Source organism: Sesamum indicum, linkage group LG6 (assembly GCF_026168435.1).
Source record: "Sesamum indicum cultivar Baizhima isolate 11 linkage group LG6, ASM2616843v1, whole genome shotgun sequence".
NCBI classification, from domain to species: Eukaryota; Viridiplantae; Streptophyta; class Magnoliopsida; order Lamiales; family Pedaliaceae; genus Sesamum; species Sesamum indicum.
Window position 1 is genome coordinate 12,276 of NC_142662.1, and position 60,948 is coordinate 73,223.

A 60,948-nucleotide genomic window follows, 5' to 3' on the forward strand; every position below is an offset into this window, starting at 1 on the left:
CCGTCACCATGATCACGAACAGGCACGTTCTCATCAACTTGAAAAATGAAGCGGACTACACCAAGCTGTGGATCCAAAGATTATGGCATATCGATGGATTTCCGATGCGGACTTTCAAGTGGACACCATCCTTCCGGCCACAACAAGAATCGTCTCTTGCACCGGTTTGGATTCGATTCCCCACCTTACCTGCTCATTTATTTCATAAAGATGCTTTATATGCTATAGCAAGCCTTGTCGGTACTCCGCTTAAATTAGATGAACCTACTCTGTTTCAATCTCGGCTCACGGCAGCTAGAGTGTGTGTAGAAGTGGATCTTGCTAACAAACTGACAGAAGAGATAGTCATTGGAATTGGGAATGAGGAGGTAGTGCAGAAAGTTGTTTTTGAAAATCTTCCGAAATACTGCATGTTGTGCAAACACGTTGGTCATGAAGCACAAAACTGCTACACCAAAGGGAATGCGCCAAAGCCACAACGTTTCTCTCAACAACAAAAAGGCAAGGCAACGGGACAGAAGGAAAAGAGTGTCAAACATGCTGAAAATGTGATCTTCGAAATTGGAGAACCTAGCAAACGCAAGGAGTATGGTGCTCCCCCTGGCGACATTGAAAGTAAGAACACGTTCCATGCGCTCAATCAAGCGGAGGATGAGGGTGAAGATGGACGTGCAGCTGAACATGCCTCGGTGAACAGGAATGCAGGCACAGGTAAGAGTGGAGACCCCCAAACTAAAGTGACCACAGAGACCAGGTACCAGTCTGAACTTCCTAACTCGCACTTTACTCATGAGAACACTAATGTGCCCCCGGCCCCTCAATCTTGTGCTGATACTAATGAATCCCTTAACCCACTACCCCAGTGTCGCTCTATTGTTAATCATAATGTCACTTTTGAACGATCATATGATAACTCTACCTTTAATTTTTGCAATGAGGATGTAGTGAATATTGATGGACACTGTGAGGGGGTAACTTTGGCGGCTCCCCTCCAATGTCTTGCCCCATCCCCTAGACCTTCCTCTGAATGTTATGAACAGGAGCAGTCCCACGAGTGCACCCTCAACCAAGCCCCTATGGTTGATGACACTGACCCGGTCATTGAACTAAGTGTTAGTAGAGAAGAGGATCTCGACCAGCAAAACAATGAACCTCCTAGTGAAGAGATAACCCCAGCTACAAAATCCTCTTGGGAAGATGCCGCAGCGAGAGGGAAACACGCCCGATCTCAGTCCTCAGAAAACATCCAGAATTACCAAATTTTGACTAGAAGCAAAGTCAAAAGTGGCGACCCGCCTCACCTTCAATAATGATCAAAATACTGCTCTGGAACATCCGTGGTATCGGGGAACCACACAAACAGAAGCATGTCCATTGGCTGTGTCAGAAACACAAACCAAAGATTCTTGTCATCATAGAACCTAAAGTGTACTTGGATGAAACTTTTTTCTGCAGAAGGTTGGGCTTTCACAAAGTAGTGAGCAACGTCAACTCAAAAATTTGGTGCTTTATGGATAATTCGATGAACTGTGACATCCTAACCTCCAGTGAGCAATTCCTCCATCTTCGTCTCTCAACAGATTTCCTTCCACACGACCTCACTTGCACCTGGGTTTATGCTAAACACACGCGAGCTGAAAGAAGGGAACTCTGGAATGACATCAGAAATATTGACCCTGGCAATGAGCCTTGGCTTCTAGGGGGAGATTTCAACATTATCCTTGAAGCTAGCGAAAGGAAAGGAGGAGCGGCCCCTAAAGTCAGGACTATGGAGGACTTTAGCGACATGCTACTTGACTGTGGCCTCCAAGATGCTGGATTTGAAGGAGCGCAGTTCACTTGGTCGAGAAATCGACTTTGGCAAAGACTTGACAGATTCCTTTACTCCCATACATGGCTCCACTCATTCCCCATCACCCGCATCCAACACCTCACCAGAAATGTCTCTGACCACTGTCCCTTACTACTCTCGGCATCTGATGATACTAAGAAGGGTCCAGCACCGTTCCGATTTCAAAACATGTGGACCAAACACCACGATTTCAGAAACTGCGTCACTACCTCGTGGCAACACCCTATTCATGGCCAAGGGATGTTCAAATTCCAACAGAAACTCTACCGACTCAAAGCCGCTCTGAAAACTTGGAATTTTGAAGTATTTGGCAATATTTTCCAAAACATCTGTACAGCTGAACAGAAGGCCAAGGAAGCTGAAAAACGTTTTGATGATGACCCTACAGATGAGAACCTCATCGACATGAATAAAGCTTCAGCAGAGCTCACTTTTGCCTTATCTGTGGAGGAATGCTACTGGAAACAAAAGGCGGCATGTAGGTGGCTAACTGAAGGGGAAAAGAACACCAAATACTTTCACACCCTTGTCAAGAAAAAGAGGAAGCAATCTCACATCCACGCCATCCAGCATAACGGGACTACTCTCACAAAACCGGAGGAGATTAAGGATTCAGTTGTGGATTACTTCAAACGGGTATTCACAGAAGAAGAGGAGGTGTCAGATGACCCTCTTCTCTGGATCCCTCAACTCCTTTCCGAGGAAGATATTCAACATCTCAGTTGTGCCCCTACATTGGAGGAGATCAAAGCAGTGGTTTTCGACATGTGTCCTGACAGCACGGCCGGTCCAGATGGATTCACCTCCCACTTTTATCAGAACTGTTGGGACATCATTGCAGAAGACTTGATGGGAGCAGTTTTGGACTTCTTCAGCGGAACCCCGCCGCCCAAGAACTTCACCACGGCTACGATTGTCCTCATTCCCAAAACTGAGAACCCAGAAACCTGGAAGGACTTCAGACCAATCAGCTTATGCAACGTCTCGGGGAAGATTCTTTCTAAGATCATGAACAACCAGGTTGCAGTCGTCCTTCCTAAATGCATCTCACCCTCCCAAAGTGGATTCGTGCAAGGGCGTATGATTGCTGATAATATCCTACTCGCACAAGAATTGGTGCACTGCCTCGGGGCGAATGGGAGCAAGAACAACACCATTTTCAAACTTGACATGGCGAAAGCATATGATAGGCTCAATTGGAATTTTCTCTATAGAATGCTTCACCGAATTGGCTTCCCTATGCAGTGGATTGCTAAAGTCCGAGTGTTAATAGAAAATTGCTGGTTCAACATCCTCCTTAATGGCGAAGGTGCAGGTTTCTTTAAATCAACAAGAGGACTTCGTCAAGGGGACCCCCTCTCTCCAACACTCTTTGTGCTTGCAGCAGAATGTCTCTCACGAGGACTGAATAACCTCTTTGAACAACACCCAAGACTGCGGTACTTCACCAAATGCAGCCTCCCCATCTCCCACCTTGCCTTTGCTGACGATGTAATCATCTTCTCCAAAGGGAACCGCAAAGAGCTCACAATACTCATGGAATTCCTACAGCGGTACGAGGCAATCTCGGGACAGCGCATCAACAGAGAAAAGAGCTCGTTCACAGTGGATAAGAAGACTTCTAATCTCCGAATCCAATGTATCCAACAAGTCACGGGGTTTCGCCTCAAACACCTTCCAATCACCTACTTAGGCGCCCCCCTCTTTAAAGGGAATAAGAAAGGTGTACTCTTTGATGATCTCGTCCAAAAAATCAAAAACAGAATTTCGGGATGGGAAAAAGCACTATTGTCCCATGGGGGGAGACTCCAGCTTATTAAAAGCTTGTTGAACGCCATGCCGACATACCTGCTGCAAACTCTCAAGCCTCCAAAATACATCACTGAGCGCATCGAAAGAATCTTCAATAAATTCTTTTGGGGCAGTTTTGGTAATCAGAAGAGAATGATTTGGTCCTCTTGGGACTCAGTCTGTTACCCTACGGAGGAGGGTGGCTTTGGTGTCCGGAAACTTGATGACGTGGTTGACGCCTTCCAACATAAACTATGGTGGAGATTCAGGATCCAACAGTCACTGTGGTCACATTTTCTTCTCGACAAGTATTGCAAAGGGACCCACCCGACTGTGGCTAAACCTTCCTACATTGCCTCTGCCAATTGGAAACGTCTCTGCCATTCTCGGGAAAAAGCAGAACCTCACGTCTACTGGAGCATTGGAAAAGGGGAAATCTCATTCTGGTTTGACAATTGGATGGGGGAGAAAGCACTTTGGCTCCTTCTAGGCGAACAGAACCACTCCTCATCCTCGGTCAATCACTTTTGGAAAGACAAAGCTTGGGACATGGATAAACTTCTGGAGCTCCTCCCACACCAATTGGCCCACGAAATCAGCCAAGTGCCTTTTGATGATGATCGAGTTGACATCCCCCATTGGAAACTTAGTGGAGACGGCACTTTCACCATCAAATCAACTTGGAACTCCATTAGGCAGGCACGAACAACCCAACAACTGTTTAAGGATATCTGGTGCCCCTTCATCACCCCAACCATGTCCATATTTCTCTGGAGAATCCTGGGGGATAAAATCCCGGTGGATCAGAGGATTCAGTCCAAAGGCATCCAGCTTGCCTCCAAATGCACTTGCTGCAATAATATTGAAAGTCTTAGTCACGTGTTCCTTGAGGGCCCTGAAATCTCGAAAGTGTGGGATTTCTTTGCTAGGAAATTCAATACCACGCTCCCGTCGACAAACAGCATCACCTTGTTCCTCAGTTTCTGGAGGTTCTCTTCAATTGGTAAGAACCACATCAGAACTATCCTTCCGATGCTCATCTTGTGGTTCTGTTGGCTTGAAAGAAATGATGCTAAGCATCGGGGACTGAAATTCAATTCTGATCGTATCATCTGGAAGGTTCATCAATTCATTAACACGATCAGCCGAACAAAGCTGACCACCTTGCTTAACTGGAAAGGAGACGCCAATATTGCATCCACCATGGGATTCCCCACGTACGTTAAAAGGAGGTCAACATTGATGAGAGTCAAGTGGAATAAACCGGATAGAGGATGGATCAAGATTAATACTGATGGAGCAAGCAAAGGTAACCAGGGGCCAGCTGGTGCGGGAGGAATTGCTCGGGACGAGAGAGGAGCGGCAATCTTCGCCTTCTATGAATTCATTGGAGAAGCTACTAATATGTATGCAGAGGTTTACGGTCTTTTCAAAGCTCTCCAAATCTGTCAAACTGAAAATTTTAATCGCATTTGGATTGAGGTGGATGCCGTCAATATCATTCGTCTGATTAAGGAACCCTCTAAAGGTCACTGGACACTACAGCACATGCTATCTCATATCAACCTGTTCCTGAAGCGAGTGGAGTTTCGAATTACTCATATCTATCGGGAAGGAAATATGGCGGCAGACCACTTGGCCAACCTTGCTTGTACAACCAATTCAGCCAAAGTTTACCGGGGGGATGAACTTCATGGACACATTACTGGTATCATTAAATGCGACGGCTTGGGAATCCCATATATTCGAGCAAAATGAGAAAGAGCTGCCGTATCAATGACTGCAGCTGCTGCTGTTATTACTGTTGCTGATGCCGTCTCTTTGGTGTAGCATGAACAACAGGACAGAATTTTCAGGGAGTCCCACTGTTTATTGTGAATTCAGAATTACAGTTATCTGTCACAGTTCCTTTTGCAGCAGCAGACGATGCATGAAGGAGTCCCTGCTTCTGTTGGTTGCTGTTGCTGCAAGTGGCTGCTGCTGTGGTCTGTCGTTTGCTGCTGCTGTTTGCTGCTCTGCTGCAGGTTCTGCTGCAGCTGTTGTTGTGGCAGCAGCAAGAACTCCTTTTTCTTTGCTGCTGCTGCTGCAACTCTGTTGCTGCTGCTGTTGTTCTTAGCCACCTCCTGCTGCTGCAAGTTCTGCACTGATGCAGCGAATCTACTGGATGTTGCTGTTTCTGCACTGCTGCAGCAAAAACAGAGCTTTCTTGCTGCTGTTTTTCTGCAGCTGCTATTTTTCTGTACTGATGCTGTTTCTGCTCCCGCTGCAGGCTGCATAACATCTTGGATTCATTGGCTATCAGTGATTGCAAGCACCCTCATATGGCTCTAATGTTCATGGATATCATGCTGTCCATTTGCTGCTGTTGTTCGCTGCTCTGCTGCTGTTTTCTCGTTGCTGCAGATTGCTGTTTCTGTGCTGCTGCTGCCACAAGCCTTTGCTTATTTGCTGCCGCTGCGGCAAGTGCTTTCCTGCAGCTGCTACTTCTGCTGCTGCAAACATGTTCCTGCTGCTGCTGCAATGGAGCTTTCTCTATCAAAAAACATCAAACAGAGGGACAATTTTTGGCTCAAAGTTGCTGCTGCAGGAGCTGCTTTTGTTGGAACACCTTGAGGCGCTGCAGCAGCAACCACCTCCAAACGGCTCTACAGTGATGAGGATTCATCTCAGTTCAGGGAGTTTTCTAAACCTATCCTTTCATTTTGTCAGATTCTCAATTACCTCTGTTTTTGCTTTGCTGCAGCAGACGCAAGTTCACAGCTGCAGCGACCCTTTTTTGCTGCTGCCAAGGCACTTTCTCAATCAGACTGCGCTGCTGTCCTCTCCATCACTGTTGCTGCTGCAGTTTTCTTCAGCAGCAGTTTTTATGTCGCGTTCGCTGCTGCTGCTGCAAGTCTTCTTCTTTGCTGCTGATGCAACTCTGCTACTTCGCTGAAAATCGATTCTACTGCTGCTGCAAGTCCAAACATGCTGTCGCTTCTGCCGCTGCTGCTTTTCCTGCACCCATCCTGCTGCTGTTGCAGCATTTTGTGCTACTGCAACTGCATTTTTCTTCCAATTGTCCCTCTTAACAGATTTTCCCCACCACTTAAAGTCTCCTCTTTTTGCAGATTTTGCAGATCCTGGTTTGCAATGATAAGGAACCCACAGCCGTATGATGAAGAACCAATTTTCTTGTCAGATTAATAGGCTACCAGTCATTGGAAACCCACAGCCATATGAGTGGCCCAAGATGCTGCTTTTACCTCCCAAACTGCTGCTTTTGCTGGGCTGTTCCTCATCCCCAACTCAAGGAATTCATGATATGAAGTGGACAGAAAAGGAAAGAACTCTGCTCAACGCTTGCTACAACTGCAATGGAAACCAATTTTGATGATCATCCCTCGTGGTTATTCAATCAGGGAGTCCTTCTCGAACTCACTTTCATTGATTAGATTTCCTAAGTTATTTAATGCTCCAGCTCGCTGCAATTTGCAGGCCCTCAAGCTGATCACAAACACAAATCCACTACCGAAGCTGTTTTTCCGCTAAAGCCACTGCTGTTCACTCCAGCATTTTGCTGCTGTTGATTCTCCTAAAGCTCCAGCTACAGAACTCGTCCTGCTGCAGCGAAGGTATTCGTGAATCTTGGTCAGGTATGGAATACGATAAGATATTTCCTCAACCATCCTCGGGCCTTGATTGCCTTTAATGTACACTCCTTTCGTATGTTAAAGTGCTCCCTTGGCCTCCCTACATTTTGAAATAACTGATAGGATTGCGCTCTCGTAACCTGTCATCCTACAAACCGGGGAATGCTTTAAATGGTCTTCCTTGCTCTCTGCACTCGCCACTTTGTTCAGCTTACACTTCCCCACTCTCTTCCAACATAACAAACACGTTCGCTACACTTTCACTCTCTCTTCTTACATAACGTCGATGCTCGTAGCAATTACACAGACACCTCCTCCTTATCTTTTCCTTTTGCTCCCACACGGTTTGTCTCACTCTCTTCTATCACAACACAGAGAATTGCCTCACTTGCACAGACTTTCCACTAATCATTTTTTGGTACAGTTTGACAACTACGACCAATACTTCTTCTTCCTACACGCCCTTTTTAATGTCTTAACAGCCCATAATTTTGAGGTCATTGATTACTACGACATTGTGTTGGTTTCGATTAATTGAAGTCTTTCAACCATTTTTCAAAATTTCAATCTCAGCCCGTGATCTCTCTATTCCTGTGGTTTATTTGGTGAAACTTGGATTGTTTGTTTGTTTGGGAAGCTTTCTTGGTTTGGAATTTTTGGTTTTTGATCTAGGAATTTTTGACTATGATTGGTGCCTTATCCTTGCTTTGGATGGTTTATGTATTCAACGAGTAGGAAAATGGCAAGAAGCTGATAAAAGAACGAGAGTAAAAGAAAAGAACAGAGAGAAAAAAGTGAAGGATTAAGCAGCAGCAGAAAAAGGAAAAGAAAAGAGAGCAAAAAGAGACGGTATAAGAAAACAGGAAAAGAACAGAAAAGAGGGATATATGATAAAGGGAAAAGAAAAAAAAAAAATAAACAAAAAGATCAAAAGAGTGATTCATGAAACGTGTGATTTGTGATGAATGAGGATCTTTGTTGATTTTCCTTGCCATTTTCACACTGCCGCTTGATCTTGCATTTATCTTGGATTTCTTGTTTTGGTTTTTTTGGGCCTTATTTTCTTTGATAATCTTAGATTGGGGTTTTTTTGTATTTTTGAAATGGGTTGAAAGCCATCAATTTTTTGAGACCAACAATTTCTGGACCTTACATTGGCCCACACTGATATGGACTTCAATGAAGAAACAGAATTGGGCTCCTTTTATTGCTGTGTTGGAGGCCCGCATCATAATGGGGCGATGCAGCTGGGCTCAGACTTCTTAACACACTGGGCCATCATACTTTGGACTGACCTTCATCAAGCCCCAAGACTTGGACCACCAATTCTGGGCTTCTTCTGGACTTCATCAATGGACTGCAACCACTGCATTTTTGGACTTCACTACATGGGCTAAAATCATTGGGCCGAACTTAAAAGGGCAACCAAAATGGAATTTTTTGTGGGCTGCCAAGAACATCATTGGGCCTTTTTTGTATGGCTTTTATGGGCAATTGTGTAGATTTTGTCATATGTACAAAACAATATCATCTTTTGTCGATTTATGAAAATGGGAGGGGAACCCGACAATTCCCCAAATTTAAAAAAAAAAAAAAACCCTAAACCCTAAACCCTAAACCCTAAACCCTAAACCCTAAACCCTAAACCCTAAACCCTAACCATTCTTCACTTGGCAAATTCCCTCAACTTCTCACTAAAAGTGTGTGAGATTTAACACACTAAACCTTCCACCACCAACCACCACCAAACCACCACTCTTTTAGTCTCACCACCACCACCAACAGACAGCCCACCTCCTGCTCCACCGCGGCGTCGCCGCCGCGCCGCCGCCGGCCGGTCGCCGGAAATTTCTTTCGGCGCGTAGCTTCACACGCGCACCACCACCGGATGCGTCTTTCGAAGACCGTCACAGCCATGCGAATTTCGCGCTGAACGGCCGCCGGACGCTGCCGTACGCGCCCTCCAAAGTCGCCTGAATCGCGCCCAAATCGCCCCAATTTCGCCGTCTCCTTCTCTCTAGAAATTCGGCCGATTTCCGGCGAGTTGCCGGCCGTTCCATACACCGATCGACTCGCCTTGATGCCTAGAATCTTTCCCCTCAAGCAATTTCAGGTTTCATCCATTGTAGACGATGGGCTAAGTCCAAAACCGCCGCCTCGTTTTTCCGTCGATTCGCCGTCGGTGAGCTGACCCACGGTCGCGGACCGCCACCTTCCGGTTCCTCTCCTCACTGCGAATCTTTTGAGACCTATCTCGTCAAATTTCATCACCGGTACGAGAAGATCTTGCAATTCTCCCGTTTCCGCCATCGCCGCCCTTTGGACCGCCGTAGCGCCGCCGTCACGCCTCCGTTCGCCGGCGGGCCACCACCGCTCGCCTCGCCTCGTCATGGCGCATCCACCCATCCGCTCTGTTTCAGCCACCGGAGCCACGCCTGCAACTCCACCTCCGGCCGACGGTGACAGTCAACCTGAGATGTTGACTGAGTTGACTCGGTCAACTCAGTCAACCGAACAGCTTCAGCAACCGCCTTCCTCGATTCCGACGCCGAACCTTCAGAAAAAAACGTTCGCTGAAGTTGTTGCGCCATCGAGGGCCTCGGAAATTGCAAAAATGGCACCTCACAAATACTTCCTTGCGGACTCGCCACAACCCGCTATCGGTACAATTTTGACGGACGACCAAGGTCCAAAATTGCTGTTCACAGATGCCGAGACCGAGGTCTTAGCAGCTCCATTCAAATTTGCGCTCGTTGGAAAATTTTCGCATGGAGCACCTTCGTACAGCATGCTGCACAAACTGATGGCGGGAACTGGCATTAAAAACAGATTCACGGTTAGTATGTTGAATAACAGGCATGTCTTAATTTCCCTATCCTGTGAATCAGATTATACTCGATTGTGGCTGCGGCGTATTTGGTATATCCAGGGGTACCCAATGCGCGTTTTCAAGTGGACTCTTACTTTCACACCGTCTAAGGAGTCATCAATTGTACCGGTGTGGGTTAATTTTCCGGAGCTACCAGCACATCTATTCCACAAGGAGGTTCTATTTACGGTGGCGAGCATGATTGGAACTCCTCTGCAAATTGACGATGCGACACTCAATCAGTCCAAGCTCTCCAAGGCAAGGGCATGCATTGAACTGGATCTTCTCAAACCGCGCCTTGAAAACTTTCAAATCCAGATTTGTGGGGCAACTATTGTACAACGTATTGAGTACGAGGATATCCCGCACTACTGCTCTTTGTGCAAACATGTTGGGCATCGAGACTCAGACTGCTATACGGAAGGCGATGCTCCCAAACCACCCCCCCGGAAGCCGAGCAATTGTGCTGGAAAGAAGGTTGCTGAAAAGGTCGGGCGAGGCAAAGCAGTGGCAAAGGAAACTGGTGAGAGCTCAAAGATGATGGACCAGCCTGCAAAGGACCCCAGGTACCAAACTGAACACAAAACTGATTCTATGGCTAGCGTGGATGAAAATATTGTTTCTGTTGTTATTGCTAACACCGCATGTGAGGAGGGAAAAATGGGTGATGAGAATTCGGAAAATAGAATGGCTGAAGAAAATTGGATACAAGTGGGAAATGCTACCATGCTTCTCCAACAGAATCAAGATGAGGGCGAGAGTTTGGTCAGTAGTGCCAAACCATTAAAGATCTGCGACCCAATTTGCTCAACCAATCGCAACCCTGTCGATACAGATTCGGCAGAGCAGCTGCTACAGGAACTGGCCTCTCCAGCCAGACTGCCTAGGAATCAATTTCGCGTTGACGAGATACCGGAGTACCTAGTCAGGTACACGGAAGAGAAAACCCGAGTTATGAAACAGAGGAGTGGCTCGTGCGGACCAAGAATTGCGACAGATAGAGTCAAGAAAAAATGGAAAAAACAAAAAACTTGATACCGTATCACAATGTAAAGGAGTAGTACTCCTCCATTTATCTTTTGTTGCATTTATGTTGTAATTCTGACTGTGCTTTATTTTTAATGAAGATGGGATGGGAACCCCGATAAGCATCCCCCACCTCCGGGTGTTCTGATTAAAAAAAAAAAAAAAAACCCTAAACCCTAAACCCTAAACCCTAAACCCTAAAGCCCAAAGCCCTAAGCCCTAAGCCCTAAGCCCTAAGCCCTAAGCCCTAAGCCCTAAGCCCTAAACCCTAAACCCTAAAACCTAAACCCTAAACCCTAAACCCTAAACCCTAAACCCTAAACCCCAAAACCCCAAAACCCCAAAACCCCAAAACCCTAAACCCTAAACCCTAAACCCTAAACCCCAAAACCCCAAAGCCCCAAAACCCCAAAACCCTAAACCCTAAACCCTAAACCCTAAACCCAAAAAAACCATTCTTGACTTGCCAAATCCTCTCAACTTCTCACTAGAAGTGTGTGAGATTTAACACACTACACCCTCCACCACCAACCACCACCAAACCATCACTCTTTTAGCCTCACCACCACCACCAAAAGACAGCCGAGCTCCTCCTCCACTGCGGCGTCGCCGCCGCGCCGCCGCTGGCCGGTCGCCGGAAAATTCGACCGGCGCGTAGGATCACACGCGCACCTCCACTGGATGCGCCTCGTGGAGTCCGTCACAGCCATGCAAGTCCTGCACTGAACGGCCGCCGGACGCTGCCGTACGCGCCAGCCGAAGTTGCTGAAATCGCATGATTTTCGCCTCAGTTTCGCCGGTCACTTCTCTCTAAAAATCCGGCCGTTTGCCGGCGAGTTGACGGTCGTGCCACATACCGTTCGACTCGCCTTGACGAGTTCTATCTTTCCCCTCAATCAATTTGAAGTTTTGTCCACCGTAGACGATGGGCTAAGTCGACGACCACCGCCACGTTTTTCCGTCGATTCGCCGCCGGTGAGCCGACCCATGATCGCGGACCAGTACCGTCGGCTTCCTCTCTTCATGGCGAATCGTTTGGGACCAATCTCGTCCAATTTCATCGCCTGTACGCGGAGATCTCCTTCTTCTTCAAATCGCGCCGTCGCCGCCAATCGAGTCGCCGTTCCGCCGCCGTCCGACCGCCGTTCGCAGGCGGACCACCACCACTCGACTCGCGCTGTGGTGACGATGCCAACCATCCGTTCAGATCACGACTCCGACCAGTCACCGGAATCTCCAACTCCGGCCGTTGACTGCGGTCAACCGGGTTTGACCGAGTTGACTTGGTCAACTCAACCGGTCAAACCCCCGGAACTGAGTCAGCAGCTGTTTTCGACGCTAAATCCTCCAAAAAGAACGTTCGCTGAAGTTGTTGCACCCTCTAAAGCACCGCAAATAGCTTCGCAGAAATTTTTCCTTGCCGATTTGCCACCGCCCTCCATCGGTGCGGTCTTGACTGATGAGAAAGGCCCTACACTGATTTTTTCGGATACGGAGACCGAAGCTCTTGCAGCTCCCTTCCGATTGGCACTGGTTGGTAAATTCTCTCATGGAAAACCTCATTTCCGACACCTGCATCGCCTTATTGCCGGTCTGGGAGTCAGAGGCGCCTTTACCGTCAGTATGCTTAATGCCAAGCATGTACTTATTTGTCTTTCCAATGATTCCGACTTTTCCTATCTTTGGCTGAGAAGAATTTGGCACATTCAAGGATTTCCGATGCGCATTTTCAAATGGACACCGTCATTCACACCGGCTCAGGAATCCTCTATTATTCCGGTTTGGGTACGTTTTCCTGAACTCCCAGCTCATTTGTTTCATAAGGATGCTCTATTTGCGGTAGCAAACATGATAGGAACACCACTTCAAATCGATGACTGCACGTTGAATCAATCCAAGCTCTCTCACGCTAGAATTGGCATTGAGATTGATCTTACCAAGCCACTTGTGGAGGGTTTCAACCTACAAATCAATGGAGTCACAATTCATCAGAAAGTGGAATATGAGCAACTTCCAAAATATTGCAACCTTTGTAAACACGTCGGTCACGACGACTTGGAGTGCTACACAATGGGCAATGCCCCCCGCCCCCCTCCACGAGCCAAGAAGTCAAAAGGGAAGGAGACAATGGGAACGGAGGAACAAGTGGTGACTGAAAAAGCCAAGACATTTGAAAGGGGTGAATGCTCCAAAAGCAGGTATTCTACTAACCTCTCTAATGACAATGTTGATAGTGGTAAACATGGTGAGCATGATGAGCATGATGATAAAATCGTGATGAATGATGAGCATGTTGATATTACTTGTGAGGTCGATAAAATGGGTGAGGAAACTGTGGAACATATTGTTGAGACTGATTTCCCTTTCGATAATCTGGTTGTTGGTGCTGTGTATCCTCCGATTGGGGGGGTGGAAATCCAAATGAGGAAGAAAAGGGTTACCCTTCCGTAGGCCTCTAAAGTGTTCAAAAATCTGAAACTTTTTGGAATGATTACTCCACCACTAGAGGAATGGGATGAAACTGATGAATCAGACGGGGAAGACGATGATGATAACCTGGGTAGCCCACGGCCGGTGAAGATCCAGGATCCAGTTTGCTCGCTGAACAGTAATCCGGCTGAGATCGAGGAAAGAGAACAGTACTTTGCTTCTCCAACACCGCCACGAAAATACAGACATCGTTGCACGCATTGGATCACTACAACCACGTAGAAACTTTTAACTTTTTTCTGTTTCACAATGTTTTGGAGTAGTACTCCTCTGGTTTCTCAAGTGTTTTGTAAGACATCTGGTATTTACTTTTTAATGAAGATGGGATGGGGAGCCCGATAAGCATCCCCCACCTTCGGGTGTTTTGACCAAAAAAAAAAAAAAAAACCCTAAACCCTAAACCCTAAACCCTAAACCCAACCCTAACCCCTAACCCCTAAACCCTAAACCCTAAACCCCTAACCCCTAACCCCTAACCCCTAACCCCTAAACCCTAAACCCAACCCTAACCCCTAACCCCTAAACCCTAAACCCTAAACCCCTAACCCCTAACCCCTAACCCCTAAACCCTAAACCCTAAACCCTAAACCCTAAACCGGTAATGTGTTTCTCATTTTGGTTTTGGATGGTGGTTTTCATTTTGGATCATCTACAAGTGTGTGAGATTTTCACACACTAACGCTTCCACCACCCACCACCTCCAAACGAACAACTTTTCAGCCTCACCACCACCACCAACAGACAGCCCACCTCCTCCTCCTCCGCGGTGTCGCCGCCGCGCCGCCGCCGGCCGATCGCCGGAAAATTCCACCGGCAAGTGACGTCACACGCGCACCACCATTGGATGCGCCTCTGATAATCCGTCACAACCATGGTGGTCTCGCTCTGAACGGCCACCGGACGCCGCCGTACGCGCCCGACGGAACTGCAGAAATCGCGCCCAAATCGCCCCATTTTCGCCGCCGGCTTCTCTCTAAAAATCCGGCCGTTTCGCGGCGAGTTGCCGGCCGTGCCATATACCATTGTGATCGCCTCGATGAGTACTACAATTCCCCTCAAACAATTTGAGGTTTCATGCACGCACGACGATGGGCTTGTACCTCCGCCGCCGCTCACTTCCGCCGTCGATTCGCCCCCGTCAAGGCGACCCACGGTCGCGGACCACCAGCATTCGACTCCCCTCCTCTTTGCGAGTCGATTGAGACACGTCTCGTCCAATTTCATCACCGAAGTGAAGAGATCGAACGCTCCTCCTCCTTCCAACAACGTCAACCTTCTCGCCGCCGTTACGCCGCCGTCCGTCGCCGTTTCGCTGGCGGAGCACCACCATTGGCCTCGCCTCGAGAAGGCGCAGCCCCCTATCCGGTCAGAATCGGCCACCGGAGACTTCCACCTCCGGCCGACGGCAGCTGTCGACATGAACTGTTGACCGAGTTGACTCGGTCAACCCTCCATCCTTTGACCGAGTCAAATCGGTCAACTCAGTCAACACAACATCAGCAGCCGGCTTCCTCGACCCCGCCGCCGAACCTTCCGAAAAAATCATTCGCTGAAGTTGTTGCGCCATCGAGGGCCTCGGAAATCGCAAAAACAGCACCTAACAAATACTTCCTTGCGGACTCGCCACAACCCGCTATCGGTACAATTTTGACGGACGACCAAGGTCCAAAATTGCTATTCATAGATGCCGAGACCGAGATCTTAGCAGCTCCATTCAGATTCGCGCTCGTTGGAAAATTTTCGCATGGAGCACCTTCGTACAGCATGCTGCACAAACTGATGGCGGGAACTGGCATCAAAAACAGATTCACGGTTAGTATGCTGAACAACAGGCATGTCTTAATTTCCCTATCCTGTGAATCAGATTATACTCGCTTGTGGCTGCGGCGTATTTGGTATATCCAGGGGTACCCAATGCGCGTTTTCAAGTGGACTCCTACTTTCGCACCGTCAAAGGAGTCATTAATTGTACCGGTGTGGGTTAGTTTTCCGGAGCTACCAGCACATCTGTTCCGCAAGGAAGTTCTATTCACGGTGGTGAGCATGATTGGAACTCCTCTGCAGATTGACGATGCGACACTCAATCAGTCTAAGCTCTCCAAGGCAAGGGCATGCATTGAACTGGATCTTCTCAAACCGCGCCTTGAAGACTTTCAAATCCAGATTTGTGGGGCCACTATTGTGCAGCGTATTGAGTACGAGGATATTCCACACTACTGCTCGTTGTGCAAACATGTTGGGCACCGAGACTCAGACTGCTATACGGTAGGCGATGCTCCCAAACCACCCCCCCGGAAGCCGAGCAATCGGGCTGCCGCTGAGAACATGAAAGGAAAGAAGGTTGCTGAAAAGGTCGGACGGGGCAAAGCAGTAACAAAGGAACAGGTTGGGACTGAGACAACCAAAGCATTTGAGATAGGTGAATCAAGCAGGTACCCTACTAATCCCTCTAATGATGATGTTGATAGTGGTAAACATGGTAATGATATTGCTGAAATCGAGACGTCGGATGTTAACTATGACTCGAATGTGGAAAATGAACTGCATGTTGATAATGCTAACTGCTCAGCACACGAGCCTGCCGATAATCTTATTGTGGGTGAGAACCACGTGGTTGTGCATGATAACATTGTGTCTGTGAATGTCGCGAACACTACCGGCGATGATGGAAATATGGGTGAGGATAATTCAGAAAATAAAATGGCTGAAGAAAATTGGATACAAGTGGGAAATGCTACCATGCTTTTACAAGAGGATTCAGATAAGGGGGAGACTTTGGTTATTGGTGCCACGCCTTTGAAGATCTGCGACCCACCTTGCTTGACCAATTGCAACCCTGCAGAGTCGGCAGAGCAGCTGCTACAGGAACTGGCCTCTCCGGCCAGACTGCCTAGGAATCAATTTCGCGTAGACGAGATACCGGAGTACCTAGTCAGGAACACGGAGGAGAAAATCCGAGTTATGAAACAGAGGAGTGGCTCGTGCGGTCCAAGAATTAAGACAGATAGAATCAAGAAAAAATGGAAGAAACAAAAAACTTGATGTCGTATCACAATGTAAAGGAGTAGTACTCCTCCATTTATCTTTTGTTGCGTTTATGATTGTAATTTTGACTGTGCTTTATTTTTAATGAAGATGGGATGGGGACCCCGATAAGCATCCCCCACCTTCGGGTGTTCTGACTAAAAAAAAAAAAAAACCCTAAACCCTAAACCCTAAACCCTAAACCCTAAACCCTAAACCCTAAACCCTAAACCCCTAACCCTAAACCCTAAACCCTAAACCCTAAACCCTAAACCCTAAACCCTAAACCCTAAACCGAAACCATTCTACACTTTGCCAAATTCTCTCAACATCTCACTACAAGTGTGTGAGATTTAACACACTAATTCTTCCACCACCAACCACCACCAAACCACCACTTGTTCAGCCTCACCACCACCTCCAACAGACAGCCCATCTCCTCCTCCACCGCAGCGTCACCGCCGGCCGGTCGCCGGAATTTTCCACCGGCGAGTGAAGCTACACGCGCACCACCATTGGATGCGTCTCGTGAAACCCGTCACAATGGTGCTGGTTGTGCAGTGATCGAACGCCAGACGCCGCCGGACGCGCCTCCCAAAGCTGCCTGAATCGCGCCATTTTCGCCCTTGATTCGCCGGCGACTTCTCTCTAAAATTCCGACCGATTTCCGGCGAGTCGCCGGCCGTACCATACACCATTTTGCTCGCCTTGATGAGCTCTACAATTCCCCTCGATCAATTTCACGTTTCCTCCACGCATGAAGATGGGCTTCGACCTCGACCGCCGCAAGCCTCCGCCGTCGATTCGCCGTCGTCAGGGCGACCCACGGTCGCGGACCACCAGCATTCGAATCGTCTTCTCAGTGCGAGTCTTTTGAGACTAGGCTCGCCCAATTTCATGGCCGGAGTGAAAAGATCTTGCAATTCCCGTCCGTGCGCCGTCGCCAACGTTCGGGCCGCCGTATCTCCGCCGTCCGACATCGTTTCTGTGGCGGACCACCACCATTGGCCTCGCCTGGCCATGGCGCACCCAACCGTCCGGTCAGAAACACCCATCGGAGAACGGCCAGAAGCCCCTCCACCGGCTGCCGGCGATCGTGAAGAAGTGTTGACCGAGTCTGACCCGTTGACCGAGTTGACTCGATCAATTCAGTCAACCCAACCAATTCAGCAGCCGCCTCGCTCGATTCCGATGCCGAACCTTCCGAAAAAATCATTTGCTGAAGTTGTTGCTGAAGTTGTTGCGCCATCTCGGGCCTCAAAAACCGCAAAATCGACAACTCACAAATACTTCCTTGCGGATTCGCCACAACCCGCTATCGGTACAATTTTGACGGGAGACCAAGGTCCGAAATTGTTGTTCACAGATGCCGAGACCGAGGTCCTTGCAGCTCCATTTAGGTTCGCACTCATTGGAAAATTTTCACATGGAGTACCCTCGTACAGCATGCTTCACAAACTGATCGCGTGAACGGGCATCCAAAATAAATTCACGGTTAGTATGCTGAACAACAGGCATGTCTTAATTTCCTTATCTTGTGAAGCAGATTATACTCGTCTGTGGTTGCGGCGTATTTGGTATATCCAGGGGTACCCAATGCGCATTTTCAAGTGGACTCCTACTTTCACACCGTCTAAGGAGTCATCAATTGTACCGGTGTGGGTTAGTTTTCCGGAGCTACCAACACATCTGTTCCGCAAGGAAGTTCTATTCACGGTGGCGAGCATGATTGGAAATCCTCTGCAAATTGACGATGCAACACTCAATCAGTCCAAGCTCTCCAAGGCAAGGGCATGCATTGAATTGGATCTTCTCAAACCGCGCCTTGAAGACTTTCAAATCCAGATTTGTGGGGCCACTATCGTGTAGCGTATTGAGTACGAGGATATCCCACACTACTGCTCGTTGTGCAAACATGTTGGGCATCGAGACTCAGACTGCTATACAGAAGGCGATGCTCCCAAACCACCCCCCGGAAGCCGAGCAATCAGGAAATGAAAGGAAAGAAGGTTGCTGAAGAGGTCGGACGGGGCAAAGCAGTAACAAAGGAACAGGTTGGGACTGAGACAACCAAAGCATTTGAGAGAGGTGAATCAAGCAGGTACCATTCTAATCCCTCTAATGATAACATTGTGTCGGTGAATGTCGCTAACACTACCGGCGATGATGGAAGTATGGGTGAGGAGAATTCGGCAAATAAAATGGCTGAAGGAAATTGGATACAAGTTGGAAATGCTACCATGCTTTTACAAGAGGATTCAGATAAGGGGGAGACTTTGGTTATTGATGCCACGCCTTTGAAGATCTGCGATCCACCTTGCTTGACCAATTGCAACCCGGCAGATTCGGCAGAGCAGCTGCTACAGGAACTGGCCTCTCCGGCCAGACTGCGTAGGAATCAATTTCGCGTAGACGAGATACTGGAGTACCTAGTCAGGAACACGGAGGAGAAAATCCGAGTTATGAAACAGAGGAGTGGCTCATGCGGTCCAAGAATTAAGATAGATTGAATCAAGAAAAAATGAAAGAAACAAAAAACTTGATGTCGTATCACAATGTAAAGGAGTAGTACTCCTCCATTTATCTTTTGTTGCGTTTATGATTGTAATTCTGACTGTGCTTTATCTTTAATGAAGATGGGATGGGGACCCCGATAAGCATCCCCCACCTTCGGGTGTTCTGACTAAAAAAAAAAAAACCCTAAACCCTAAACCCTAAACCCTAAACCCTAAACCCTAAAAAATTTGGACCATTTATAGGATACGAGGGTGAGATGAAAGGACTGACAATTAGCGATTGAGTACAAAGAAACGTTGTGAGGTTGAGGTAAGTAAATAATTAGTATTATCTATATATGTTCTATTTATTTGTGATATTATTGTTATATAAATTTGTGGTTCATGCTGATGTTGGTTTATCTGAGAATATATGAATAGTGAATGATTTCATTTGATTGACGATATTGTGTACGTGGAATGTGAAGACACGTTGAAATATTATGTTTGTTGTTTGATGTGTTGTGGATGTCTGAAAATGAGAATATGTTGATATATTATTTTACGTTACTAGTTGCTTACAAGAATGGTGATATGTGGATACGAGGGAGTGGTGGAAATTGAATATATTGTGGCGTGAATACCCTTTGATGTGTTAAAAAGCCTATAAGGCGAAATGAAATGAAAAGAGCTTTGATGCGATATGAGAAAGAAATGAAATGAAAAGAGCTTTGATGCGATATGAAAAAGATGTGATGTGAAAAGAGCTATGATGCGAAATAAAAGAGTTATGATGCGAATTGAAAGAGCTATGATACGAAATGAGATTGATGAGCCGGCTGTCAAGGGGATTCACTTAAATTTATATAACGGTGAGATTGAGTTGACGGGAAAAACACGATATCACCTTCTGGTAAGCAAACCAGGAAAAAGGAAGTTTAATTGATTATTTTATTGTGAGATAGCTATGTGGTGTACTACAATTGATTATGTTGGAGTTAAATTGACTGTAACCCATGCATGTTGCCTACTTGTCCTGTTTGGGCTGTGTTTGATATACATATATAGATAGAGTTTATTATTTACCTACTGAGTGGCAGGCTCATCCCTCTGTTGACATTTTCTTTCAGGAGTAGACTTTGAGGTGTCTGACTGTTGAAGAATAGGTCTACGCACTATACTCAGGCAGGTCGGGCCAGTATGCTATTTTCTCCTCTTGTCAGCTAGAGTACAAATCTTATTTTGTTTGTATAAAGAGAACATAGGCATAGCGATCAACTGTGGTGGATCACATGTGGTGTTTGATTTGTATATATGTGATGTTGTGGGTTGACTATGTCGTTATGATGTTGTGACTACGTATGCATATTGATAGATGATTATGTGCGTTTATATATATAAACACAGGGATTATTATAAGTATGACGTTTATGGTAGATATAGCTCTTGTAGCGAAGGGGGTGCTACACACGTGTTCCTAGAGGGCCCTGAAACCTCGAAGGTGTGGGAATTCTTTGCTAGAAAATTCAATACCACGCTCCCGCCCACAAACAACATCACATTGTTCCTCAGTTACTAGAGGTTTTCTTCAATTGGTAAGAACCACATCAGAAATCTCCTTCCGATGCTCATTCTGTGGTTCTATTAGCTTGAAAGAAATGATGCTAAGCATCGGGAATAGAAATTCAATTCTGATCGTATCATCTGGAAGGTTCATTAATTCATTAACACGATCAGTCGTACAAAACTGGCCACCTTGCTTAACTGGAAAGGAGACGCCAACATTGCATCCACCATGGGATTCCCTATGCACGTTAAAAGGAGGACAACATTGATGAAAGTCAAGTGGAATAAACCAGATAGAGGATGGATCAAAATTAACACTGATGGAGCAAGCAAAGGTAACCCAGGGCCAGCTAGTGCGGGAGGCATTGCTAGGGACGAGAGAGGAGCAGCAATTTTCGGCTTCTATGAGTTCATTGGAGAAGCAACTAATGTGTATGCAGAAGTGTACGGTCTTTTTAAAGCTCTCCAAATCTATCAAACGGAAAATTTGAATCGCATTTGGATTGAGATGGATGCCATCAATACCATTCGTCTGATTAAGGAACCCTCTAAAGGTCACTAGACACTGCAACACATGCTATCTCATATCAACCTATTCCTAAAGCGAGTGGAGTTTCGGATTACTCATATCTATCGGGAAGGAAATATGGCAGCAGATCACTTGGCCAACCTCGCTTGTATAACCAAATCAGCCGAAGTTTACCGGGGGCATGAACTACATGGACACATCACGGGTATTATTAAATGCAACAGCTTGGGGATCCCATATATTTGATCAGAATGAGAGCGAGCTTGAAGCACCTGCGTCTGAAGCTTGTTTGCTGCTGTGGCTTTTGTATCTAGTCATGGAACGCATCCCTTGGGGTAGCAGGATCAAAATGACATTACGAGAACCTACAGGGAGTACCTCAGCCTATTTTAACTTTATATACTTTCTACTAACATTTTTGTTTTGTTCTCATTCCACAGTTTCTGTGGATGTTCCTGTTGCAGCTTCTGCAACAGTCGCTGCTTCTCGCCACCACTTCTGCTGCTGAAAAAACATGATCAATGGCTGCTGCTGCTGCATCTCTAGTTCTGCTGCAGCTTCTACTGTTTCAGCTACTGTTCTGTTGTTGTTCTACTGCAGCTACTGCTGCTTTCTCTTCTGCTGCAGCTGCGGCTGCTTTCTTTTCTGCTGCTGTTGCTGCGGCTGCTTTCTCTTCTGCTGCTGTTGTTGCATCTAATTCCTCACTGTTGCTGTTGCATTTTATTGCAGGAAATGGAGTGGACAGAAAATGAAAGCAAACCCACAGCTACGCTGGCTGCAGCGGCCAATTCTGCTGCGTTTGACGCTGTTGTCCTGCTGCTGTTGTTCCACGTTCACTGCCACTTCTACAGAACTCTGTTCAACGCTTGTTACAACTGCTATGCAAACCACTTCTGATGATCATCCCTCGTGGTTATTCAATCAGGGAGTCTTTCTTCTTGAACTTATTTTTTATTGAATCGACTTCCTATGTTTTCTAATGCTCCAGCAACCTGCAGTTTCCTCTCATTGGTCAGGTATGGAAAATGATGAGGAATTCATCAACCATCCTCGGTCTTTGATTGCCTTTAATGTACATTCCTTTTCGTATGTTAAATTGTTCCCTTGGCCTCCCTACATTATGAAATATCTGATAGGATTGCACTCTCACAACCTGTCATCCTACAAACCGGGGAATCATAAATGCTACAAATGGTCTTTCTTGCTCTCGACACTCGCCACTTCATTCAGCCCACACTACCTCAACACTTACACAACTTTCTTCTTACATAACGTCCACGTTCGAATCACTTGTGCAGACACCCTCATGCTACAAATGGGCCACAACTTTCTTCACGAAACGGGGAATGGGAATTATTTCAAGTCCTTTCTGGATCTCATTCCACAACATGCTTTCCTTTTGCTCAAACACTGTTTGTCTCACTCTCTACTATCACAGCGCACACAGTTGCCCCACTTGCACAGACATCCGTCCACTAACCATTTTTGGTACAGCTTGACAGCTACTAAGAAAATTTCTTCTTCCTACACGCCCCATTTTAATGTCTTAACAGCCTATAAGTATTTTGAAGTGCTTCAAACTTTTGAGGTCATTGGTTACTACGATTCATCATGTTGGTTTTGATTAATTGAAGGCTTTCAACCTCTTTTCAAAATTTCAATCTCAGCCCGTGGTCTCTCGATTTTTGTGGTTTATGATTTTGAATTGTTTGTCTGTTGATTGGGATGTTCATCTTAATTTTTGGTCGGGGATTTTTTGGGTTTTGACCAAGGATTTTTTGACTCCTTTGATTGGGCCTTACCCTTGCTTTAGAAGGTTAATGAATTCTTCAAGAAGAAAAAATAGCAAGCTTAATGCTACAGGAAAAACACAACAGAGAACGGAAAAAGAGAGGATAATAGAGGAAAATGAAGGAAATAGCAGAAAAAAGCAGCAATAGAAAAAGAAAAAGACAAGAGAGAAAAAAGGGACGAAAAAAGAAAGGAAAAAAAAAGGAAAAGAAAAAGGAAAGGAAAAAAAAACGGAAAAAGAAAAAGGAAAATAGAGGTGAAAAAAGAGTTATATGAAATGTGTGCTTTGTGGTGATTTGGGATTTTTGGCTGATAATTTCCTTGCCATTTTCGCATTGCTACTTGATTTTGCACTAATCTTGGGTTTTTTCTTTTGGATTTTTGGGCTTTAATTCCCATGACAAATTGGGGTTTATTGTTTTCTCACCTTCTTCTACTAATAGACTTGGGCTCCTTTTGTTTCTTTTAAATGGGTTGAAAGCCTTCCATTCTTTGGAACCAACTAATGCGGGCTGCTTTATTTTGTGGCCCATGGTTTTGGGGCATTGGAAACTATTTGTTTCGGCCCACAATTTTGGTCACTTTTGCTGGGCTTCACACGCTCTAGGCCACCAACAATTCTGTAGGATTACGATCTCGCTGGGCCTCATGATTGGGCCGCACTACTGGGTGCCTCAATGCTACTACAGTCCGAATTTTGGGCCTGCGATTTGGGCCCCCAACGCTTGATCTTCACTGGACCTTGGAATCTTCATGGACTCCTCGGCAAATGGGCTGCAAACTTGGGCAAGCTATGGGCTGTTAATGAATTTTTTGAACTTTTGTATGGTATTTAGGGGTGTTTTGTAGGACTTTTGACAATTTAACAAAAGTTGATTATATTCTCTGATTTATTGAGAAGGGATGGGATCCCGACAATTTCTTTTTTAAAAACAAAATCCTAAATCCTAAACCCAAACCTCAACCCTAACGCTAGACCCTACACCCTACACCCTACACCCTAAACCCTAAACCACGAGGTGACGCAGGCGCGGTGCCGGGGGTGGCATCGAGCGGCGGCGGCCAAGGAGGGGAAGCCACTCTAAAAAACGGCATTAACGCGTCGCATGTGAATTCCTTCCGTATTTCTGCGGTAATCGATTGTTTAGCGCTTCATGTACGCAGCCACCACAAGGGTGACGCCGTTGAGTTCTTAAACCTATGCCTTTCCCTCGCTAGAGGTATTGATTTTGCCATTGCAAACCATGAGGTTCCAAGTAGAGCTGAAGAGTTGCCTTCACTAGTAAAGCAGGTGTGCCAATGTAAAAATGATACCCTCCTTCTAGCAGCTATTACGGTCCTGATGATTTCCATTAAGAATGCTTGCCAAAGTGGGTGGTTCCCAGATAGAGATTCTGAAGAGCTCATAAATTTGACAAAGGAGATCGCAAACAATTTTGGTAGCGTATCGCATTTTAATGTTGAGCCAGTCTGTTCTGTTTCTGTTATCTCAACAATCATGTCAAGATTCTATCCAAGAATGAAAATGGGACATATGTATGTTTTTCTCGAAGTCAAGCCTGGATTTGATGCTTATATGAGTGATTTCCAGATTCAAAGAATCTAATGTCTTCTCCAGGGGACAAGATAAGGTTATTTGTTGCTCAAACCTACAGTATTGAGACATCTTACTGCCTCATTAGCCCCCCCAAAGTGAACTTTCTCTTGAACGGAAAGGCGGTGGAGAGGAGGAGTAGTCTTGTCATGGATACTGGTCCACAGATACCAACAGCAGTTACACATTTGCTGAAATATGGGTTGAATCTCCTTCAGGCTGTGGGGGAATTTAATGGAAACTATTTGGTTGTAGTTGCTGTCATGAGTGAGATGCCAAAAGCTGATAGTAATGCACTTCAAGATTATGAGCAGCATGCTCCTTCAACTGTGGATTCAGATTTTGAAATAATTGAGGAGCCATCACGGATATCACTGAATTGCCCTATTAGCATCAGGCGTATCAGAACTCCTGTCAAAGGACATTCTTGCAAGCATATTCAGTGTTTTGATTTTGATAACTATGTGGACATAAATTCAAGAAGACCCTCCTGGCGCTGTCCGCACTGTAATCAACATGTCTGCTTTGCTGATATTCGTATTGACCAAAAAATGGTGAAGGTACTGAAAGAAGTTGAAGCAAATGTCTCCGACATAGTTTTCTCCTCAGACGGGTCATGGCAAGCTGTTAAGAACAGTGATGCTGCGATTTAGAAACCAGAGAAGAAGACCTCTATCACTAAAAACAATGACTCTCTAGAGCCTGTGGATGTATTGGATCTCACTCAGACTGATGATGCAATGGATAATACCATCACTTGTGAAACCGAAGACAGAAAACTTTCGCAAACTGCTTGTCAAAGTCAATCTGTGACGCAGACTATGGCAGTCAACCCCATTATTGCCAACACAAATTATGTTAATACAAGTAGCACTGATGTTGAGTATGACTTTTGGTCTGGAGTTTATTTATCAACCTTTGGACTGGCGTCATCAAATTTTCCATCGAGTGAACTGCTTGCTGCCGTTTCTGTCTCCACTTCAAATTTTATTGCATCACCTCCTGGTTTGACTGATTCCTTTGTTAGTCCAAATGGAGAAGTTGAGGCTTTCCCTGGTAATTCTTTAATGCCCGCCTTTGTGCCGCAAAGTGAAGCCTCTTTGCCAAATACATCACAATTGCAGCAGTGTCAATTTGGAAATGCAACTATTACTAATGAGTACAGGAGGCTCCAATCCATACTGAGGCATATAACCAGAATACCAAGTGCAGTTCAGGCCCTTCCTGCTCAAGCCTCAAGTTCTGTCCTTCAACAAATGTCTAGAGATAATGTCAATGCTCTTATCCATAATGGCTTTTCAGCAGCTTCACAAGCCTCACCTGCTTCACCAATGATCTCCAACCCAGTGCTTCATCCAAATCCGCTTCAGCTGTCACAGATGTCTTCCTCACCATTACATCACTATCCTCGTATACAGCAAACTCGTCCATTTCCCTATGTTTCACCGCCACAGCAAAACATCAACTTTCAGGCCTCACGTCAGGTCCCAAACGCCCCGAGAGTCTTGAACCAAAGATCAAGTCAGCAGATAACGAACTTCATGATGCCTCGATCAATGAGCCAATCTCTGGACATGAACATATCATCAATCCAATCACCTGCCAGCTTGTTGCGGACCCAAAGCGATGTGGGAGTTTCACAAGACAGAATTGTTCATACAACAGAATTAGTCAGTGGTCAACACCCTCCTAGAACCGCGCTTGCTGAAGGCTTCCCACAATGAAAAGGAACTGGTAGACACTCCTGGAAAATCTGTTGAACAGGAAAGTTCAAACCTAGAACCAAAGAAGAAAGTTCATGATGCATGGAAAAATGCTGCGGAAGTGAGACTGTGAGAGACAGGAAGAAGGAAAGAGATGCTGATGTAGAACCAGAAAGACCTGACAAACGCAGTAGGTATCATGAAAAAGAATCTGATGAGGTTGGTATGCATGTCGAAGGACGTACAGAGCGTGAAAGAGAAGTCTTCAATTGTGGGGTTCAGCAGCGAAAGAGGATGCTAGGGCCAAGGGGTAGTCCTCAAATGGGAAACCGGGATTGCGTTTTAGGCCGTCTAGCAATGATCATGAAGGGTATATATATATATTTATTTTTATTGACAAGTTGAATTCTAAATGCATTTTGTATGCGGAGAAAAGAGATGATTATGCCTGTTTTATGCTTATTTATTTGGGCTCCATCTCAGTTTAGCCCATATAGCATCAACTTGCTATAAAAACGAATGACCTCCATTCGTATTCTTAAGGCTGAAAATTTTCTTGTAAGAGGGACATGATGCTTGGGTTACGCCGAAACCATGTTGGGACATACGAGATTATGTATTGGATTCACGTATCGCTTTATGAGTTTAAATGTAAACAATTGGAACATTCATAGTTTACACTAATGCGTCGATGAAGGATTGACGGAAATTTGCTTTTCTTAATGGTTTGGTGCTAAAAATGATTCTTAATTATAGGTAAGAGTTCTTTCAGTTGTAAGGGGTCTGGTGCAGCATGCTATGGGTAAGTGGAGACCTTGATGATAAACGATGGATGATTGGTTTTCCTTGTGCATCTTATCTATATTTTTCCTTTCTTTTAAAAAGGAATTACCCTCACCCCCTTAAATAAGTGTTCTGAAAGCTGAACTAAGGGGGATGAAATTAAACATCTTTTTGTTAAAGTGAAATACTAACCCTGAAAAGGAGTGAGATTGATAGATGAAGGTAGGTCGTCTAGAGAGGTTACGGTTATCTAGGAAAGGAATTCAAAATCAAAAGGTTTGAAGGTGTTTGGTCGACTAAAGGTATTAGGACTAAGTTGAAACTCAGCACATAAGCAAAAAGGGATGGGAAGTTTAGATATTCATAAGTCAAAGGGAAAAAGGTCTAATTTACCATCAATTCTTTTTTCTTCCTCGGAGTAACTGTCCCCCCATTCCCATTCCCATCCCCATCCCCATCCCCATCCCCATCCCCTGCCTTGAGGGGATTCTTGTTTAAATTTAAGCCCTCTAATCGGTAACCAAAATGGTTAAGGTGAAATAAATATCACATCATTTACAATTCTTCTTTATCAAAGTTCAGATGTCCGAATGTAGGAATGAAATTGATGTTGTTCGGCAATTGGTGTATGTTTTTGCTTCTCTTCTGTCATTCTTCCTGTTAAGGGGCTTGCACTTCATGGATGAAGAATTGAAAATTGTGGAAACAAGACCTGGAAACTGATTTTTACACTTTAGATTTCCGCACATCTACCCCTATATGGAGTGAACTAGTTGTCTTTTTTCTTTCAACTTCTAGCTTTACCCTCACATGCACCTGAGATATTGATGGTTAATCCATATAGTTGTGTAAACAATTGAGTCCTTCCATTGGTTGGGCCTAGTAAGTACAATTTCACGATTCATTTTTATCAAATGTTGTTTATATTTTGCTTACTAGTTTCTTAGATGTTTATGTCCTTTGTGAAAAGTTGAATGCTCTGATGTACTGGATATCTTTCCATTATTTGGATTGCAAAGATGTGCCTAACCTTTTTGTGTTTTGACTTTTTTGCAGGACACAAGGTAAGCCCTCGAATTGCTTTGTTAAGCTGGAGGTCTTGATTGGTTTGTGAAGTGGGAAGTTCTTCCCCTTTGTCCTCTATGATGCCTGATCTACACCACTCTGAACTTTATTTTTGCAACATTTTGTTTCTGTGGTATGACTTTCTTGAGTGCAGCTGAAAACTTTGGCTCTATTGCTTAATATGTTTGTTGATTTTGACATTTAACTTCGGAATATGCTCACATGAACATATTTTTGGTGTTCAAAAGATCAATGAAGTAACTTCATCATTGCCTGGATCACTATGATGATAGAAACTTCTAGTTTCCGCCTTGTCCCGACTATTTATAAGTTAATCAATGAGCAGTCTGATCAGAGGTTTACCTGTTCTCATATACCTGCAGTATGTTTAATTTTGGTAATTGTTTGGTGCAGCCATTTTTTTTTTGAAATTAACTATATGATATCGGTGGCCCACTCTTTGTGTTTTAGGCAAATGGTGCCCAGATGAATTCTTTTTTTCCTTTCTACTATGATCATGGTGCTTATTTGCAGGTAAGGCTGATGTATCCTGCGTTGTTTATAAAATTGGTGAATGCATGCAAGAACTCATAAAATTGTGGAAGGACTATGAACTATCGCAAGCTGATAAAGCATGCGAAGGCTCTCAGAATGGCCCTACTTTGGAAATCTGCGTACCAGCTGAACATGTTACTGCTACTAATCGTCAGGTAAGATGATTATATATGAGTTGCTTTTGCTGTTGCTGTTTCAAATTAAAGTTTATATACGGTCCATCTTTCTGTTTGAACTTTTTGCTCTCTCTGCCTGAATTTTGAAAGTGTGCTATAATTATCTGGTTTCTGATATTGCATCTGGATGTTTACATGCCTTAACTTCAGTCTGCTTCTGCTTGAACCAGTCATAATATGCTCATTCATCCACAGCTGATTTTCTTACTTCATATATATGGGTTTTATACTACGACTAAATGAATTCCTTAATTATGTTTTAGAGGCAATATTTGATCTAAACTGAATCTGCTGTCTTGTATTCTGCTTTACCCCAAGGAATTCAGTTTAAATAAGAATTTTGGGAAAACTTAATTCCTGCCGGAAGGATAAAACTCAAGGAGTTTTGGTTTCAAATTTGCTCTCTGCTTCTTATACTTCCACAAGTATACTAGTTTTTGGTAAAGGCGAATATTAATTGAGAAGATCCAATAAGGGGCTCAAGCCCATATGCAAAGGCCAGTATCAAAGGTTGTGTGAATGCTACTCAGAACTTTCTCTCTTGTATGATTTAACATAATTTCACCAAGTCTCTGTGAGCAACTCTATTGTGTAGCACAACTCTTTTAATTACCTAAAAGTTGTGTGCTTCTTGTCCATCCTCCATTATAAGTTTCCTAATTCTGCCTCGTGTTTCAATTTTATTCCCTTGTCCAAGTACTCCTTTTGTAGTCCTCGTCTCATCTGTCTTGGAGATCCAGTGTGAAGGTCTTTTGTTTAGTTGTGCAATTTTGTTAATAGTTCTGATGGTCCCACTCTTGTTATCCTCCCATTGTATGTTAAAGTTTGTTACTCCACTAACCTGCATTACATTAATCCCTTTTTACTTATCTAGATTGTCCTGATAACATATTGTATTAGCAATGTAAGCATAGTTAGTTATGGTGCACCATGGCTCTAGTATACATGTGCGGACTGAATCTGCAACACTTTTTCTTCTTTACTGTATTGACCGATAAGATATTGAGATTTCCTTGAATATTTCCCTTTCTATGTGGATTATTTTTTGACTGCCTGTTTGTTATTCCTCCTGTGTCATTTTTTTGAGTTCTTGAAATGCTCCTTGGCAGGTAAGAGGTGGGCAGCTATGGGGGACAGATGTGTACACAGTTGACTCTGATTTGGTGGCTGGTACCTATAGTGTCAATATTTGTTGCAGTATATATCTGCTGATCCATCTAGAAAAACTTGGAACATTGACTGACATACTGTTGTGCTGTTTAGTTCTTATGCATACAGGCTATTGTCGCCCAACTGCTTCTCCTCCGCCATCTGCTACTAAGGAGTTACGGGCCACAATCAGAGTGTTGCCTCCACAAGATTGTATGTTTGAAAAATATCAGTCTTTAAAGAAGTAATCCATGGTTTTAAACAAATTTTAGCTATTGGTCATAAGGTTGAACGAGTAATCTGATACATGAAAACATAAACCTTTCCCCCCTGGGGTAATATAGGTTTAAATATTGTTAAAAAGTTTCCAAAAGGTTGGTGGTTCATCGTGATGTGGCTCTACCAAAACAAATTAACATCAATAAATAAAGTTTACTGCCTCTGACCATATAAGTAATATGGTATCTGTAAACATATCAAATTTTCAGCTGTATATGATAGAAATAAATTTGTTTAGTTTGGGTTGCCACCTCTCTGCAAGATAAACTTGTTCATGGTGCAGTTTTCCTTGGTTTAGATGACAACTGGACAGGATTTTTCTTGTGGGATACTGTGACAACTTGATCTTTTCTATTTGAAGAAACATGTCTATGGTTTTTCTGTACTCTGATCTGTAGGCATCTCATCATGTAAATTCTGTGGTGAAACTTTTCATATGTTTAAAATGTTTTAGTCAGCAATTGCATCCCATTGGTTTTGTACATTCTTTACGATGATATGTACTTTATTCATTGCAGAACCTATTATTACGCTGCTGTTATGTCTTTACTTTATTATGTGAGTGCATCTTAGTTTGTGAACGCATGAGGAAATTGACTTGTGTTTGATAGTAGTGCGTAAACTTTGTGTATATTCTCTTCTTATGCATGTACATTCTCTGTTATTGTTGACTCTATTTCATTTAAATTCTTAAGGTTACATTTCTACACTGAGGAATAATGTTCGTTCACGTGCTTGGGGAGCTGCCATTGGTTGCAGTTATCGTGTTGAGCGGTGTTGCGTCGTGAAGGTTGGTTAACAATATTTTTCAAGTAATGCCTTATTCTCAATTCAACCCATCCTCCAGTCCCCACCACTGCAGCTATCCTTTTACCAGTCTTATCATCAACTAGAAAGCCTCAGTTAAACGGATTGCTTCTGCTTCCTTGCTTTCTTCACCCCCCCCCGCCCTGGGAGAGAAGTTTCTGTCTGCCTTTTGTCTCACCTATGGTTGGCCTATATCGAATTTTCTTTTTAATATCTTCTACTCTTTGTTAGTTCCTTGAGAAGGAGAAAACTATTGACTGTTGATTTATATGATGCTTGTTGATCTTTGTACGTGTGCCAGAAAGGAGGTGGAATTATTGATCTTGAACCTTGTCTAGCACATTCATCAACCATGGAGCCTACTCTAGCTCCAGTGGCTGTGGAGCGCACAATGACTACAAGGGCTGCAGCTTCGGTATTTTCCTTGTGATGCTGATTATGAATGTTTCACTTTCCTTGCTCATTGTCATTAAGTTTGATTAACATACCCCTCATTTCGCCCCCATTCTCTAGAATGCATTGCGCCAACAAAGGTTTGTGCGTGAAGTGACAATTCAGTTCAATCTCTGTATGGAGCCTTGGTATGTATTCATATATTTTGAGCACACATTTCTTAATCTTTTGCAACTTATTGTTGTTTATAATCCAGTAGTGGCATTATTGCAGCCCTTTAGTTCTTCAAAGGCATGTAGTTCTCCCTTCAACTATTCACAGTTCCATTCAATTCATGTGATCGGTTTTTCACTTCCTAGATACTCTTTTAGTGTCATGGTGCAAAATTGTTTTGAGGAAAGTTACACAAAGAATGCATGATAGAACCATCTTATATTGGTAATGATTTGACTAATGGATTGGCTTTCTGTATCTGTAATACATACTACCAACGCAGTGGAGATTACCTTTCGAATTTGATTTTCATTACTCTTTTTAAGATTTTGCTATGCTGACTTGATTAATTAACATGTGATCTTCATTTGTGAAGTGGTACTTTATTTTTGGTTCTTGATGGTTATACCATTAACCAAATTGTCTTCTTATGAAGCTATTATTTTTATATTTTCCATATTCAAAAATCATCCTAGGGTCAGAATATCTGAATAGGCAAAAAAAGGAAAAAAGTTTAATCAAGTTATTGCAATACTCGTCTTAATATACTAAAAATCCTCTTTATAGTGTGCTTAATAAAATACACCAATATACTAATGTTTATTTGGAGAAGCTGTCTGCTAAGGCTCTCTACTACCATGCGAAATCAGAGGAAAGACACCCAAAAAAGGTCATTTGAATTTCATTATCAATTAAATGCTAATTTAAACATCTGAATCGAGGGTGAGGTTTACTTTATTAATCTATCTTTTTGCAATTAATGACCGTAGAAACTGAAAATAGAAGGATAGGATTTGGATCCTTTCCCGGAACTTGTAATTCAATAGAATCTAAGGTGGGTGATGTATTCTTTAATAAATTCAGTTCATTTTTGTTTATGTTCCTTCAAATTTAAATTTTTCTTACCTTGGTTTTTTATGGGAATCAAACAGAAATTACCAAAAAGTAAAAAAAGAAAGGGTGAAATGGCAAAAAAAGAATCATGCATTTTTAATTTGACGTTTGCTATGAGAAATGCTCATGGTGAATTTTTTGTTGACCGACCTTTTCTGGACCCAGTTTGGTATACTGTATTTGCACTCTGTTCCCTTGCTGTGCACGCACAGCCAAAATTCTAATAGAATTCATGACTTTCTGGGATTTATTATCCTTGAATTTGGTGCAATCCGGTAACTGTGTAACTTTAGTGGTCGTCATTTTTCTTTTTCTACCATTTTCCTTGGGACCGAATGGAGCCTAAAAGTTTATTAGTAATCACTTTTATTAACTGAGGTTTAACGAAAAACGTGTTTCTCATCTTCAAGCATAACTGATATGCTGTTTTTGCTAAGGTGCATGAACTTCCATCAACTAATCACCTCTGGGTATCTTATCTGGAGATATCTTTTATGGTTTTGGAATTTGGGGTTATTTTTCTACGTATTGCTTCTTGTTATGCAATTCAAACTGTCAAACATCACATGGTCCTGTTATTTTGGTACGTTGCTATTTCTTGTTTGATATTTCCCCTTATTCTTGTTTCTGGTTTATTCTAGGCTTAAATACAGCATTAGTGCTGTTGCAGACAAAGGTCTAAAAAAGTCCCTCTTTACATCTGCACGCTTGAAGAAGGGAGAAGTGCTATATGTTGAGACTCATTCCCGTAGGTAACAAAATTGAGTGAATCATGTGATTTTGAGCCCTCGGAAGATTTTCAAGCTATTGGGATTTTGACATCCATTTTTTATACTAGTGTGAGTGGCCCTTGTGTTTTGAAGTCCTAAGCTAAATGCACTTTCTGTTTTGATAGTCTGACATTACCGGGACTGATTTATTTCATGATTTGGATCATCATGTTGATATATGGAGTCAGATCCTTTTAGGTGTGAGCTTTTCTACGAATGGCTTTCACCTAGGATGTCCCAGTAAATAGACTTCAGCTTTGGGTGTAGGCAGTAAGTGTCAAGAAATATCTTGACCTACTTTCTTAAGGTTACTCCTATATTTAGGTGGACGACCTCAGATTTGGTAGTTAACATTTCATCATTATCTCCTACTTCAATAATGTTCAATAAGAGAAGTTAATGCTTGCTTCAAATGATTATTTGCTGCAATAAGAATGAAAAGGGAAGTATAACTTTAAGTTAGATGGTGTTCTTTCCCCTAGTCTGAGTGAAGTATCCTTCTCATTTTTATTTATAATTTTCCTCCTTTCTCTTTCTTATTGCTTCCCCCAATTCTAGTCTACCCAGTTCCATTTTGCAGTTTCTCGCTTTTCTAATTTTTGTTCAACTTAAACCAGATCCTCCAAACTACACACCACAAGCCGATCACCTGAACCTTTGCCCAAATCAATCCCCCGCCTCTTATCAACCTGCAACCATCCCCTCCCCATCTTTAGATTTGGTATGAGGTTGGTGTTGTCTGTGCACATCTGCACCTCCTGCGCTCAAACCAACTTGCAAAGCTCCTATTTGCAAACATCCACCAACCCCATCTCTAGATCTTGTGTGCAGATCATATGTTGATGCTCCATTTTCGTTTTTTAGATTTAAAAATGTTCCTCATGTTCGATTCTTTTTAAGGTTATTTATTACCAAAATATAAGATGCGGGCGGATGTGATGAATGGTTGAAATTTTTTACTGTTGGTTGTTTCAGGAGCTTGACCTGATTCTAAAGTGCTGCACAATGATCCCAAGAATAAAACTTCGTGTAAAAACTGAAACTAGTACTCAACAAATGTTCAAAAAATCGAGGGCTGAAGTTAGTTTCTTGAAGCAAATAAATATTAGACGGGGAATATGATAGTAATAAATATATTAAATCATATATATTTAGACGGGAATATTTATAATAGTTTATATTGAGTAGGATTTTGTTTTCTAGTGTAATTCTATTAGGACAAGCCTATACGGCGAAGCCACAGGCAGGAGTAATCTGCTTCACAAGGTAGCAAAATCAAAGCATGTCTGTTATTAAGCATACTAATCGTGAAATTATTTTTGATGTAGTTCCTGCGATCAATTTGTGCAGATTACTGTACGACGGAGTTCCGTGCGAAAATTTGCCAACAAGTGCAAATTTGAAAGGAGCTGCAAGAACTTCGGTCTCAGCATCTGTAAACACCAAAGTAGGACCATTGTCGCCAGTCAAAATTGCGCTGATTGCTGGAGGTGGCGAGTGTGCCAGGAAGTATTTGTGTGATGTCGTATTTGCGATTTTCGATGCCCGTGATGGTGCAACAACTTTCGCGAACGTTTTCTTCGGAAGGTACTGTGTCGAAATTGAGGTTGCTGGTTGCTGTTTCTGTTTGACCGGCTGAGTTGACTGAACCAAATCAGTCAACCGTGCCTGTTGACCATCGCCGGCTGTCGGAGGAGGCGATTCAGGCGTGTAATCGATGGTCGTTTCAGACCGGATGGATGGATGCGCCAGGACGAAGCAAGTTGACTAGTGTAACTCCGCTAGCAAACGGACGTCAGACGGCGGCGGAACAACGGCTTAAAGGGTGGCGATTGCGCGATGTGGAGAAACTCGAGATCTCTGCATATAGGTGATGAAATTTGATGAGATCTGTCCCAATTGACTCGCAATAAGGAGAGGATTCAAACGCATGTGGTCCGCGATTGTGGGTCACCGTGACGACGGAGAAATCGACGGCGGAGTGTGTGGTCGCGGTGGACGATGGCGGACAACTTCAAATCGACGTAACTTTGCGCCTAGTTGATGAAAATTGGTGAAACTGGTCTCATTAGAACCGCAATTAGTAGGTGAGTCTAACGGTACTAGTCCGCGATCATGGGTCTTTCTGTAGCCGGCGAATCAACGCGATTTGTCCGTTGTAGTCGATCTAAAAGTCCATTTGCGATCGTTGGCCAATCACGAAATTGATTGAGGGGAAATCTTCTACTCAGTGAGGTAAATCTAACGGTGTATGGCTTGGACGGTGAATCGATCTGACGGCGTTGGAATTTTAGAGAGAAGATTCTGGCAATTTTTGGGCAAAAATCACAAACTTTCACGGTTGCCGTGCCGGCTCGTCCGGTGGAGATTCAGGCGATGTGCATCATGGTTGGCCAAAGCTCGACGAGATGAGTTTGACGCTGGTGGCCATGTCTTGAGACGCATCGGTGAGATTTTTTGGCCGGCGGCGCCTCCGCGACGGATGCGGTGACGGGCTGTTTATTAGTGGTGGTGGTGAGGCTGAAAGAGTGGTGGTTTGGTCTTGGTGGGTGGTGGAAGTGCTAGTGTGTGTAAATCTCACATAATGGTAGTGAGAAGTTGAGAGAAATTGGCCAGGTGCATGGTTTTTTGTTTAGGATTTAGGCTTTAGGATTTTTTTTTTAATAAAAGCACCCGAGGGTGGGGGAGGCTTTCTGGGGTCCCCGTCCCATCTTCATTAAAAAAGAACAACAGGCATCATTACAAAATAAAGCAACGAAATACAAAATGATGACTACTATTCCTTTACATTGTAATAAGAAAACAAGTTTTTTGCTACTTCTAATAAAACTGCTCTCCTTTCTTTGTGTCAAGCGGGTTGCGGTTCAGGTGGCATACTAGACCCAAATCTTAATCGGGTGTGGGCTAACCGGACCCAAATCTTAATTGGGTGTGGGCTAATCGGAGCGACATCATCCTCCCCCTCTGATTCATCAGTATATCCTCCCCGTTTGATTCATCAGTATATCCTCCCCATCTGATTCATCAGTATCGTCCCAAGCCTTCAATTGTCCAGCGGCCACTCCAAAATGTGACAAAATTTTGAAGAGTTTAAAGGCCTTCCTAAGTTTGATCCATTTTTTCCTCCTTTGGCCTTCCATTCTCATTTTGTCAACTGACTGCATTTCCATTTTCCCAAGTAAGGAAATATTCATCACAAACAACAGGGTTATCGGAGTCGCAACAAACTTCAGGAATGGATTCATCAATTTCATCACACTTAGCAACATTTTCAATATCATGGTTATCATCGTGTGCCGTGCAATATCATCTTCAACATGCAAATCAATCTCCACTTTCGAACCAGAATTAACATCCGACGTCTCGATTTCAGGGTTTAGAGTTTAGTATTTTTTTTTAAAAAAGGAAGCTTTTTGGGGTCCCCATCCCTTCTTCATTGAGAATAAAGTACAGTACGCATTACAACATAATCAAAAAAACATAGAAATAGGAGTACTACTCCTTTACATTTTGACACGACCTCAACTATTTTGTTTCTTCCATTTTTTCTTGATTCGATTTGTGTTTATCCTTGGACCGCACGAGGTACTCCTCCGTTTCATCACTCGAATTTTTACCTCCGTATTCCTGACCAGGTACTTTTGTATCATGTCCATGAGGAATTGATTTCTCGACAGTCTGGCCGGGGAGGATACAGGATACCTCATGGACAGGATACAGGAGTACCTGGTCTGGAATACGGAGGTGAAAATTCGAGTGATGAAACGGAGGAGTACCTCGTGCAGTCCAAGGATAAACACAAATCGAATCAAGAAAAAATGGAAGAAACAAAATAGTTGAGGTCGTGTCAAAATGTAAAGGAGTAGTACTCCTATTTCTATATTTTGTTGATTATGTTCTAATGCGTACTGTACTTTATTTTCAATGAAGAAGGGAGGGGGACCCCAAAAAGCTTCCTTTTTTAAAAAAAATTCTAAACCCTGAAATTGAGACGTCGGATGTTAATTCTGGTTCGAAAGTGGAGACTGATTTGCATGTTGAAGATGATATCTGCACTGCACGATGATAACCATGATATTGAAAATGTTGCTAAGTGTGATGAATCCATTCCTGAAGTTTGTTGCGACTCTGATAACCCTGTTGTTTGTGATGAGTATTTCCCTACTTGGGGAAATGGAAATGCAGTCAGTTGACAAAATGAGAATGGAAGGCCAAAGGAGGAAAAAATGGATCAAACTTAGGAAGGCCTTTAAACTCTTCAAAATTTTGTCACATTTTGGAGTGGTCGCTGGACAATTGAAGGCTTGGGACGATACTGATGAATCAGAGGGGGACGATGATGTCGCTTCGGTTAGCCCACACTCGATTAAGGTTTGGGATCCCGTACGCCACTTGAATCGCAACTCGCTTGACATAGAGGAAGGAGAGTAGTTCCATCAGAAGTAACAAAAGACTTATTTTCTTGTGACAATGTAAATGAGTAGTACTCATCCTTTTGTATTTCGTAATGCTGCATATTGTTCTTTTTCAATGAAGATGGGACGGGGACCCCAAAAAGCCTCCCCCACCCTCGGGTGCTTTAATTAAAAAAAAAAAATCATGAACCCTAAGCCGAAAATCGTGCACTTGGCCAATTTCTCTCAACTTTTCACTACCATTGTGTGAGATTTACTCACACTAGCACTTCCACCACCCACCAGCACCAAACCACCACTCTTTTAGCCTCACCATCAACAGACAACGCCTCGGTCGCGGCGGCGTCACCGCGCTGCCACCAGTTTTCGATCGGAAAATCTCACCGGCGCGTCTCAGGACACGGCCACCACCATCAGACTCATCTCGTCGAGCTTTGTCCAACCATGGTGCGCGTCACCTGAATCTCCACTGGACGCCGGCACGGCCACCTCGAAGTTTGCGATATTTGCCCAAAAATTGCCGGAATCTTAAAGAGAAGATTCTGGCTTCGTTCGACCGATTCACCAGCTCAGCCATACACCGTTAGATTCGCCTCGTTTAGTAGAAGATTTTCCCTTAATCAATTTCGTGATTGGCTAACGACCGCGATTGGGCTTTTAGATTGACCGCCACGGACAAATCGCATCGATTCGCCGGCCACAGAACGATCGATGATTGCGGACTGGTACTAGTTTCATCAATTATAAACGCAAAGTTACGTCGATTTGAAGTTGTCCACCGTGAACCCACACTCACTGTCACGGCGACCTACGGTCGTGGACTATATGCGTTTGAATCCTCTCCTCATTGCGAGTTGATTGGGACCAGTCTCATCAAATTTCATCACCTATGTGTAGAGATCTTGAGTTTTGCCACACTGCGTGGTCGCCGCCCTTTGCGCCACTGTTCCGCCGCCATCTGACGTACGTTTGCTGGCGGAGCTACACCAGTCGACTCACCTCGTTATGGCGCATCCACCCATCCGGTCTGAAACGGCCATCGGTGACACGCTTCCTCCGGCAGCTGGCGATGGTCAACAGGTGCGGTTGATTGAGTTGACTCGGTCAACTCAGCCGGTCTAACAGAAACAACCAACAACCTCAATTCCGACACTGTACCTTCCGAAGAAAACGTTCGCTGAAGTTGCGCCATCACGGGCATCGAAAATCGCTAATACGGCATCACACAAATACTTCCTGTCAGACTCGCCACCGCCCGCTATCGGCGCAATTTTGACTGGCGACAACGGTCATACTTTGATGTTCACAGATGCTGAATCGAAGTTCTTGCAGTTCCTTTCAAATTCGCACTCGTTGGTAAATTTTCGCACGGAGCTCCGTCGTACAGTAGTTTGTACAAATTGATCGCAGGAATTGGCATCAAAAATAATTTCACGGTTAGCATGCTTAATAACAGACATGCTTTAATTTCGCAATCTTGTGAAGCAGATTACTCCCGCCTGTGGCTTCGCCGTGTTTGGTATATTCAAGGGTAAACGCAATGCGTGTCTTAAAGTGGAGTCTTACATTCACGTCGTCAATTGTTCCGATTTGTGTTAGCTTCGCCGAGCTGCCAACACACCTGTTCTGCAAGGAAGTCCTTTTCACGGTGGTTAGCATGATTGGAATCCATCTGCAGATTGATGGCACCACACTCAATCAATCCAAGCTTTCTAAGGCACAAGCATGTATCGAATTGGACCTTCTCGAGCCACGCCTTGAAGAGTTTAAAATTCAGATTTATGGGGAGACGATTGTGCAACGGATCGAATACGAACAAATCCCACACTACTTCTCTTTGTGCAAACATGTTGGGCATCGAGACTCAGAATGCTATTCGAAAGGCGATGCTCCCAAACCACCTCCCCGGAAGCCGAGCAACCCGGCTGTGAAAGGAAAGAGGGTTGTTGAAGAGGTCGAGCGGGGCAAAGCAGTAGCAAAGGAAACTGGTGAGAGCTCAAAGATGATGGACCAGCCAGAACAGCTTCAGCCTGCAAAGGACACTAGGTACCATACTCAACACAGAATTGATTCTTTGGCTAGCGTGGAGGAAAATATTGTTTCTGTTGATGTCGCTAACACTACCTGTGGGGATGGAAAAATGGGTGAGCAGAATTCGAAAAATAAAATAGATGAAGGAAATTGGATACATGTGGGTATTGCTACCATGCTTCTCCAACAGAATTCAGATGAGGGGAGAGTTTGGTTAGTAATGCCATGCCATTGAAGATCTACGACCCGACTTGCTTGACCAATCGCAACCCTGCCGACACAGACTCGACAAAGCAGTTGTTACAGGAGCTGGTCTCCCTGGCCAGACTGCCCAGAAATCAATTCCTCGTGGACAGGATACCGGAATACCTAATCAAGAATACAAAGGTGAAAATTTGAGTGATAAACCAGAGGAGTATCTTGTGCGATTCAAGGATAAAGACAAATTGAATCAAGAAAAAAATGGAAGAATAAAAATAGTTGAGGTCGTGTCAAAATGTAAAGGAGTAGTACTCCTATTTCTATGTTTTGTTGATTTTGTTGTATTGCGTAACTTTATATTCAATGAAGAAGGGATGGGGACCCCGAAAAGCTTCTCCCACCTTCGGGTGTTTATTTTTTTAAAAAAAAAATCATAAACCCCAAACCCCCCAAACCCTAAACCGAAACCCCAAACCTCAAAAACCTAAAACCCTAAACCCTCTCTCTCTACGATCTCAGCCTGATCATTTTGGCGCCGTCTGTGGGAACGTCAGGTGACGTTTGTTTTTCATTATCAGGTTATTAGTGATTAGGAGCTGGAGGTGAAGAACGACCTGGGGTGCGATCTATGATCTCAGCTTGATCATTTTGGCGCCGTCTGTGGGAACGTCAGGTGACGGATAGACGTTCTAAGGAACATATACCGGAAATGGAGACTCCGACAGAAAACCGAGAACCAATTACACACTTGTCAAGCCGAGAAATGGAAACTCCAGTAACTGACCGAGAATTAACTGTACACTTGACACGGCGAGAACTGCAACAAATGATGGAAGAAGCGGGGAGAAATGCCCTTGTAGCATACGAGAGGAGAACGGCGACTCCGCTTGAAAGAGAAGTAGCGGGAAAAAGGTTGTTCCAGGAAGGAGTCGAAGGGCGAGATAACGAGGGAATGAGTAAACGGGGAGCGAATAAGAAAGGCCCTCCGCCTTCCGAGGTCGGGTCCAGCAGTAGGGCTCTAAGTCGTCCAAGGGGACCAGCTATATCTCGAGTTGAGGTAGACAACGTTAGTAAGCAGATAGCTTTGTTGGGAAAGCAAATTGATGAACTCAAGAAGCGGGGGGAAATAGTAGCACACAATCGTAATTCACCGTTCGCTAACCAGATACTCATAGAAATGTTTAATTCAACGTTAGGATGCCAGATCTCCCAAAGTACGCTGGAACACGAGATCCTCAAGAACATCTAGCCGCCTTCGATATGGTAATGAATCTATATGGGCAGTCAAGTTCCATAGTTGCAAAATTGTTTGTTACCACGTTGATAGGGAAGGCTCAAGAGTGGTTTACGAATTTGCCCCCAGGCAGTATAGAGTCGTACGAGCAATTGGTACAAAAATTCGCATTTCACTTTGCAAGTAAGAGAAAATAAAAAAGATCGGCTACGCACTTATTTACTATTCGGCAGGGGGAGAATGAAAGTTTGAAAAGCTTTATGGGACGTTTTAATAACGAAACGTTGGAGGTGCAGAATCTTAGGATAGATATGATGACTAGTATCCTTATCCACGGGTTGAAGAAAGGGGTTTTTGCATCTGCTTTAGCAAGGGACCCGCCGATAGATACAGAGCAGTTGATGGCGATGGCACAGAAATACATTGACGAAGAGGAGATGAACGCTATGAAAGATGAGGAATGGAGAGTTACATCAGAACGAGCGAGAGATGGAAGGTTCGGTAGAGATCGTGATGTGCGACCTAAAAGGGAGAAAAAAAAGGAACCACTTTACCAGTCGAAATACAGTAAGTATACCCCTTTAAATATGACAAGGGCTAAAGCTCTCATGTTGGTGGAAAAAGATACTGTATTGATATGGCCGAAGCACACAAGGATTACTCTAGCTAAAAGGTATTCGAATAAATACTGTCGTTCCACCGAGAAAAAGGACATGATACCGAGGAGTGCTACTAGTTGAAAGATGAGATAGAGCGGTTGGTCCGACAGGGGTACTTCAGGAGACAGAATCCTCATAATTTTGTAGAGAGGAGACGTGATCGAAGAGGTAGGTCGAGAAGCAGGGAGCGCAGGCCAAATTGGGTAACTGAAAGAGAGAACCAGACGGTGGGAGAAAATGCGCCTGTGAAAGGCATCATCCATACTATAGCCGGAGGATCCGAAAGATGGTCGAGAAGAGCTAGGAGGAGATTCGAGAGAGAGAGTAGGTTGGAGCGACGTGAGCAAGGGGTAAATATGACAGGCAACCCCGAGATCGTGTTCGGAGATCGAGATGCAGGTACAAGGATAGTGACAGATAATGATTCGATGGTGATAAGGATGGATATAGCAAATTTCACAGTCCACAAGGTTTTGATAGACAATGGGAGTTCGGCAGATATAATTTTCAAAGAAATGCTGAATAAGATGGGGCTTGATAATGTAATGATGGAACCAGCAAGTACTCCGTTGGTCGGGTTTGGTGGAGGCGAGGTGGCATCGCTGGGGACGGTGAATTTACCCGCTTCCCTCGGAGAAGAGCCAAAGCGTAAAACGTTAATGGTAAAATTTTTAGTTGTTGATATGCCTTTTGCGTATAACGTTATCCTGGGGAGACCCGGGCTTAATTCTTTCAGGGCGGTAGTGTCAACATACCACCTTAAGATGAAGTTCCCTACTCAGTCCGGGATAGGGGAGGTTGTGTGCGACCAGATTGAAGCTAAGAGGTGCTACAACTTGTCCTTGGGAAAGGGTGAGAAGACGGAAAAGAGGAAACTTCATGAAGCAAAGAAAGAAGAGTGGCAAATATTGAAGGCGGGGAGGTTAGAACCCCTTGGACACAAAGAGGTGGAGTTAATACAGGGAGATCCGTCAAAGACCACCAAGATAGGGCCCAACCTGGGGCAATTCGAGGGCGTCATGATTGCTTTTTTAAGAAGTAATGTTGATATGTTCGCATGGGACCCGTCAAATTTACGGGGTATCAACCCGGAGGTGATAGTGCACAGGTTGAATGTTGATCCTTCCATGCGATCGGTTCAACAGAAAAAGCGAACCTTTGGAGGTGAGAAAAATACTATCATTGAAGGAGAGGTAAATAAGTTACTGAGAGCTGGTTATGTGTCCGAGGTTCAATACACGGATTGGTTAGCTAATGTGGTGTTGGTACCGAAGCTGGGTGGTAAATGGAGAATGTGCACAGATTTCACAGATCTCAATAAGGCGTGGCCAAAAGATCCCTATCCATTGCCTAGGATTGATGTCTTAGTAGATTCAACGGCTGGGTATAAAAAAATTTCTCTATGATGGATGCGTATCAAGGGTATCATCAAATTTATATGGCAACGGAAGATCGAATAAAGACCTCTTTTGTGACTGATCGTGGTATTTTTTGTTATAATGTTATGCCTTTTGGATTGAAAAATGCAGGGGCAACGTACCAGAGGCTGGTGAACAAGATGTTTGCGCAGCAAATCGGGAAGACTATGGAGGTGTATGTGGATGACATGCTGGTTAAGAGTCATAAGCCCGACGAACACCTGGAGCATTTGAAGATAACTTTTGCGATCATGAGGGAACATGGGATGAAACTCAATCCCAATAAATGTACATTCGGCGTTGCTGGAGGAAAATTTCTAGGCTACATGGTCAGCGAGAGGGGAATAGAAGCAAACCCCGAGAAGATAGAGGCCATATTGAACCTGAAATCACCCACGTCCATCAAAGAGGTCTAGAAATTGACAGGTAGGATCGCATCTCTTAATCGCTTTATTTCTAGATCTGCAGATCGCAATTTACATTTCTTTAAAATATTGAGAAAAGTCAAAGGATTTGACTGGACCGATGAATGCGAGTGAGCCTTCCAGGAATTAAAAAGCTACTTGAGGTCGCCACCTCTTTTGGCCAATCCCAGAGAAGGGGATATATTGTATCTCTATCTAGCTATTTCGAATAATGCGGTTAGCTCGGTATTGGTAAAAGAAAAGGGAAAGATTCAGAACCCTGTATATTATGTGAGTAAAATGTTACAAGGTGCGGAGACTAGATATGCTGAGATCGAAAAATTGGCGCTAGCTGTGGTCGTGACTGCTAGGAAGTTGAGGCCGTATTTCCAGTCGCATCAAATAGTGGTAAGGACGAATCATCTCCTCAGAAATATCCTCACGCGACCAGAGGCGTCAGGTAGAATGATAAAGTGGGCGGTCGAACTGGGGGAGTTCGACATCACTTATCAGAGTCGAACAGCAGAGAAAGCCCAAATTTTAGCTGATTTTATGATAGAAATCCGGCGCCCCAGAGGATCCAGGAACATGGATGTTGCATGTGGATGGATCCTCTAATGCCTACAATGGAGGAGCAGGGATACTGATAGAGGGGCCTGGAGATATCGAAATTGAGGTCACTGTACGATTATCTTTCCCTACAACAAATAATGAAGCCGAGTATGAGGCTTTGGTCCTAGGGTTGGAGTTTGCATTTGAAGCGGGAGCGCAAGTCCTGGAAGTCTACACAGATTCGCAGGTGGTCGCTATGCAAATTGAAGGGATGTATGAAACTAGGAAAAAGTCTATGACGGAATATTTGAGGAAAACAAAGGAACGGATGCAGAAATTCTCTAAATGCACTATCCAGCAAATTCCAAGGAGTGAAAATGAAAGAGCCGATGCCTTATCGAAGCTGGGGGCTACATTGGTGGGGATAAAGGACAGAAAAATCACAGTGATGATAAAGGAACGATCAGCGATCTCAGGAGGGACGGAAACTAACATGGTAACCTTAAAATGCCTGTGGATCGAAGAAATTACAGCATACCTCAAAGAAGGGGTCTTACCTACTGACCCCGGGCATGCTCGACGCATAAAGTTCAAAGCTCCGAGGTTCGCGTTAGTAGGGACGCAGTTGTATAAAAGGACAGTAGAAGGACCTCTCCTCAAATGTTTAGACGATCCACAGGCTAGGTATGTTTTGCAAGAAGTTCATGAAGGTAGTTGTGGGAACCATTCTGGAGCCAGATCGTTGGCTCAAAAAATAGCCAGACAGGGGTATTTCTGGCCAACATTGATGAGGGATTGCAAGGAATTCGTACGAAGGTGTGAGAAATGCCAGAAGTTTGCTTCACAAATTCACACGCATGCAGTCCCAATGACTCCTGTTTCAATTACATGCCCATTCGATCAATGGGGTATAGATATACTGGGACCGTTCCCTCCTGCTCGAGCCCAAAAGAAGTTTGTGATAGTAGCAGTGGAGTACTTTTCTAAATGGGTGGAGGCAGAAGCCGTCTCGAAAATCACTGAAAGGGAAGCTATAAACTTCATATGAAAAAACATAGTATGCAGGTTCGGAATACCCAGGGTATTGATATCTGATAATGGGACACAGTTCCAGGGTAGACAGATAACTGCATGGCTTCAGGAATTAAAGATATGGCAGAACTTCACGGCAGTGGGACATCCCCAATCGAATGGTCAAACAGAGGTAACGAACAGAACTATATTGCAGCATCTGAAGGCCAGGTTGAGTTCGAAGAAAGAGTGGAGCGACGAGCTCCCAGGAGTATTATGGGCATATAGAACAACTCCTAGAACTTCAACAGGTGAAACCCCCTTTTCTTTAGTTTATGGTTCTGAAGCTTAAATTCCTGCAGAAATAGGAGAAGAATCACAGAGGATCGGGAGCTTTGACCTCGCGAGGAACAAAGAACAGCGAACATTCGACCTGGACATGGTAGAAGAAAAAAGGGATGCAGCACGGGTGAAGATGTTGCACCACAAAAGCCTAATGTTGAGAGGTCATAACAAGAATGTCAAACCCAGATCGTTGCAGGTGGGGGACCTGGTATTAAGAAAGGTCGAGGTGTCAAAACATGTTGGGAAGCTCGACCCCAATTGGGAAGGACCTTTCAAAGTCATCGAGATCGTGGGGAAAGGGACATACAAGTTACAAGATGCTCAAGGCAAGGAGTTACCACGACCGTGGAACATACAGAATCTTAAAAGATTTTATGTTTAGAATCTCCTCCCGCGATCAATGCCTGAGAAAGGCTAACTATTTGAAAGATAGCTATGGTCGAATAGAATGACCTTAGAAAAAAGTTAATCTGGGAAAGATTACGGATGTCTAGTCTGAAAAAGACCGATGTAAATAGTAACCTGTAAAAGGTTAAGTTATGGCCTGAAAAAGGCCAATAAAGTTCTCCTTTTTCTTTATCTGTGAAAGATCATTTAAACTTTAAAGAATAGCTCTATCTCGATTTTACACAAGCAGACGAGCAGATTATATTAAAAATGTGAGATTGCATCTGCGAAAGATCAGTTATCACTACCATAAACAATAAGTCCGAAAGAAAAGCTGATAAATGAAAGATTAAGTTACATATTCTCAATTTCGTCTAAAAGAACAGAAAATTCATCATTGTCAGTGGCTGGGGTATCGTCCTCCTCAGGCAGAGGCTGGAGATTAGCGTCAAGACAAGGGTTGAGGCGAGAGATGTCAAAGTTAGGAGCAACCCATGTAGGAGCGAAGTTTGGGATTTGCAACGATCAAAGCCCTGCATTAGATAGTCAGCGGCCTTAACTTCGACGGCAGAGTCAAAGGTTGGGGTCTTTAGAAAATCCCGAACACCTTGAAGGCGAATCCCTCGGACTTGCTGTGCGAACTCCTCTGATCTTAAAAAGGTCTCGCGACCTTCTAGAACGCCTGCAATCTTTCCCGCCGCATGACCCGCCTCAAAACCTCTTTTCTCTCCTTCAGCAGCTGCTTTAGAAGCTTCGGAGGCTACTTGTGCTTCAAGCTCCTTGATTCGGGCCTCCTGTATCGACCTCGATCTTGACCACTCTTCTTCCTTAGCGAAAAAAGCGGTAAGTTGGGTCCTCAAATCGCGGATCGTACGATCAGCTGTTAGTTGATTGTGGCGGAAGCCAGCACACTTCAGACTAAGACCTCGAACAAAGTTGGCCGCCTGAGCAGAAATAGTTAGTCAGAAAAGTATAGGCAGGAAAAAACGAATAAAAGATGAAATACCTGGACAAGAGAATGAGCACAATGTTCCTCCATCCGAGTGAAGGAAGTCTGCAGAAGAGCTGATTGATCGCGAGGAAGACAGCTGGCATCATACAGCTCCCAAGAGTCTTGATTTGAACAAGTTCGGAACACAGAGCTTTGAGGAGAAATCTGCCAGTCCGGAATCCATTTATCTCCCTCCATATGGGCCACGGGGTGATCGGGACCTCGGAGGTCTAATCGGGCATTCCTCCAACATTCCGTAATGCCTCGTAGAACATCCATACTTCTCATGGTTTCTGACCCGGTCCCGTCGGAAGGTAATCCTCCCTCACCAGATTGGGACTGAGTTCCCATTAGATTGGGTCGAAGGGGTGATTTGCCACGAGATTTCCTCTTCCATGAGGATTCATCAAAATCCCCATCATCAAAGGTACGATCTTGTAACCTCCAGCTATGAGATCGAACGGTAGGTTGGTTAGGGGGAAGGAGGCCCCGTGATTGAGTTTCCTCGCTACCTACCTCGATGGGAACAGGGCATGGAGGCACATCAGCATCGGGTGTCGAGGAGGCAGCTGGAACAGGTTGAGAAGAGGATGCGAGCTGTGTAGCAGCTCGAGCTTGAGCTTGAGCCTGGAACTGGGCCCGAAGATGTTTGTTAATGCAGGCTTGGCTCACCATGGAAACTGCAGGAATAATAAGGGTCCCGTTAAACGTTGTAAGAGAAAAGAAAAAGAGGGAATAGGAAATTGGATCACCTAAAGTACCCTCCACCTGGAGGGGAGCGGGAGTTAGATGGGCGAGCCAGAGTATCTCTTCGACTAAAATCTTCTTGGGATTATACCGGTAGGTGGTAATGCTGCTTATCTGATCCCCATCTAAACCCTCACCTTCGACAAGAGGCGTAGGCTTATCTACCTTCCAGTCAAGGGAGAAGGGCCATTCGCGACCAGGAGGGGGTTTGACAAAAATAAATTTGGATTTCCAAGGACCAACATTGGAAGTAAGGGGGTCAAGAAACCTACATTCTTTCCGGGAGGTTAAGTAGAAAAAACCGTTATCTCCAGACTGTACTGAGGTCGTGAAGGAATACAGCGACCAAAAGTTTTCAAAGTTGGGCTCAAACCTATGTACACGCATGATAATGACAAAAAGGATAATGTGACGAATAGAGTTAGGGGATAATTGCATAGGGCATAAATTCAAACGACGTAGGATCAGTGCTACGCAAGGGGGTAAGGGAAAGCGTAATCCCGCCTCAAAATGTTGCAGGGAGAAGGAACAGAAGCCGGGGGGAGGCTGGTGCATACGGTCAGAGGATCGAGGAATCACTATTTCATAGCTAGAAGGAATGAAGAATTTTTCCTTTATTTTCTGAATTTGTAATCTCACGGTGCTAACTATTTCGGTCTAGGGAGTAGGCTGCAAGGGTGGGTGAGAACCCTCAGGAGCAAGAACCACATTTAAGTCAGAACTATTAGTTCGATTACGAGCGCGGAGTCTACACCTAGGAGGAACTAAATCTCTAAGAAGCATATTGGAAGGAGCGGATGAAGAAATATCAGCAGAATTAGAACCTATATTAGAAGTGTTAGAGGAAGACATGGTACCTGAAGCTAAACAGGAGGATGAGGAGTTGAAGGAGGTCAGCCAGCTAGATGAAGGAAAGCACCCGAAGATAGAACGCTTCATAGCAGCAACTCTCGAGTAAAATGTGGAACCAAGGGAGTAATTTGAAATGGTCTCAAAATTATGAGGATTCTGTCTCCTGAAGTACCCCTGTCGGACCAATCGCTCTATCTCATCTTTCAACTAGTAGCACTCCTCGGTATCATGTCCTTTTTCTCGGTGGAACCGATAGTATTTGTTCGAATACCTTTTAGCTGGAGTAATCCTTGTGTGCTTCGGCCATATCAATACATTATCTTTTTCCACCAACATGAGAGCTTTAGCCCTTGTCATATTTAAAGGGGTATACTTATTGTATTTCGACTGGTAAGGTGGTTCCTTTTCTTTCTCCCTTTTAGGTCGCACATCATGATCTCTACCGAACCTTCCATCTCTCGCTCGTTCTGATGTAACTCTCCATTCCTCATCTTTCATAGCGTTCATCTCCTCTTCGTCAATGTATTTCTGTGCCATCGCCATCAACTGCTCTGTATCTATCGGCGGGTCCCTTGCTAAAGCAGATGCAAAAACCCCTTTCTTCAACCCATGGATAAGGATACTAGTCATCATATCTATCCTAAGATCCTGCACCTCCAACGTTTCATTATTAAAACGTCCCATAAAGCTTTTCAAACTTTCATTCTCCCCCTGCTGAATAGTAAATAAGTGCGTAGCCGATCTTTTTTGTTTTCTCTTACTTGCAAAGTGAAATGCGAATTTTTGTACCAATTGCTCGTACGACTCTATACTACCTGGGGGCAAATTCGTAAACCACTCTTGAGCCTTTCCTGTCAACGTGGTAACAAATAATTTGGCAACTATGGAACTTGACTGCCCATATAGATTCATTACCATATCGAAGGCGGCTAGATGTTCTTGAGGATCTCGTGTTCCATTGTACTTTGGGAGATCTGGCATCCTAAAACTCGGATTAACCATTTCTATGAGTATCTGGTTAGCGAACGGTGAATTACGATTGTGTGCTACTATTTCCCCCCGCTTCTTGAGTTCATCAATTTGCTTTCCCAACAAAGCTATCTGCTTACTAACGTCGTCTACCTCAGCTCGAGATATAGCTGGTCCCCTTGGACGACTTAGAGCCCTACTGCTGGACCCAACCTCGGAAGGCGGAGGGCCTTTCTTATTCGCTCCTCGTTTACTCATTCCCTCGTTATCTCGCCCTTCGACTCCTTCCTGGAACAACCTTTTTCCCGCTACTTCTCTTTCAAGCGGAGTCGCCGTTCTCCTCTCGTATGCTACAAGGGCATTTCTCCCCGCTTCTTCCATCATTTGTTGCAGTTCTCGCCGTGTCAAGTGTACAGTTAATTCTCGGTCAGTTACCAGAGTTTCCATTTCTCGGCGTGACAAGTGTGTAATTGGTTCTCGGTCTTCTGCCGGAGTCTCCATTTCCGGTGTATGTTCCTTAGAACGTCTATCCGTCACCTGACGTTCCCACAGACGGCGCCAAAATGATCAGGCTGAGATCGTAGATCGCACCCCAGGTCGTTCTTCACCTCCAGCTCCTGATCACTAATAACCTGATAATGAAAAACAAACGTCACCTAGCCGGGGATGGTCCCGGCGAAGATGCTCCGACGCTCAAGTCAGTGTTAAGAATCATTTTGAAAATATTTTCCCCCCTCAATTTTATGAAGTAATTCCAAAAAAGACTAACCCCTTTACCTCTCTTTTTTCTTCTCTTTATACTGATCATCTCCCTAAGCTGACGTGTCTCCTCCACGATCTTTATGCCTGCTCCCACGACTGCTCGTCAAGCCCTCATGGCCCGCTCTTTAAGGCCTTAATACTGCCCTTAATTATCTAATAAGTTAAACAAAGTTAATACTTGGTCAAACCCTTTTCTCTGCCTTAGATTATTTCTATCCCTCGTTCGGAGGGTATATCAGTCTTTTTCTGACTCCCCTCATCAACACCCCATTTTTTTTGTTATCTTGGCGGCACATCGGTTCATGTTTGTTCTTTTGGCCCCCCAAATTTCTTAGCTCAAAATCAAGTTTTTGTTGGTTTCAATTAATTGAAGTGTTTCAACCCTTTTCAATTGTTCAAATTTGCCCAATGTTCTGTTGTCTCTCTTCGATGATGAACTTTATTTCCCAAGAGCATGTATCCTTCCATGGTGTCTGGTTGATGTTTTTTAGGAACAGATTTTTTGGTGGCAAAACGGGTGTGGCAAAAATGGAGAAGAAGGAAAATGCAGGAAACAGATGAAAAAGAGAAGGAAAAAAGAGGAACGAACGGCAAAAGAGAAAAGAAAAAGGGGAAAGAAGAAAAAAAAAAAGAAGAAGAAAAATATGAAGAGATGGAAAGCAAAAGAAAGAAAGTAAGAAGATAATTTGAGGATTTGGCTGACATCTCGTTTTTGCCTTGAATTTTTCAGATTCTGTCCAATTTTCAGTTTGTTCTTTTGTGTAATATTGTCGTGGGCTTCCTTCATACAAAAATAATTTTAATCAACTTAGTAAATTATAATATTTTTGTAATTAAAATTATTATTTAATATGACATATATAAATTTTATGTTATATTTTAATATATATTTGTATTACGTTATACATTTTTCAAATTGAGAAGTAATTCACTTATGCTTTATTATTATTTATAAATTTATGTCAAAATTTAGTAATTCCTATGAATTAATCTAAAAATCATATTAATAATAATAAGGGAAAAAGATTAATTTGGTCCAATAAGTTTCTCCGCGTTCAATTTTAGTCCATTATGTTTAAGCATTTTCAATTAAGTCCAGTAACTTGTATAATCGCTTAAATTAGGATCACAGACGGGTTTTTGAATAATTTTTGGACATTTTTACACCTATGCAGATTTAAAAGAGCTATTTTAGTCTATTTACACTAAAATTTCAATTTTTCATCCATGCTCGACAAAATGGTATCAGAGCTTAGATTTATTGAAAAAATATATGATTATATTATATTTTGATATTATTTATCCACTAACGGAGGAGACTCTTTAAGAGAAAATGGAACCGAACAAAAGTTCAAGTTACTCTGAAAATAGAGAATATTTCCAGATGTTGGAAATACAAAGAAGAGAATTTCTCATGGAAATTCTTGACAAGTGTTACAATGGTCCCAAGAGGATTGATCCAAAACTTCTCACGCAAGAAGAAGAACAAGAGTGGCTGAGAAATTTTGAGGTTCGACAAGTACTACCAAGAAATGCAGTGAGACATCTATACTACATTGAAGTCCATGGTAGAATCCCAGCCAGGAGAAGCGAAATGGATAAATTCCTACATAATTTTAGTTCTAAAAATTATAATTGATTGGAAGGAACTCCAGTTGGATACATCAAAGATCTCTCAAGATCTGAGGGAGATCCAAAAGACGGTTCAAGAGTATGGACATAGGTTAATCCATATACCTGTGAAAGTAGAATCTTTGTAGCACCCCCTTCGCTACAAGGGCTATATCTACCCTAAATGTCATACTTATAGTAATCCCTGTGTTTATATATAAATGCACATAATCATCTAATTAATATGCATACATAATCACAACGTCATAACGACATAGTCAACCCACAACATCACATATATACAAATCAAACACCACAGGTGATCCACCACAGTTGATCTCTACGCATATGTTATCTTTATACAAATAAAATAAGATTTGTACTCCAGCTGACAAAGAGGAGAAAACAGCATACTGGCCCAACGTGTCTGAGTATAGTACATAGACCTATTCTTCAACAGTCAGACACCTCAAAGTCTACTCCTGAAAGAAAATGTCAACAGAGGGATGAGCATGCCACTAAGTAAATAACCAACCCTATCTATATATGCATCTCAAACACAGCCCAAATAAGATAAACAAGCAGCACGCATGGAATACAATCAATTTAATTGCAACATAATCAGCTTTATTATACCATATGACTATTTCATAATAAGACAATCAACCAAACTCCAATTTTATTTTCCTAGTTTGCCTATCAGAAGGTGATATCGTGTTTTTCCCGTCAACTCAATCTCACCGTTATATAAATTTAAGTGAATCCCCTTGACAGCCGGCTCATCAATCTCATTTCGCATCATAGCTCTTTTCAATTCGCATCATAGCTCTTTTATTTCGCATCATAGCTCTTTTCATATCACATCTTTTTCATATCGCATCATAGCTCTTTTCATTTCATTTCTTTCTCATATCACATCAAAGCTCTTTTCATTTCATTTCGCCTTATTTGCTTTTCAACACGTCAAGGGGTATCCATGCCACAATATATATTCAATTTCCACCACTCTCTCATTTCCACATATCACCATTCTTGTAAGCAACTAGTAACGTAAAACAATATATCAACATATTCTCATTTTCAGACATCCACAACACATCAAACAACAAACATATATTTGAAAGCATTTTCCCACTCCACGTACACAATACCGTCAATCAAATCAAATCATTTCATCACTCATATACTTTCAGATAAATCAATGTCAGCATGAACCGCAAATTTATATAACAGTAAAGTCACAAATAAAGGAAACATATCTAGATAATACTAATTATTAACTTACCTCAACCTCACAACGTTTCTTTCTACTCAATCGCTAATTGTCAGTCCTTTCACCTCACCCCCGTATCCTATAATGAGTTATACCACATACAATTAATATATAAAGAATATCATAATTTCTTTTAAATATAAGATTGAATATCATTTGTACAATTTCTAATAATTCTTTAATATTTCATTTCTATCGAATATAAATCTTCTTTTTTTCTCTTTATTAACATACCATTTATTAAATATAATTTTTAGAATATTTCTATTAATTTTCTATTAATTTCTCGCTATTATACTCTTTAATTGAATAATAATACATATAATTGCGTATTTAGTTAACAATTCCGATGGAATTATATAAATTAGCTATAGTAATATTCAAATCTAACGAATTTAATAATCTAATTAACCAACGATATCAATTTTATATCCAATTTGATATTTAATTCGACACTATTTTAAATAGTCAAACCCATAAAATATTCTGATTAAATGGTACATCGCTTAGAATAAACAATATTTAATAAACGGACTAATCAAATAATATAATTATATAAGTTAATAGAAATTAAAATAAAAACTTACCTCCCGCCGCGGATTCTCGAACAGAGAAGGAAAATTGCAAATTTTATAAATGTGAGATTGTGTAATTTGGTTCACACACACATATATATATATATGTAGGGGGTGGGGGGTGGGTGAGGGCCCACCCCCAAACCTTTTCCTTCCTTTCTTTTTTTTTTCTTTTTGGCTTTTATATATATACATATGTTACTTACACATATATTATTATTATTATTATTATTATTATTTTATTTATTTAATTAAACTTTTCTCAAAATACCATTTACATCCTTCCTAATTTTCTTAATTAATAGAAATTGTCCCAAAATATTATAACGAACTCCAATTTAATCCGTTCAAGTTTTATTATATTCCAATTATGACCCATAATTTAGTGGCTAATTAACTAAATTTCACGAAGATTTATCAATTAATCCTACAATTATGTATTATAATATTTGGGGCGTCACAATTCTCCCCTCCTAATAAAAATTTCGTCCTTGAAATTTAACTAACTTACCGGCTCAAGGAATAAATATCGGTATTTTTCTCTCATGTTCTCCTCAACTTCCCAAGTGGCTTCCCTTGGAGAGTGATGACTCCACTTGACTTTCACCATTGGTATTTCTTTATTTCTTAACTTCTTTATACTCCGATCCAGAATTTTCATTAGCTCTTCCACATATGTCAGTCCCTCTGATATCTCCATCTCTGGCTCATGCAAAATATGACTAGGATCGGATCGGTATCGTCGTAGCATAGAAACGTGAAACACGTCATGTATCTACGATAATTCTGTCGGTAATGCTAACCGATAGGCTAGTGGTCCAACTCGCTCCAGAATTTCATATGGCCCAATATATCGCGGACTCAGCTTTCCCTGCTTCCCGAATCTCAAGATTCCTCTCCATGGTGATACTTTTAAAAAGACTTTTTCCCCCACTTCGTGTTCCATCTCTCTACGATTTTCCCCCACTTCGTATTCCATCTCTCTATGATGCTTATCGACGTAACTCTTCTACCGATCCTGTGCTGCTTTCAAATACTTTTTAACTGTTTTTATCTTGTCCACTATTTCTTGAACTAACTCCGGCCCTTCAAGCTGTCTCAATCCCTCAATATCCCAATAGATCGGACTTCGGCATTTTCTTCCATACAAAGCTTCATATGGAGCCATACCAATACTGTAATGAAGATTATTATTATAAGCAAATTCCATCAGTGGTAGATGATCATCCCAGTTTCCTTTGAATTCAATTACGCAGGCTCTCATCATATCTTCCAATGTCTGAATCGTTCTTTCTGACTGTCCATCGGTCTGAGGGTGAAACGCTGTACTGAAATGCAATTCTGTACCTAGTGCCGTTTGCAAGCTTCCCCAGGAATGAGAAGTAAATCGAGGATCTCTATCAGAAACTATAGAGGTAGGAATGCCATGTAATCTCACAATCTCTGAAACATATAATTCGGCGAGCTTATCCAAGGAATCATTTTGACGGATTGGCAGGAAATGTACAGATTTAGTCAATCTGTCAACAATCACCCAAATAGCATCATGTCTTCTGAATGTACGTGGTAACCCAATGACAAAATCCAAAGTAATCTTTTCCCACTTCCATTCAGGTATAGTCAAAGGATGAAGTTTACCAGCTGGTGCTTGGTGTTCTGCTTTTACCTGCTGACAAGTTAAACATTTCGCTACAAACTCTGCCACATTTTTCTTCATTATTGGCCACCAGTAATAGGGTCTCAAATCCCGATACATCTTGGTACTGCTAGGATGCATAGCATACGGTGCGTAGTGCGCCTTGTGCATAATTTCCATTCTCAACTCCTCTACGTTCGGCACGCATATACGTTTTCCATTGAACAATGTATCATCTTCTTGGATTATAAACTGATCGCTCTTTCCTTTTTGCACCTTAGCTTTCATCCTTTGTAGATATGGATTTTTAACCTGTGCATCTTTAATTTTATCCTTGAGGGAGGGCTTCACTTGTACCGTAGCCAGTAGAATATCACCACCAATGCTAAAGTGTACATCCATAGCTCTGAGGGCAGTCAAATACTCCATGTTATAGCAGATCATACCTGCAAGTTGGTCCACCGTCTTTCTACTAAAAGCATCTGCTACAATGTTTGCCTTCCCGGGATGATAGTCAATGGTGCAGTCATAATCTTTCAAAAGCTCCATCCACCTTCTTTGCCTCAAATTCAATTCTTTTTGTGTTGGGATATACTTTAGACTTTTGTGATCTGTAAATATTTGAAACGTCTCCCCGTATAAATAATGCCTCCAGATCTTCAATGCATGTACTATGGCTGCTAACTCCAGATCATGGGTCGGATAGTTCATCTCATGTGGCCTCAACTGTCTCGAAGCATAAGCTATAACTCTTCCATGCTGCATCAAAACACACCCAAGTCTTTGTCGTGAAGCGTCAGTAAACACCACATATGCTCCATCCCCAGACGGCAAAGCAAGGATAGGTGATGAAGTAAGTCTCTTCTTCAACTCCTCAAAACTCTGAGCACATTTGTCATTCCAATTTTGCATTCTTCTTCAACAAGTTCGTCAGAGGTTTTGCGATTATAGAGAAGTCCTTTACGAATCTTTTATAATAACCAGCCAATCCCAGAAAGCTCCAGATCTCCAACACATTTTTAGGTGGTTCCCATTCTAAAATAGCCTTAACTTTTGCTGGATCAGGTTGTACCCCTTCTCTGGAAACAACGTGCCCCAAAAAAGCAATTTCCTCCATCCAAAACTCACATTTGCTGAATTTACCATACAACTGTTTCTTTCTCAGAATCTGTAAAATTGTCCGTAAATGTTGTTCATGTTCCTCAGGACTACTCGAATATATCAAAATATCATCAATAAACACAATCAAAAATTGATCAAGGAATGGTTGTAACGTTTTGTTCATTAGAGACATGAAAGTTGCACGGGCATTCGTCAATCCAAATGGTATAACAACAAATTCATAGTGGCCATACCTGGTCTTGAAAGCTGTCTTTGGGATCGACTCTTCCTCAATCCGTAGTTGCCAATATCCTGACCTCAAATCAATTTTAGAAAACATAGTCTTTAGCTGATCAAGCAGATCGTCAATCTGTGGCAGAGGATACTTGTTTTTTATTGTGATTTGGTTCAACTGTCTACAATCGACACATAATCTCATACTCCCATCCTTCTTCTTTACGAATAATACTGGTGCTCCCCACGGTGAAATACTAGGTCGGATGAACTCTTTATCCAATAGCTCTTCCAACTACTTCTTCAATTCTTTCAATTCTGATGGAGCCATTCTATACGGTGCAATTGATAGGTGTCGCCCCAGGAATAGTATCTATTTCAAAGTCTACTTCTCGATGAGGTGGTAGTCCAGGTAATTCATCAGGAAAAACATCAGGAAATTCCCTCACCACTGGAACGTCTAATACACCCAAACTAACTTTCATGGTATCGTGCACACTGGCTATATACGCCTCACACCCTTCTTTAATAAGATTAAAAGCGGTTACAACAGAAATTAAGCAGTTAGGTATCACTTTTCTTTCCCCCACTATAACCGTCTTCATCTGCCCATTGACTTCAACCATTACCTCTTTTGTTTGACAATCCACTAAAGCATGATTACTAGCTAACCAGTTCACCCAAAATGACATCAAATTCCCTAAAGTCTATTACAACGCAATCTGCATATAAAGTAACACCCTCCACTACTATTGGACAAGATCTCACCACCATATTCACTAATACAAACCCATCAGCAGGCATAGACACATATAAATCATGTCCAAATGGTTCTATTTTAGCATGTACATGAGATGCAAAATCACGTGATATAAATGAACAAGTAGATCCTGGATCAATCAATACATGTGCACTAGAATCGCAAATAGAGAAGGAACCAGTGATAACCTCGGGTGCCGTAGGAGCTTGTTCTTTTGTGATTGCATACACCCTGGCTTGTGGCTGAGGCTGACTACTTTGTCCTGTTGACGTCATAGAAAGATTCCTGCTACCTCGACCACCTCTACCTCATCCTCTGCTCGTACCTGCCCGTTGTGAGTTTTCCCCCATACTGCTAAACTCTGAAGTCTGAGATCCTCTGGAATTATCCCTCCATGTAGGACAATCCCTCATAATGTGTCCTGGTTGATGGCAACGATAACATACAATTGGTTGAGCTCCCCAACATTCTCCAATATGTCTCCTACCGTAGTTAGCACAAGAGGGAATAGATCTTTCACTGAACGATCTGGCTGAACCTTGTCTTGCTCCAGATCTAATCGAAGTAGGCCCGCCTGTACTCGAAAATACTGAAGGAGACCTGCTAGTCTGACCTACTCCTTGGCCTCTGAACCAACCCCTCTGCGAACTAGAACCCCAAAAAGAAACTGCACCACTTTGTCCCGCTGTAGGATTCAGGTTACCGGTCAATTTCCTTCGTTTAGCTTCAGTAGAACTCCTTTCAATTGACGTCGCTTCTACCCTCAGTGCCGCTTCCAGCAGTGCACCATAACTTGGAGGTTTGATTGCTATTTTCTCTCGAATCTCAAGTCTCAACCCCTTTTCAAATCTGTCTCTTCTCAATTCATAGGTACTCACTTCTTCTGGGGCATATTTTGATAATCTCACAAATTGTAGTTCATATTCAGCAACAGATAACTCATTCTGCTTTAATTCCAGGAATTCAACTTTTTTACAGTTTCTGTAGACTGGTGGAGTATATTTGTTAGCAAATTCTTTCAAAAAGTCATTCCAAGTCAAAGTGGCGGGTCGGTTCCTGCTCCCTGGGACTGTTTTCCACCAATCTAAGGCATCTTTCTCCAGTAAGGACACTGCATACCTCAACTTTTGCTCAGAAGTACACTCGATTCTGTCCAACACCCTTTCCGTGTTTCTCAGCCATTCCTCTGCTTCAGCAGGATCAGTTGTACTGGCAAATACCTTCGCCCTCTGTCTTCTTACTATTTCATAATTTTTATCAATAACTGCATCATGTGGTTGTGATTGTGGCGAGGAGCCATCCTCTGCGTCATTTATAGGAACTGTTGCATAAAGGGATTTATTTCTGGTTGTAAGACATTTCTATTTTAGGATTCTAACCCCTGATGTTCTGATCCAGAATCATGACCCTGCACAGACTCTAATTGACCAAATTTTATTATCCTAGGCCAACACCCCAAGATGTCCTTTATGAAGAACAAGAGATAATTGACCAAAATAGTTATAATGGGAAACAAATTTATGAATGGAACATTGATGGATTTACAGAAAGACAAATTTACAATACTATACATAGAATGATGATGTACAGTACTATTTGTAAAGGAAATAATAATTCCGATAAAGCTATTGCTAAAATGATCATAGCTGGATTTACTGGCCAATTAAAGGGATGGTGGGATAATTATCTCAGCCAAACTGATAAAGATGAAATATTAAATACAGTAAAAATTGAAAATAATATCTAAGAAGAGAAAGCAGTTTATACATTAGCCATAAACATAGTTGAGCATTTTACAGGTAGATGGTCAGATAATAGTGAAAATATTCGAACACTTTTACAGAATTTAAAATGTAAAACATTAACTTCATTTAGATGGTACAAAGATGTATTCCTCAGTAGAGTAATGGAACTCCCAGAGTCAAATGATTCTCATTGGAAGTCTAAATTTATAGACGGTCTCCCTATTATTATTATTATTATTATTATTATTATTAATAATAAATTCGGTCATGGGGGATCGAAGAAAATAATAAAAATTTAAATCCGGCCATGAGGCGGTAGGAAGAACCGACCATGTAGGCGGAATGCACAACAGTAAAAAAGTAAATCCGACCATGTAGGCGGAGTGTACAAAATAAAAAGGTAAATCCGACCATGTAGGCGGAATGCAAGAAAGAATATTTTTGATTACGATAAATATAAAGAGAAACGAGTATCATAAGGAAAGGCTGAGTTGGGAACCTTTTACATAGGTTTAAACTAATAGGTATGAATTTTGGTCAGAAAATACCACACTAAAGCCCCAGAATCAACGCCAAAAATTGGCAAAATCGGGTAGCGATGGCAAGGCCGACCTCATTCATACTCATAATTTAAACCGACGACCCAGAGAGCCTTATCATTAAGTTCTCTCAATTTCTCCTTATGTTTATCAGTAATGAAAAATACTCTTTTATATATATATATATATATACATATAGCCATGCTATCTCTGTTATACTTGGATAATTCAGCAGCAGCAACTTAGCCTTGCATTAGGCTAACAAAAACAGAAACAAGAATGGAAATAACGAATGCAAAAATTTAAAGAAGAAAACTTACAGGTGGCTTCTTCTTATGCCAAATGGAAAGTTTTTATAACTAAGGGAAAAGAAAGAAATTACAAGTGGAAATGCCTCAGCTTCAGCACATGAAGGCTTCCGAGGGCTTACAGAAAAAGGGGGGAGAAGGTTCTATTTATAACCAGTGGGTTCGGACTTGAAATCAATTCTTCACGTCCGCATGGCCTCCATCTGCCAAGTGTCCTCTCATTTTCGCCAAGTGTCCTCTCATTTTCGACACGTGTCATTCGGTCAATTTTTGTTGACTTGCCATGCTGTCAGTTCATTTCTTCATGAGTCTGGAGAAGCTACTTCCTTCCGACTCTGATCCCGACTGCTTGTGATCTTCTTTATCTTCAGATGATTCTGAAATGTCCATTTTTTATTTTCCTTTAAGTGTCTCCCGGATTCCTTTAAAAAGATTGTCAAGGAATTCTTCCTGAGAAGATTCTTCAAATGGATTTTGAGCTTCCCCAGCGAGACAAGAAAATTTATTTTCCCCATTTTTGCTTGAGGTCTCCATGGGAGAAGCAATTCCCGAAAGATTCCTTTTCAAATCATTTTCCATTTGTTTGAGGTATCCTCAATCATCTGATTTTTAGTGATTACCCCCTTTTTATTTAGAATTCTCTGGGAGATATGCTCAAAAGGATTGGGTGCCTGATTTTCTTCCTTTTCTGCAAGAACTTTATATTCCTGCAATTTTTCCTCCATCTCATTGATGATCTCTT

At 42.9% G+C, this 60,948-nt stretch overlaps 3 protein-coding genes across 8 annotated transcripts; 2 read left to right on the forward strand and 1 right to left on the reverse strand.

Moving 5' to 3' along the window:
- Positions 1-24,041: 24,041 nt before the first annotated feature.
- On the forward strand, positions 24,042-25,461 carry LOC105165876 (E4 SUMO-protein ligase PIAL2-like). The gene has a single exon (XM_020694248.2). It carries the CDS (start codon positions 24,671-24,673, stop codon positions 25,310-25,312), a length of 642 nt encoding a protein of 213 aa, XP_020549907.2. The 5' UTR covers positions 24,042-24,670; the 3' UTR covers positions 25,313-25,461.
- A 919-nt stretch (positions 25,462-26,380) lies between these two features.
- Positions 26,381-51,195, forward strand: LOC105165806 (uncharacterized). 6 transcript variants are annotated; one of them, XM_088881802.1, is made up of 9 exons: positions 26,381-26,732; positions 28,202-28,920; positions 30,051-30,111; positions 30,205-30,303; positions 31,065-31,159; positions 31,478-31,591; positions 31,690-31,757; positions 33,318-33,428; positions 50,922-51,195. In XM_088881802.1, exons 2-9 carry the CDS (start codon positions 28,789-28,791, stop codon positions 50,983-50,985), a joined length of 744 nt encoding a protein of 247 aa, XP_088737928.1. In that variant the 5' UTR covers positions 26,381-26,732; positions 28,202-28,788; the 3' UTR covers positions 50,986-51,195. The 6 variants fall into 6 exon arrangements, with proteins under 6 accessions (XP_088737928.1, XP_088737924.1, XP_088737927.1 ...); XM_088881798.1 differs by lacking the exon at positions 50,922-51,195 and adding an exon at positions 39,461-40,511; XM_088881801.1 differs by lacking the exon at positions 50,922-51,195 and adding an exon at positions 34,775-36,298.
- Positions 51,196-54,892: 3,697 nt separating this feature from the next.
- On the reverse strand, positions 54,893-60,596 carry LOC148787617 (uncharacterized). Its single transcript, XM_088882163.1, has 7 exons — positions 60,530-60,596; positions 57,940-58,935; positions 57,527-57,744; positions 56,875-56,990; positions 56,484-56,727; positions 55,182-56,278; positions 54,893-55,058 (listed from the first exon to the last, which is right to left on the reverse strand). Exons 1-7 carry the CDS (start codon positions 60,594-60,596, stop codon positions 54,893-54,895), a joined length of 2,904 nt encoding a protein of 967 aa, XP_088738289.1.
- Between the last annotated feature and the right edge of the window lie 352 nt (positions 60,597-60,948).

Excerpts from the sequence above, each read along its gene's own strand:
- LOC105165876 (XM_020694248.2), top strand. The coding sequence starts at position 24,671 with ATGTCTTCTCCAGGGGACAAGATAAGGTTATTTGTTGCTCAAACCTAC.
- LOC105165806 (XM_088881798.1), top strand. The coding sequence starts at position 28,789 with ATGCAAGAACTCATAAAATTGTGGAAGGACTATGAACTATCGCAAGCT. Across the intron at positions 30,304-31,064 it reads AGTGTTGCCTCCACAAGATT|GTTACATTTCTACACTGAGG; the intron begins GTATGTTTGAAA and ends TAAATTCTTAAG. Across the intron at positions 33,429-39,460 it reads GTTGAGACTCATTCCCGTAG|CTTCGCCGAGCTGCCAACAC; the intron begins GTAACAAAATTG and ends GATTTGTGTTAG.
- LOC148787617 (XM_088882163.1), bottom strand. The coding sequence starts at position 60,596 with ATGGACATTTCAGAATCATCTGAAGATAAAGAAGATCACAAGCAGTCG. Across the intron at positions 56,991-57,526 it reads ATGTCATTTTGGGTGAACTG|ATTGACGATCTGCTTGATCA; the intron begins GTTAGCTAGTAA and ends CCTCTGCCACAG. Across the intron at positions 56,279-56,483 it reads CTGGTTATTATAAAAGATTC|CATGGAAGAGTTATAGCTTA; the intron begins GTAAAGGACTTC and ends GTTTTGATGCAG.